Source organism: Herpailurus yagouaroundi, unplaced genomic scaffold (assembly GCF_014898765.1).
Source record: "Herpailurus yagouaroundi ecotype Mexico unplaced genomic scaffold, PumYag 77, whole genome shotgun sequence".
Lineage (NCBI taxonomy): Eukaryota > Metazoa > Chordata > Mammalia > Carnivora > Felidae > Herpailurus > Herpailurus yagouaroundi.
In genome coordinates, this window is record NW_024412388.1 from 27558844 (window position 1) to 27630639 (window position 71796).

The following is a 71796-nucleotide window of genomic DNA, read 5'->3' on the forward strand; positions in this document are numbered from 1 at the left end:
GGACTCTTTTCTTTTTGTGGAATATTTTGTGAACCATCAATGGAATAATTTGGGTTGACTGCCCTGTCTAGACCAGAAATTCTCGCCCTCAGCACTATTGATATTTTAGGTGGATACTTCTTTGTTGTAGGGGCTGTCCTGTGCATTGTAGGATGTTTAGCTGTATCCCTACCCTATGTCAATAGCACCCCCTGAGTTGTGACAACCAAAAATGTCTGCAGGCATTTGTCAAATGTTTCCTGGGGGACAATATCTCTCCCACATTGAGAACCACTGGTCTAGGCTGTAAGTTCTTTGAAGGCAGACACTCTTTTTCCTAAATCCACAGTGCAGTTTGACATGTAATAAGCGAATAAACTAGACATTATGATCAAGCAATGTCACATTGTCCAGATAGAATCTGGACATGAGGTTATAAGCTTTAGGTTATAAAGTCTAACATTATTGGTATTGTTTCACTATCTAAATTAGCAAGTAAATTAATAAATGTAGCTGCTGTTAATCTCCTGCCTGTACAAACTATAATAACGGAGGCTAGTTTGTGGAGGATTAATAGATGATCGCCAGCCTGAACATGGTGATGATCCCTAGAGTTTAGGGATGGTTTTATTTTAAAATGCATATAATTTGGGGGCACCTGGCTGGCTCAGTCCATAGAGCATGCAACTCTTGACCTCAGGGTTGTAAATTCAATCCCCACATTGGGTGTAGAGATTACAATGTAGAGCTACATTAGGTGTAGCTACAGACCTGATGCTCATAGGAAGTTTTTTTTTTTTTTTAATTTTTTTTTTTCAACATTTTATTTATTTTTGGGACAGAGAGAGACAGAGCATGAACGGGGGAGGGGCAGAGAGAGAGGGAGACACAGAATCGGAAACAGGCTCCAGGCTCTGAGCCATCAGCCCAGAGCCCGACGCGGGGCTCGAACTCACGGACCGCGAGATCGTGACCTGGCTGAAGTCGGACGCTCAACCGACTGCGCCACCCAGGCGCCCCTCATAGGAAGTTTTATACAGTAGCCTACATCTGAGAGGAGACCATCATACTGTCTATATAATTTTGACGTCTCCCATAATCAAAATGATAGCAATATGGCAAAATATTTAAAAATCTAGAAAACCTGAGGTTAAAAGATATCACAAACTCTTTATATCAGAGTATGTTCAGTGAATAATAAGATCTCAATAATTATATCTATTATTATTATCATCATCACAATTGTGAAGGGAGTATTGTCCTTTATGACCAAATAGCACATCAAATGCCTTTCAATCTCTTCAGGACCTCCATCCAGCCTGTTTCAGCCACCTCGTCGTCCTGGCCTTGGAACAGTTGGGAAACCAATTCGACTGTTAGCCAATCATTTTCAGGTTCAGATTCCTAAAATAGATGTGTATCACTATGATGTGGATATTAAACCAGAAAAACGGCCTCGTAGAGTCAACAGGTAAGGACTAGAAAGAGTAGATTTCTATATATTTAAATGTATATCATTTATTTATTATGTATCATATTGTTTTCTAAATTCTTTCATCATGTAGGCTTTGTTTTTTCTCTAAGATGGTAAGTTTCTTGATAGCAGCTTTGTTGTCTCATACTTGGTTATCCTCTACAGATTCTAGCAGTGCTGGATACATTATTGTCCAACAGTAAATACTTACCAAATGAAGGAGAAAGTCACTCTCATTGTCCAATGGTAGCAGAAATTTAAATAATAAAATAAAAATAGGTGAAGTGTTAGTATGTACAGGAAACTAGAACTATCTGAAAATTCTGGGGCTTCTGGCTGGCACAGTTGGTAGAACATGCGACTCTTGATCTCGGGGCTCGAGATCAAGAGTCAAGACCAAGTTCCATCCTGAAATTGGATATAGAGTTTAATTAAAAATAAAATCTTAAAAAATAACTATCCCAACATTAATTTTATTATTAAGTATTGGTATTGGACATGAGAAAAATTTAAGTGTAAAGACAGAAGAATCATCTTGGAGTATTGAAAAAAGTGAAGTTCAGAGAGAAGTTCTGTTTAATTCTAACATTACCCAAGTGGGGTCTGGATGAGATGATTTAAGCCTTTTTGGTGTGTATGGCAGGAATTTACCAAATGTGAAGACATAGTCCTGTAGTAGATATCTTTACAATGCTAAGAGCACCCAATTTTCTTTTTTCACGCCATCATATTCAACAATCCTTAATATTAAGATCCTTGCTTTCTAAGAATGCCTTTGGTGTCAAGTGCAATATTTTATGCTGCTGGATATTTTTCTTATTATAGATCAATAATATGGCTTTATGGTACAGTTTAATCTCATGCAAGCCCGTAATTGTTTGGCTATTATATAACTGAAATCAACTGTAATAGTTACCATTAATGGCTACCATTAATCCATTCAACGAACATTTTATTAAGTGCTTACTATGTACCAGGTATTGTTCTGTGCTCTGGAAATACAACATGAACGAAACAGGCAAAAATTTCTACCCTTGAGGAGCTTATATTCTAATAGGGGAGAAGACCAAAAATAAATGAATTAGCAAACAAAAATTATTACGTGTTAGTTGGTGATAAGTGCTATGAAGAAAAATTAAACAGGGAAAGAAAATAGAGAATGGGGGTGGGGTGAGCAACTGAGATGTTTTTAATAATTTTTTGGAGGTAGTGTCAGCATGATGTGCTGATGGATTAAACATGGGATATGAGTGAAGAAATGAGTCATGACTGATCCCAGGGTTTTTGTCCTGTGCAAGTGGAAAAAATGAAGTTGCCACTTGTTGGAATGGGGAAAACTATGGGTTTTCCCTAACCCAGTCAACAGGGCTGGCAGATCAGGAGACCTGTTTGGGCATGTTAGGGCTGAGATGTCTATTAGACATCCTAGTGGAGATGTTGAGTAGGAACTCGAATAGATGAGGCCGGATTTAGGCTGGTGACAAACATTTGCAGGTCATCAGCATATTGGTGGTAAAGCCATGAGCTGGGTAAGATTATATGGGAAGTGAGCATGGTTAGAGAAAAAAAGACTGTAAGAGAAAAGACTCTAAGCACCCCAATATTTAAAAATTAGGGAGATGAGGAAGCCAGGAGATTGGCATGGAAAGGCCACTGGGATAGGTGAAAACCAGGACAGAACAAGGAGGCAAGGGAAGAAGATGTTTTAAGTTGGAAGACTTTATCATCTAATGTTTAAGGAACACTGAATTTAGCATTGTGGAGCTCACTGGGGACCTTGACAAGAGTAGTTTTGGTGGAGGAGAAGTGGAGAAGGTTTAGGAGAGACAGGGAAAGAACAATTAGAGACAACTTCTTTAAGGGATTTTGACACAAAGGGGAACAGAGAAATGGGATGTTCAAATGGGGAGGAAGTCAGGTCAAGGAAGTTTAATTTCTTTGAAGATGAGAGAAATGATAGCATATCTGTATGCTGAAGGAAATAATCCAGTAAAGAGGACAAATCTGATAATTCAGAAGAGAGGAAGATCCTCGGAGTCCTATCCATGAGCACACCAGAGTAAGTAGGCTTATTGTGTGACAAGCACTGTTGTAAATATTCTATGTATATTTATTTACTTAATACAACAAACTTTTGTGGTAGATATTGTGATTATCGTAATTTTACAAATGAAAAGAAACAGGTTTCTTGTAACTTGCCCAAGGTCATGCAGTTCTGCCACTTATTCACTCTGTGACCAGGGGCAGATCACTTGCCTATGCTGATTTTTTTTTCTTTAAAAAAAATTTTTTTTAATGTTTATTTATTTTTGAGAGAGACAGAGTGTGATTGGGGGAGGGGCAGAGAGAGAAGGAGACATAGAACCCAAAGCAAGCTCCAGGCTCCGAGCTGTCAGCACAGAGCCTAACACGGGGCTCGAACCCACAAACCGTGAGATCATGACCTGAGCTGAAGTCGGACTCTTTACCGACTGAGCTACCCAGGTGCCCCAAGTATTTTTTTTCTATTTATTATGAAGTAGTATTTTTTTTTTTCTGTTTACTATGAAGACAATAATCATTGGCCTATTTGTCTCACAAAATTGTTGCATAGATTAAGTGAGAGCAGAGGTGAAAATATCTCTTCACTATAAAACTATTTATGGTTATAATTTAAGAATGTAAGATGAGGGGGGCACCTGGGTGGCTCAGTCAGTTGAGCATCCGACTTTGGCTCAGGTTATGATCTCACGGTCTGTGAGTTTGAGCCCCACGTTGGGCTCTGTGCTGACAGCTCAGAGCCTGGAGCCTGCTTCAGATTTTGTGTCTCCCTCTCTCTCTGCCCCTTACCCGCTCGTGCTCTGTCTTTCTCTCTCTGTCAAAAATAAACATTAAAAAAATTTTTTTAAAAAAAGAATGTAAAATGAGGAATTACCCTGCTAATATGAAAATGTATTGTTCTTAAGTTAGCTTTTTTTAATTGGTAATATATGATACTGCATTTCTCCATTAATTTTTTTCAGTTGCGTGATTGAGTTTATAAATGTGTGTCTTTTCCCACAGATTTTATTTGTGGAATATTAATGCCTTAGCCAGTTGTAATATGTTTTGGCTTTTAAGATATAGTTCACACATGTAACATTCACTAGACGTTGGTGAGATATAGAGCTATCATTGACTCTAGCATTCCAAAATCTCACACACTCATCTGTCCATCTCAAACCATATACTCTAGTTGCCAGGTAACTAAAGCTGGCATACAGAGTGGTCCAGCATATATATATATATATATATATATATATATATATATATACACACACACACACACACACACACACACACACACACACACACATATACACATACACACACACACACACACACACACACACACACACACACACAAGAACCCTGAAGTAAAGCTAGGCATGCTTGATTGAGGCTTTCATTCTAAAAAGAAAGAAACTACATTGGTAATCTTTATGGAATAAGGATATTTTACATTTCCTTCTCCACACTGCTCAAGAGTACTTTGGCATAAAGCAAGACAGTATGCAGAATAATAAATTACCAGCATTTGGCAAAGGGATTGACTTATTCCTTGGAGTATATGCATCTTAGATTTATTGGTCCTCAAATTTCTGAATTTCTGCCTACTCTCTTTTCTGAAACCATTATACTTGAATGAGGATGTTTAGTTGCTAACAATTACGAATTACGAATATTCATGCCAAACTTAGATGCCAAAGATAGGTTATTCTCATAAGGCTATATTTATCATCAGAGAGGATTGTGAAAAATAAGAGTTTGAGAGGCTGCCATAAATTTTATGCTCTCTTTTTATTCCCTGCTTTCTTATCATCTCATAGCTGCCTTTGCTCACTTGTTGCCACCTTTCTTTAGTTGACCATTGCTAACTTTTTTTTAGTTACTGAAGTCAATTCTAACTTTAACTCTTACTTTTTCCAAGTAGTTTTGAACTCAATTTAGGTGATTAAAGTATAGCAGTAGTTTCCTTACTATTCACCATGTCTCAAAGCTAATTGCCACTCTCTCCATTACTGTTAAGAGAGGTAGTAGACACAATGGTACGGCACTTCAAGATGCAAATATTTGGTGATCGGCAGCCTGGCTATGATGGCAAAAGAAACATGTACACGGCACACCCACTGCCAATTGGACGGGATAGGGTAAGTGTTAATAGTCAGAAATGTATGATAGACTTACGTCATTTCCATAGAACAAGAATGTTTCCCTTTCTAATGGCAACTTCTTTCTTTTTTTTTTCCTTATTTTTAAAATTTTTATTTGTGTTGAGAGAGAGAGAGAGAGAGAGAGAGAGAGAGAGAGAGAGGAAGGGGCAGAGAGAGAGAGAATCCCAAGCAAGCTTCATGCTGTCAGCGCAGAGCCCTATGTGGCACTTGAACTCATGAACTGTGAGACTGTGACCTGAGCCGAAACCAAGAGTCAGACGCTTAACCAACTGAGCTACCCCCGTGCCCTTGGCAACTTAATTCTCAGTTGTTTCACATAGTGTTGATAGATTTGTTATTGTGTCCATATTCCCTTGTCCCTTAATCAATAATCGAAGATGAGATAAGCATTAGAATCTAGGTTGATTATGTCATCTCTACATACATTCCAAGGTTTTCACATTGCTAAAGTACTTGCTACCTGAATCTGAACAATGGAGTCTTTATAGAGTATAGAAAATTATCTAAACCCACTGATGAAAATATTTGTAATACCATAATAACTTTTTCTAAATTTATTTTAATTAGAAAAACAGTATATAAATATCTACTCATTATAAACTTACTTAGACAATCTAGAAATACTGTGATTTCCAGCCTCCTCACCTGCCTATACCCTTCATCTCATTTTCCTTTTTAGAGGAAACTATTCTAATAGTTTGGTATGTATCTTTTCAGATATTTTTATGTGCATTAGCTATTTATGCATATGTTTATGTGTAATCTTGTTTGTTTGCATATCATTCTATGATTCACTTTATCACTTAACAATATGTCTGGAAGGGGCACCTGGGTGGCTCAGTCACTTAAGTGTCCAACTCTTGATTTCAGCTCAGGTCGTGATCTTACAGTCATGGGATTGAGCTCTTCACTGACATTGTCGAGCCTGCTTGGAATTCTCTTTCCCTCTCTCTCTGCTCCTCACTGACTCACACTCTCTCTAAATAAACAAACAAACAAATAAATAAATAAAAAAAAATATGGGGGATCTTTCCATTTTTTTTACATTTAGAGGTTTTATTTTTTTTTAATTCAAATTCTTTTTATTGTGGTAAAGAGTACATAATGTAAAAATTACTATTTTATCCATTAAAATGTTATTTTAATGTTTATTTACTTCTGAGAGAGAGACAGACAGACAGAGCATGAGTGGGAGAGGGGCAGAAAGAGAGGGAGACACAGAATCCAAAGCAGGCTTCAGGCTCTGAGCTGTCATCACAGAGCCTGACACGGGACTCAAACCCATGAACTATGAGATAATGACCTGAGCCAAAGTCAGACTGTCAACCAACTGAGCCACACAGGCACCCCTTAACCATTTTTTTTTTTGAGAGAAAGAGAGAAAGGGAGTGGAGGAGAGGGGCAGAGGGAGAGAAGAGAGAGAGAGAGAGAGAGAGAGAGAGAGAGAGAGAGAGAGAAAATCTTAAGCAGGCTCCACACTCAACACAGAGCCCCATGTGGAGCTTGATCCCACAAATCTGGATCATGACCTGAGCCAAAATCAACAGTCGGATGCTCAACTGTTTGAGGCACCCAGGTGCCCCTAACTAACCATTTTTAGGTGTACAATCCAATGGCATTTAGCATATTCACATTGTTGTACAGTCGTGACCACTATTGATCTCCGCAACTTTTTCATCCTCCTATACTGGAAGTATGTACCCCTTAAACAGTAAGTTCCCCTCTCCTTTTCCTCTAGTTCCTGCTATCCACTGTTCTACTTTCTGTCTCTACAAACTTGACTATTGTAGGTACCTCATATATATGGAATCATACAATCTTTGTCCCTTTGTGTCTGGCTTATTTCACTTAGCGTAATGTTTTCAAAGTTCATCCACGTTGTAGCATTCCCCTTATTTTCAAACTATTATTTGCATAATGGTCAATACTAAATTATTCCCCTATTGATGGAGACTTAGGTTGTTTACAATGTTTTGCAACTACAGAAAGTGTTAAAGTTAAATATCCTTATGCATATACTATATTGAGTATTCCTGGGATCTTTTTTTCAGCCTTTGTAAATAGGTATATGTAAATGTGATTTTTTTTTTCCTTAGGTTGATATGGAAGTGACACTTCCAGGTGAGGGTAAAGACCAAACCTTTAAAGTGTCTGTTCAATGGGTATCAGTTGTGAGCCTTCAGTTGCTTTTAGAAGCTTTGGCTGGGCACTTGAACGAAGTCCCAGATGACTCAGTACAAGCACTTGATGTTATTACAAGGCACCTTCCCTCCATGAGGTTAGTATCTTCATTTGAGTTCTTTCCCAAAATGTCAGGGGTTTTTTTTGGTAGGTTGCATCAGAGCCACTGAAAGGTTTCTGCATAAGTCATAGTTCAAACTTGCTTTCAAGTTTGTTTATAAAGTTGGTAGAGAAATGAAAGACCTTGCACGCTTTTCATTGTGAAACATGCCAACTATTTTTTCAGGTACACTCCAGTGGGTCGTTCTTTTTTCTCACCTCCTGAAGGTTATTACCACCCTCTCGGAGGGGGCAGAGAGGTTTGGTTTGGCTTTCACCAGTCTGTGAGACCCGCTATGTGGAATATGATGCTCAATATTGATGGTATGATGGAATTCTCTTTTGACTCTTTGTTCTTTTGGCTGGTTGTTTTTGTTTTTGTTTTTGTTTTTGTTTTTGTTTTTTTGTTTAGTTTTGTTTTGTTTTTTGTGGTGCTTTCCCTCTCTCTGAAGCTAAGTATCCTTCCTCTCTGTTTGTTAGTATCTGCAACTGCTTTCTACCGGGCTCAGCCTATCATTGAGTTCATGTGTGAGGTTTTAGACATTCAGAACATCAATGAACAGACCAAACCTCTAACAGATTCCCAGCGTGTCAAGTTTACCAAAGAAATCAGAGGTAGGTATTTGCATTGTGGTAGTCTCAGAAAGGCAGCTCCACACGGTGGAAAGAGCACAGTCTTGGAGTCAGACACATCTGGGTTTCTAGCCCAGCCCAACCAGTTCTATCAGTGGGACCTGTGGCTAGATACTTAATCACCATGAGCCTTAATTTATTCATCTCTAAGGTAAAGATAATAATATGTATCTTTATGGTTGATGTGAGAATTAAAGGCAATTAAATGTATAAAGCTTCTTGCCCAGTAGCTGGCACATATCAGACACTCTAAGCCTTACCCACTTAAAAGCTTCCATTTTAATAAAATAACACAAGTTCATTTATTATCCCTTTGGAATTTCTTTTCTTCTTGTTATTAGCTTTCTTCTCTCACTAGAACACAAGCTTCGTCAGGGCTATCTCTAGATCTGATAATAAGTACCAGAGTAGTTGATGCATAGTAGATATTTATTGAATTAATTAATAAATTTAAGTACATTGCACATCTTAAGTCATCTGGGTTCTAAGTTTTTCTTCTTAGCTGAGACTTTTTGCCTGTACATGATGAAATTGTTCCCATATCCTTGCAACTTTTGTCCTGTACAATGCCATGCCTTTCCAAAGACAACATTTAAACCTGTTTTCATCACTTTGATTTTAACTAACACCTAATGTCTTGACTTTTTTTTTTTACAGGTCTTAAAGTTGAGGTGACCCACTGTGGACAGATGAAACGAAAATACCGAGTTTGTAATGTGACTAGACGGCCAGCTAGTCATCAAACGTATGTTAACCACATCTAAAATGATACTGTTACATTTTTTGATAACAGAGGAAGCTGCTATAATCATTTGAGAAATTGGCATCCCATATTGTAATCTTCAAAATCACTGTAATCCTCTTTTAAGCACCAAAGCTTTAAAAAATGTTTCAAGTATTTTTGATGGAGACATTTAGAAAACATATCTCTTGGCGTTTGATTCATTTCACCTCTTAAACACAGAGGATGCCAAACACAGATCAACTTTTATGTAACAATGCCGAGTCATGATTAAAAGCATCTTTTATTATACTGTTGTAATTCTCAATGCATGTCCCAAAGGGTTTGTCAAGGCCTATACATCATATAAGGCTGTCATGGGAAGATAATTGCTTTGTGTTTTGTTTGGATTTTTCTCTCTTTGTAGTTAGTGGCTACTTCTTCCAGCTGTCAGTATGTATGGCATGCCTCTTAACAGCTCACTTATTTCCATTTTCCAAACTTATTTTTCTTTTCTTTCTTTTTTTATACGTTTTTTAAATGTTTATTTATATTTGAGAGAGAGAGAGAGAGAGAGAGAGAGAGAGAGAGAGAGAGAGAGCATGAGTGGGGGAGGGGCAGAGAGACGGATACAGACAGAATCTGAAGCAGGCTCCAGGCTCCGAGCTGTTGGCACAGAGCCCGATGTGAGATCATTGGAGGCGCCCCTCCAATCTCATTTTTCTAATCACCCAACTTCTAATCCACTGGGAACTACGCATAATCAGAAAATATATATGAAAGTGCTTTTTTTTAATTTACTATATCTGTAAGTTTTATTCTTGTAAACAAGATCTTTAAATTCATATCTGACATAAATAAATATTGGCTCCTCCAAGTAAAGAGCATGAACTTAAATATATAAACGACATTATTTTGTTTAGTCAGAAGACTTTTGTTTGTTTGTTTATATTCTACTCTGACTTATTTTTTTAAACAAATTTTTTAATGTTTGTTTATTTCTGAGAGAGAGAGCACACACGAGTAGGAGAGGGGCAGAGAAAGAGAGAGGGGGACAGAAGATCTGAAGTGGGCTTCGCTGACAGCAGACAGCCTGATGTGGAGCTCGCACCCACAAACCGTGAGATCACAACCTAAGCTGAAGTGAGACGTTCAACTGACTAAGCCATCCAGGTGCCGCTAGTCTTGATTTTATTTTAGATCCATGGTTCTCAACGCTTAAACTTTAGTGTACATTGGGGCACCTGGGTGGCTCAGTTGTTTGGGCATCTGGCTCTTGATTTCAGTTTGGGTCACAATTTCATGGTCTATGAACTTGAGCCCTGCATCAGGGTCCGTGAGACAGCGTGGAGCCTGCTTGGGGTCCTCTCTTTCTCTGTCCCTCCCCTGCTTGTGCTATCTCTCAAAATAAATTAAAAAATAATAGTAAATAAAAAACCTTTAGCTTTAATGTACATCAAAATCACTGGGAGGGCTTTGTTCTAGATAATAGAAGTTTTGGAGTGATCTCTGGATAAATGTGGTGTATTAATTCAGTGTGATTTGATTAAATTCTTCAGTAAAAACTCATATGCATCTGATGTGAATTTCTTAAGAGTTATAAAATAATATTTCATGTATCCTTCATATTATACCATTGACTTCATTCTCTAGGGGAAAAAAATGTTACCCAAACTTTATGAAGTCACTATTGAGGAGTGTAGCTTTTTTAAAGAACTGTATCTTTTTCATTAATTACTTCACATAATCCTATAAGAATAATTATACTTGTAGGCTTGTATGATCTTTGCATACAAATTAAAAGCACATAGTTTTAACATTTATTTAATTTTGAGACAGAGAGAGACAGAGCATGAACCGGTGAGGGTCAGAGAGAAGGAGACACAGAATATGAAACAGACTCCAGGCTCTGAGCTGTCAGCGCAGAGCCCGACACGGGGCTCGAACTCCCAGACCGTGAGATCATGACCTGAGCCGAAGTCAGCCGCTTAACCGACTGAGCCACCCAGGCGCCCCAAAAGCACATGGTTTTAAATATCACATAGGTGATCCTCACTGCATTGTTACTTTGTAGGGCTGTTACAGTTAAGAAAACAGATTAAAGTTATTACCAAATATTTGCACCAAGTATTTGAGATAATTTGCTCCCTAGAAAAGCCAAAGAAAGGGAACCTCTTAAATTGCACTCCCCAGTTTATATTATATATCCTGGCAAAGCCTCATTTTCATGTATTTAGTCTTGTTTCCCCCAGACCCACATATATCTGTCCTGGTTTGGGGATATGGAAATTGGCCTCAATAACTATGTTACATTCATGTTACAAATAGTTCTCTTAAACAAATAAAACTTCTGTGTGTGGGGTGCCTGGGTGGCTCAGTCGTTTAAGCGTCTGACTCTCTTTTTTTTTTTTTTTTTTTAAGTTTATTTATTTTTGAGAGAGAGAAACAGCACAAGCAGGAGAGGGGCAGAGAGAGAAGGAGAAAGAGAATTCCAAGCAGGCTCCACACTGCCAGTACAGAGCCCAACGAGGGGCTCAAATCCACGCACCGTGAGGTCATAACCTCAGCCAAAATCAAGAGTCAGATGCTCAACCGATGGAGTCATCCAGGCGCCCCAGCATCTGACTCTTGATCTCAGGGTCGTGAGTTCAAGCCCACTTTGGGCTCCACGCTGGGTGTGAAAGCTCAAAAAAAAAAAAAAAAAAAGAAGAAGATTGACCTTTGTTTTTTAAGTGACTGATCAAGGTAGAAAATGTTTGTAGGCTTTTGTTTGCTTGCTTGTTTAAGAAAAAAAAAACCTCGAAGAAATTTCTGAAAAGATATTCTCTCCTGTAGTTTTCCTTTACAGCTAGAAAATGGTCAAGCTATGGAATGTACAGTAGCCCAGTATTTTAAGCAGAAGTATAGTCTGCAGCTGAAATATCCCCACCTCCCCTGCCTCCAAGTGGGACAAGAACAAAAACATACATACTTGCCACTTGAGGTAAGCTAAGCTGAATTTTCTTTTGCCAAATCTGCCAATCTCTTGAATGAGTTTAAAAAAAAAAAAAAAGAAAAGAAATCACGTTCTAGGCTAGTGGCAGAATCTAGTATTAGTTTTTAAAATGTTTTGGGCAAATAGCTTCACCAGGTAACAGCATTTTCATGTTTTGAGGAATGGAAGATGTAAGATACAGTTTAGCTGTATCTAAGGCTCACGACAGAGAAACCCATTACACAAAACGAATTTCTCTTTGCCTCTCGGTAGGTCTGCAATATTGTGGCAGGACAGCGATGTATAAAGAAGCTCACGGACAATCAGACTTCCACAATGATCAAAGCGACAGCAAGATCTGCACCTGACAGACAGGAAGAAATCAGTAGACTGGTCAGTAAGTCATGGTCTTCAAGATAAGCTAGCTTTAAGATGAGAAAAGGAGAAAATATAAAACTCCTGGTGGGACACAGTTACTCTTTGGTTTTTATATACGCAGGCTTTCCTGTTCCTTAGGTGAAGAGTAACAGTATGGTGGGTGGACCGGATCCATACCTTAAAGAATTTGGCATTGTTGTCCACAATGAAATGACAGAGCTCACAGGCAGGGTACTTCCAGCACCAATGCTGCAGTATGGAGGCCGGGTAAGCTTTTTATTTTATTCAGCAAGCTTCTTCCAACAACCAGTCAAAAAGAGAATAACCCAGGGTTTCTCCACTACACCACACTGAATTTACCCATAGTTTTGTTCAGTATTGCTTTTTGTCTTTTGGCTAATACCAAATAGAATTTTGTTTATCCCCTCATCGACATTAAAATGGCCTTAGATTGTAATGTCTTTTCTCTTTTCTTTTGTTTCTTTTTTGTTTTGTTTTTTTTTTAAAGAATAAAACGGTAGCCACACCCAACCAGGGTGTCTGGGACATGCGAGGAAAGCAGTTTTATGCTGGCATTGAAATTAAAGTTTGGGCAGTTGCTTGTTTTGCGCCTCAGAAACAATGTAGGGAAGATTTACTAAAGTGAGTATCTTCATATTTTCAGCTTAGTAATATCCCTTCCAGATATGAAAATACCATCTTTACATGAATGTGCTATGTGCACTGGCACTAAATCCCTGACTCCTATAGTGACACCATCTGGCTATAGGAAAAAGACCTTGTATTATAGTAAATTGCAAACTTGGGAATGACATTAAGAATCTGAGTCAGCTTTCTTACATTTAGAGCAGAAATTTGTGACTAACAAGGCCAAAGCAGTGACAGTTGGCAAACTCTTCTGAGTTCTTAGTGAAGCTTCCTGTGGTATTAATTGTATCTTTTCAGCTAAGATAAAAACTAGTCCATTTTTAATCATTATAATTTACTAGTGAGCTTGTTTTATTGCAGGGTCACTGACTAAGATCATTGGTTCATGTCTTACAGATGCAGCTATCTATAGAAAGGAAGTTAGTAAAAAGGGTGGAAAACTCAAGGCAGGAAAAGGGAACTGGATGAAAGAAAGGAATCTTACAAATCTTGACAAATGCACAAAAGAAATTCGGAAAGCTTTATACATATATTAAAGTAACTTCACAAATTTAAAATTTAAAACTTCACAATGAATTTTATTTTTTTAAAGTGATGATTTCTTTTGATATTGTTATTGAATCAAATCTATTACAAGTTTGAATGTAATCCTAAATATACTGATTTGTGTTTCCATATTCTCAATTGAACACAAGCTTACCCAACTACTCTCGTGCCAGGCTTACCAAAATACACATTATCTGAAATTTTGACTTTGCTTTTCTTTAGTTCAGAATTATTGACCTGAATGTTTAAAAAAATCTTTGAACGGAAATGCTATTCTAGTCCCTGGGGCCCCGTTGAGGTATAATTATTTAAAAATTCAAAATGATAATCTGATAGCTTAATATTAATAACACAGATTCTTTGTGCATTATAATTGCAGTGATACAATTGCCAGCCCATTTTTGGCAACCGGTTATGGATTTTTTGTTTATTTGTTTGTCTTTAATTTTGGCTAAGAATGTGCAAAACTGAAAGAAGTGTCTTTGAGGAAAATAAATGCTAGGAATGTACTCTGAAATGAAAGCACTGTACTACTGGTTCTATTTTACCAGGAGTTTCACTGACCAGCTCCGTAAAATCTCTAAGGATGCAGGGATGCCCATCCAGGGCCAGCCATGTTTCTGCAAGTACGCACAGGGTGCGGACAGCGTGGAGCCCATGTTTAAACACCTGAAAATGACATATGTGGGCCTACAGCTCATAGTGGTTATCTTGCCTGGGAAGACACCAGTGTATGGTATGGACCCCTTTAATATTGAACGAGGGATGATTTCAAATAGTTGGTCAGGATAAGCTAGGTTATGCTGCAGTCACAAACAACTCCAAACTCTCAGTGGCTCAGATCATCCAAGGTTTATTTTTTGCTTTTCCTGTGTGTCCATTGAGGTAGACTGTGGCCTCTGTTACATGTCATCATGTTATTTTTCACTCTGAGACCTGGGTTGGCATAGCAGTTGCTATTTGGAATGTTCTTGGCCCCTTGGCAAAGAGAAAAGAGGGCTCTGGAAGGCTCTTAACATCTGCAACTTCTGTTTTTGAGAGAGAGGGAGAGAGAGAGAGAGAGAGAGAGAGAAAGGGAGAGAGAGAATGTGTAGCCAGGGCAGAAAGAGGGGGAGAGAAAGAATACCAAGCAGGCTCCTCACTACTGACACAGGACCCGATGTGGGGCTGGATCTCATGAACTATGAGATCATGACCTGAGCCAAAACCAAGTTGGATGCTTAACTGATGAGCCACCAGGTGCCCCAACATCCACAACTTCTTTTTTTTTTTAATTTTTTTAAACGTTTATTTATTTTTGAGACAGAGAGAGACAGAGCATGAACGGGGGAGGGGCAGAGAGAGAGGGAGACACAGAATCTGAAGCAGGCTCCAGGCTCTGAGTCATCAGCCCAGAGCCCGACGCGGGGCTCGAACTCATGGACTGCGAGATTGTGACCTGAGCTGAAGTCGGACGCTTAACCGACTGAGCCACCCAGGCGCCCCTTAACATCCACAACTTCTTGACCACAACCAGCCACTGGCTCTTCCCAACCTTTTTGCGGGAAGCAAGAATGGGGGCCAGGAAGTACACTGGGAATGAGTGTCGGGCATACAGTACCATTCCACCATAGTCCTCAAAGCAGGAAGAACTGGAATGTTTGGTAAAAAGCACTTAAGAATATCAGAGTGGGGAAGAGTGGGAGAACCTACCACTGGCAGAAAAGAAGCTGTCTAGTTTGTATCTATTATCACAAGAATGATACAAAAGTTCCTTTGACTGTCATCTGAGTGAGGGATTTGGGAGCTACAGACTGGCTGTTTGAACTTTACAAAATGTCTTCAACTCCCTCTGTAGTTGTCTCTTCTGTTACTTTCTGGTTATCTCTGTGTTTAGAGGGGAAGAGGGGGAGGGTGGGAGAAAAATACTGAAAATTCAAAGAGCTGGCATGTATACTGATAGGGAGGAGCTGGGAGATGGATTCCTTTGCCAGACCAGTCCTGTGGAAAAAGTAACCTCGGGGGACTGCATTAGTAGTGGCAGGCAGCATCCAAGGGTAAAAGAGGTGGCCTAGCTTTAATGCTCACCAGAGGGAAGAAGAGGGAAATTTCCCTGGGGGTTTAGCAGATGAAACAGCCGCATCTAGCACAGGGTACCGTATACAGTAGGCACTCTGTAAATGTTTATGTGTGGATTTTTCCCTCTATTCTTAGTAATTAGGAGAATATTTAAACATTGTTAAATTAATTAATGGATTTATTCTTGTAGCGGAGGTGAAACGTGTTGGAGATACCCTTCTGGGTATGGCCACACAGTGTGTCCAGGTAAAAAATGTGGTGAAGACCTCACCCCAAACCCTTTCCAACCTTTGCCTGAAGATAAATGCAAAGCTCGGAGGAATTAACAATGTGCTTGTACCTCATCAAAGGTAAGATTCTGAACTCTGTTTTTTTCCACTCTTGCATTATATAAGATCGAATGTAACATAATTCACAATAAAGCACACAAATCTCAAACATGCATCTCAATTACTTTTTCTTATATATGTATGAATGCACTCATGTAACCACTATTCAGGTGAAGACGTAGAAAATTTCCGGGACCTCGTCAGGCTTCCTTGTGGCCCTTCCCAGCAGAGAACCCCCAGAAGTTAACACTCTCACCATAGATTGGTTTTGCCTGTTTTTGAACTTCATGTAAATGGAACCGTACTACATGTCATGTTTTATGCCCGTCTTCTTTTGCTCATCATTATGTGTCTGGAATTCATTCATGTTACTGTATTAAGTAGTCATTTGTTCTTTTTCATTGTTGTGTATTATTTCATTATGTGAATATACCACAGAATTTTAATCTGTTCTGCCATTGATGGATATTCTTATATATTCATTATACATTTTTTCTACATTTTTGGTAGAATTTAAGTACTCTTTCTCTTGAGTGCATATCCAAGAGCAGAATTGTTAAGTTATTGAGAATACATGTGTTTAAAAAAATTTTTTTAACGTTTATTTATTTTTGAGACAGAGAGAGACAGAGCATGAACGGGGGAGGGTCAGAGAGAGAGAGACATAGAATCTGAAACAGGCTCCAGGCTCTGAGCTGTCAGCACAGAGCCCGACGCGGGGCTCGAACTCACAGACCGCGAGGTCATGACCTGAGCCGAAGTCGGCCGCTTAACCAACTGAGCCACCCAGGCGCCCTGAGAATACATGTATTTAGCTTCGATAGATGCTGTCAAATAATTTTCCAGAGTGGTTGTACCAGTTTACGTTTCTGCTGAGAGTTCTGGTTGCTCCATATTCTCACCAACACTTGGTAGTATCTGTCCTTTTAACTTTAGCCATTTTGTTTGGGTGTAATAGTATCTCGTTATGGTTTTAATTTGCATCCCCCTAATGATTAATCCGTTGAGCACAATTTCATATGTTTGTTGGTTATTTGGATATCCTCTTTTGTGATGGGTTTGTTCAGTTCTTTGCCCATTTCTTTATTAATCTTTTCATTAATTTGTAGTTTCCCTATCTATTGAGATAATATCTGACTTGTTAACTCTGAAATGTTTCCATGTGGGGGCACCTGGATGGCTCAGTTGGTTAAGTGTCCAACTCTTGGTTTCAGCTCAGTTCATGATCTTGTGGCTCTGTGGATCCAAGCCCTACATCAGGCTTTGCACTGGCAGTGTGGAGCCTGCTTGGGATTCTCTCTCTCTCCATCTCTCTGTGCCTCTCCCTCACTTGTGCTGTCTCCATCTCTCTGAAAATAAATAAACTTAAAAAGAATATTTTCATGTGAAATTCTGTATGTGAAAGCAATTTGAAAAGATAAATTTAGGGCTGTGGTATTAGTCATTGCTATACTTAACAAGAATGTGAAATTGAGTGCCTTGATGTTAGTACAATCATATTCCAATTCTTAATTTTCCCTTGAATGAAGCGTATAGGTAACAAAATCCTTCCTACAACGTTGGTAGATGAGGTCTGCAGGCCATATGGGAAGTTAAGCTAAAATCTGAAATCATTTCATTTCACCCCAAACATTTGAGATGATATAGCATAGTAGCCTAGAGTGCATACTTTGGTGTCTGACTTCCTAAGGTTTGGATTCCAACTTTACCACTTCCAAGTTATGTAAGCTTGGGTGAGCCCCTTATTCTCCTCTGTCTCATTTTTTAAATACGGAAAATTGAGATGATAATTGTACCATCCTCATGGAATTTTTCTGAGGACTAAATCAGTCAATACAGGTAAAGTGCTTAGCACAGTGACTGGTACATAGTGTATGTAAGATGTTACTATGTTACACATATGTATGTGATAGATACATGCCGTTGTACTGCTCTCTGCCAGACCCATGTTGCATAACGATACATATAGAGAAATCTCGCACAGCCTCTGCCCTCATGGAGGTATCTATTCTTTAGTACCCATTATAGGAGATTTTTAGATTTGGGATGTCTCCTATATTATACTTAAATAGTTAGAACTCAATTCCAAGTCCTACCTTAAAGAATTTACCAGAGAAGGATGCATTATATTTTTCTCCTTGATTCCTTAGAAAAATCAGTGCCAAATAAATGAATTCATTCTTTCAACAAATATTTATTGAGTGCCAACCTTGAGCTAGGCAGTGTTCTAGGCACTAGGGATGCTTCAATGAACAAGACAAAACAAAACAAAATTCTTGCCCTTGTGGAACTTATATTCATGTGTGTGTGTGTGTGTGTGTGTGTGTGTGTGTGTGTGTGTAGACAATAAATAAAATAATTTACAGGGGCGTCTGGCTGGCTCAGTCATTAGAGCATGTGACTCTTGATCTTAGGGTTATGAGTTCAAGCCCCACAATGGGTGTAGAGATTACTTAAAAATAAAATCTTAAAAAAAAATAATCAAGTAAAATATGTGGTGTAAGTGGTGAATACTACAGATTAAAATAGGGAAGTAGATAGACTTGATTCTCTTCTCTAAGCCTCACATCTTAAAGAGCATTGAGGTCTCTCTTTCTCTCTCTCTCAAAATAAATAAACAAACAAATAAATAAATTTTTTAAAAAATGGGGTGCCTGGGTGGCTCAGTCAGTTAAGCGTCTAACTCTTGGTTTCCGCTCAGGTCATGATCTCACAGTTTGTGTATTTGTGCCCTACATCAGGCTCTGCTCTGATAGCTCAGAACTTGCTTGGGATTCTTTCTCTCTCCCTCTCTCTCTTCCCCTCCCCCACTTGCACTCACACACTCTCTCTCTCAAAATAAATAAATAAACAAAAAATAAATAAATAAAGAGCACTGGGGGATTTTGTTCCAGTTCCGTGTACATTCTGCATTTCTGTATCTGCTGTGGGAATACTAGGATCCAAGAGTACTTGTTCTGGTCTTCCCTTTACACAGAGATTTTATTAAATTCAGCTCAGGTCCTCTTTGTTAATTCTTCCCTTCCTGCTATTATAGAAGAACCATGTTGTCTTCTTAAGTCAATTCAGATTCATTGCAGGAGAGGCACAAACACTCAGTGGCCCTTAGAGTTCTTACCTAATGGGCACAGGTCTTCGTTCCCTTTTGTAAGATTATATCTGTGATTGTATCTGGTGAGCTTGCTAAACACAGACATTTTCATCTGTATGTTTCCTTCAATCTGAGCAGGCCCTCGGTGTTCCAGCAGCCTGTCATCTTCCTGGGAGCCGATGTCACGCACCCCCCAGCAGGGGATGGGAAGAAGCCTTCCATTGCTGCTGTCGTTGGCAGTATGGATGGGCACCCCAGCCGGTACTGTGCCACCGTTCGGGTGCAGACCTCCCGCCAGGAGATCTCCCAGGAGCTCCTCTATAGTCAGGAGGTAATTCAGGACCTTACTAACATGGTTCGAGAGCTGCTGATCCAGTTCTACAAATCCACACGCTTCAAACCCACTCGGATCATCTATTACCGTGGAGGGGTATCCGAGGGACAAATGAAACAGGTACTCTGATTACCCATAGTTGCCTTTTGGGGTTTCTAGGTATCTGATGGAGCTTCCTCCCATCTGCCACTCTGGGTAAATCAGATCTGAGAGATGCTAGGTGAGTTCTCAATTAAACCTCATTCTGTTTGTAACTCCTAGGTAGCTTGGCCAGAGCTAATAGCAATTCGGAAGGCATGTATTAGCTTGGAAGAAGATTATCGGCCAGGAATAACCTATATTGTGGTGCAGAAAAGACATCACACACGTCTCTTCTGTGCAGATAAAACAGAAAGGGTAAGAAACCATGATATAAGCTTCATTATCTGGCACAAGTGAATAAGTTTTTAAATGGGCATATGTACTTTTTTTCCTAAAAGCAGAAGTGTAATAATAAGTTAATATATTAACTCCAGTTGAGCTTAGATGATCACTTCTGAATGATACAGGTTTTAAGACTGAGTATTTCTCCTGTATGACAGAAGTGCTGGCTTCTAGAGTTGTTTGGCAGAGGCCAAAAACGTACCAGACATGCTATAGTGATACAGGCAACCTCCAAGGGGCTGGTTTTTCTACTTGAATTTTTTTTTAATTTTTTAAATGTTTATTTATTTTTGAGAGAGAGACACACACAGAGTGTGAGCGGGGGAGGGGCAGAGAAAGAAGGAGACACAGACTCCGAAGCAGGCTCCAGGCTCCAAGCTGTCAGCACAGAGCCCGATGCAGGGCTCGAACCCACGAAGCGTGAGATCATGAGCTGAGCCGAAGTCAGACGCTTAACCAACTGAGCCACCCAGGCACCCCTCTCTGGACTTTATTATCATATTGCTACTTTTTGTTACCAATGCCTAAGGCATAGTTCTAGGATATAAAGTAGAATTTCTCTTCCAAATGATTTTATATCAGTGCATGGGATTCTTGAGATACACACTTTGAACACTTATAATGTTATTCTTTCTAACCATGGGCAAGTTAACTTCTCTAAGCCATAATGTTCTCAACTGTAAAATGTAATAAGAATACCTATCTCACAGGGTTGTTATAAGGATTAAATTAATAAGTGAATATTAATTCGGGGTACAGTTCCCAGCATTTGATGAGAGGTATTTTGTGTACTCGATTTATAATGTTATTTAGGTGTAAACTAGCTAAATTATAGGTATTTAATATTGAGTGACTCTGCTTCTGTGCTATTTTCTATGACATTACTTCATCTTTTCCAAGCCTTCCCTGATCCACCCCAGAGAGACCAGTTCTTTCTGTTGCTTAATCTTGTAATCTTGTGGGTCACTCCCATTATTTTCTAGTACGCCCTTAGTTTTTGTCTCTAATCCAAGGCTGAGCTGTTTCTTTTCGTTTTCAGAATCATTGGAAAACAAGATTTTCTCCTTCGGCTCCAGTTCCACCAATCAGCTCATATTCCAAGTGTTGTCTTCTGAATTGTCCAAACCCTGACTCAGTAGTGCTTCTTAGATCCCTTCTAATACAAATTCTCCAAACTCTTGCCCAAACTCTGGTCACAGAATACCCCACCACCCCCTCCTTAACTGCATCATCACCTCTCTGTCCCTCTGTCAGCTTGTTGTCCATGTAGCTCTAGGACCTGAATTATTTTCCTAAAACCCAAGCTATCTCATCATTTTGTTCTTTGCCATCCCATGTCATTCCTAACCTTCCAAAGATTGATAATCCTGGTCCTTAGTCTACCCTGCTGCCTTGACACTTACCAACATCTCCAGTTTTCTAAACATGCCTTTTGCCAATCTCTAGCTCTGGGTCAGTCCACTTACCCATTTCCTTTGCTTCAACTCAGGCCAGTAGAGAGATTGCTGAGGAAGAAAGTCATTTGTTTAATAAAAATGATATTACAGACTGATGATATCAAATCTCAGACAACCCTGGAGGCTGCAGTTTCTCTGTTCCTCCAGTTCCCCACAGCGTGTATTCCAAACCTTCACACTCCTCAACAACCTGTCCCAATCTGCGATGCCTTCCCTGGCAACACTCTACCTTGCCAGCCATAGAACAACCCTCTATTTCCCCAGTAAACAAAATCTAGAAGGCATAAATTTTCTCAACTTACTCTCCCCTACTTTCAAATGTACTGAAATGTGTTTTCTTTTCTCTATGCTCTCACATCTCAGAGGCTAAGCTCTCCACCTGGACTTTAGTTCCTAAAGGAACACTTCATTAATTACCGTGGTTTTTCAAAACTCCTGTTCCTTCTTCTCACCCTCTAAAGTTCCTCAACTCTTCCTAGGTTCCCCTCACTAAACTTCCCTTTACTCTGCTTATCTTTCTTTTATTTCATGACCAAAATAGAAGAAAACTGACTTGACTTTCCATCTGTACCTTCTTACATATTACATCAATTCTCTGTAGCCTGACTTCAGTTTTGTTTTTTTTTTTTAATTTTTTTTTCAACGTTTATTTATTTTTGGGACAGAGAGAGACAGAGCATGAACGGGGGAGGAGCAGAGAGAGAGGGAGACACAGAATCGGAAACAGGCTGCAGGCTCCGAGCCATCAGCCCAGAGCCTGACGCAGGGCTCGAACTCACGGACCGCGAGATCGTGACCTGGCTGAAGTCGGACGCTTAACCGACTGCGCCACCCAGGCGCCCCCTGACTTCAGTTTTAATGATTCTACTGAAGTTCTTTGCTCAGTGACTTGCTCATTTCGAATCTAGTGATATCTTATCAGGTTCTTACGCTGACCTCTTCGCCTCAGCAATAATATGACTTTCCAGATTCAGTGCCCTCCTCTATAATCAGGCTTTTTTTTGACTCCTCTTCCTCTGTCCATTAAACACTGACATTTCCAGGCATTTCATACTTTTCTTCCTCTTCTCTTCTGAATTTGAACTCTCTTTAGTCTCACCCACTTTTCTGCATGCATTGATTTTCTTAGAGATTCCTAAATTTGTATTCCCAGCCACAAACATTTCTATGCAGTTCCTGACCTTCACCTCCAATTGTCTACCAGACACATTTACTTAGATGCTCTGTAGACACTGTATCAGCAAGATAGGCTAGACTGTGGTAACAAAAAAACTCCAAAGTCTTAGTGGCTTACAAAGCTGTATTTCTTGCTTATATCACATACCCACTGTGGCTCTGCTGCGGCTGTGACCCTGATGTCCTCCTTTTGGAACCTAGGCTGACAGAGAAGAATCTATCTTGAACATCACCAGTCATTACAGCAGAGGGGGAGAAAGATACGCACAAGCCATATGCTGGCTCTTAAAGCTTCTGCCCAGAAGTTACACATTTCAGACCACATTTTACAGCCAAAGCAAGTTACATGGCCATTCCTGAGTTAATTGGGTGGGGATGTATAATCCTCCCCCAGGGAAGGGCATGGGAATTTTTGGCATTAGTGATACAATCTACCACAGGCATTTCAAGCAAAACACGTCTAAACCTTCTACTTATTGTTTTATCCTCATCCAAAGCCTATTCCTCCCCCAATTTTCCTTTTCTTCTGTGACTTGGCATCACTGTACATTGATTCAGCCAAGCTAGGAACTTCAGAGTTGTCTTTAAACTCTGCTTCTTTCCTCTCCCCCCATATCCAGTTGGTCAAATGGTCTTCTGTGTTCTGCCCCGAAATCTCTTGTCTTAATTCTTCCTCTTGTGTGTTCCCTCTGGCCTAGGCAGAACCTTCCGTTTTGCAGGAGACTCCTAGTGGTCTCCCCACCTTCACAGATGCACCCTCAACCTGCCGTCAGAGCTATGTTTAAAAAATACAGATCTCAGGGTGCCTGGCTGACTCAGTTGGTAGAGCATGTGACTCTTGATCTTGGGGGTGTGAGTTCAAGCCCCACATTGGGTGTAGAGCTTACTTAAAAAAATACGTATCATACCTTGCCAATCTACTATTCAGAAACCTTCATGCATCCCCCATTGCATGCCAGATACTTCCCTTTGGTGTTCATTGCTTTCCTAAGGTAGCTCAAACATAACATTTTAGTTTCATCTTTCCACAATACCTTCATACACCATCCATTTCCCACATGATGCATTTGAATCCCTGGGATGACCACATCCATCCCACTCTTTTTATTTCCCCCGCTATTTTTATTAAGGTATAATGTAGATACCGTAAAATCCACGTTTTTTAAATTTTTTTTTTGTTTATTTATTTTTGAGACAGAGACAGAGCATGAACGGGGGAGGGGCAGAGAGAGAGGGAGACACAGAATCAGAAGCAGGCTCCAGGCTCTGAGCCATCAGCCCAGAGCCCGACGTGGGGCTCGAACTCACGGACCGCGAGATCGTGACCTGAGCTGAAGTCGGACGCTTAACTGACTGAGCCACCCAGGCGCCCCATAATCCACGTTTTTGGTGTACTGTTTTGCAAGTTGTGACAAATGCATATAGTTGTGTAACCACCATGTCTATGAAGACATAAACAATATATCACACACACACATTTTTCCAAGCCCTCTGCAGTAAACCCTTTCCCTCACCTACAGCCCCTAGCAACCACTGACAGACGTTCTGTCCTTATAGTTTTGTTTTTTTTTCCAGAATGAAATATAAGTGGGATACCATAGCCTGTGGTCTGGTTTCTTTTACTTAGCATAATACATTTGAGATTCATCCAAGTTTATCATGTAAATCAGCAATTTATTCCTTTTCATTGCTTAGTATTCCTCCTATGGCTGAACCACAGTTTATCTCTTCCTGACTTTAGGGGATATTTGGAGTGTTTCCTGTTTTCATCCCATCCCCCTTTTCAACTCCTGCTCATCCTATAAAGGATGGCTCAACTCTTTGCTCCCACCAGCATTTTCCAGTGCCTTCCATAATGCCCTTATCACACTGCATTGCAGTTCATTGCAGATGGTGTTCATGAAGGGCAGGAATGCAAGTTCATTAGTTCTCTCCATGCCTCCATCTCTCATCCCCAACATCTGCTGCAGAGCCTTGCACATGGGTGCTCAAGCAGTAATTGTTGAGTTAAACATGCCTGGATCCCTTTTTCCCGAGGGCAGTATCTCCTTAGATTCTCATCTGTTGATTCCAAGAGAGTTGTTTCAAAAAAGATTCTAAGGTCAAATAAGTTTGGGAAATACTATGTCCACCACCTCCCTCGTAAAGATTATACATTACTGAATAAAGGTTCTGAGAAATCCTACAACAGAAAAACCGTTTTAACTTGAGTTCAACCCAGTATTTCTCAAATCTCTTTGACCATAAAATACCTAAATGCATCCTGCAGAACTAATATTCCTCAAGTACACACTTTGGGAAACAATGCCAGAACTAGTATAACTCCTTTACATTTCCTCTTGCCCAACTAGGTCCCCAAGTTCATATTTGAATTTGATAGAATGAGACTTTTCTCTACTCATAAATGTTCTTGTACACATTGGTATACAATTCAGCTGAAGGTAATGGTAGTTAGAATAGAGCCAAATAAACTCCCATCAAATTCATGCCTCAATGCAAAATAAACTTCCTCATACGGAACCCTGCTGTATATCACAAGAGGATGAAAACTGACCAAATACCAAGGTTTAATTCCTTTACTTGTAAATGCATTTCTGAAGTTCCCCCCTCTACTTTCCTAGAAACTTGATTTTAGAACTTTGGCTATCATTTAACCTTACAATTTAGAATTTTAAAAGTGTTTCATAGCTAGTTTTATAGCTGATTAGATTAAGACCTAAAGATGTTATGTTTTGTTCAAGGTACGTAGTTGCAAGACTAGCCTTGGAACTGACACCCTGGTTTTCCTAATTCCCATTTCAGAGTACTCTTACCGATAATGCATGTGCCAGTGACTTCTTTTATTGATTCTGTCAAAGCATTACTTTTTTTTTTTATTTTTTTAGTGTTTATTATTTTTGAGAGAGAGACAGAGCACAAGTCAGGGAGGGGCAGAGAGAGAGGGAGACACAGAAACAGAAGCAGGCTCCAGGCTCCAGGCTCTGAGCTGTCAGCCACAGAGCCCAACACAGGGCTCAAACCCACAAAGTGTGAGATTATGGCCTGAGCTGAAGTTGGACGCTTAACTGACTGAACCACCCAGGTGCCCCAAAACCATTACTTTTGTTGAGCCTGGTGTACCAGTACAAAGATTTATTCATCTTAACTTTTTTTTTAAGTTTTCTTTTTAATTTTGTTAATGTTTATTTACATTGGAGAGAGACAGAGACAGAGCATGAATAGAGAAGGTGCAGAGAGAGAGAGGAAGATACAGAGTAGGAAATAGGCTCCAGGCTCCAAGCTGTCAGCACTTAGCCCAATGTGGGGCTTGAACTCACGAATGGTGAGATCATGACCTGAGCCAAAGTTGGATGCTTGACTGACCGAGCCACCCAGGCACCCCGCTTCATCTTAACTTGTAATGAAAGTTGTGCATATTTTTTTTACTCCAAGTAAGAAATAAAGTTGCATTTTGGGAGGGGGGGGGCACCTGGGTGGCTCAGTTGCATCCAACTCTTGATTTTGGCTCACGTCATGATCTTATGGTTCGTGGGTTCGAGCCCCATGTCGGGCTCTGTGCTGACAGTGCAGAGCCTGCTTGGGATTCTCTCTCTCCCTCTCTTTGCCCCTCCCCTGCTCATTTTCTCTCTCTCTCTCTCTCTCTTAAAATAAATAAACTTTTTTTAAAAAAGTTGATATTTTTTCACAGGAAGCTTATCCATTGCAAATGTCTTTACATCCCCTCTGTGAACAATGCCACTATGTCAATATGCCAATATATCATCTGCAAATAGATGACAATAATGCAACCCAAAGTCATAGGTAAAATAATTCTTTTTCTGGATTCCCTTATAGAAACAATGGAGTATTTTTGTTTGAGAAAATACTTAAGGATAAAGTGGTTGGACTAAGGAGAGTTACAGAAAATTCATCATGTTGAATTAAACTGATTTTCAAAACTTCACTTAAGAACAGTTTGCTAACTTGTTACCAATTAACACATAAAAGGAAAGTATGGTCTGAGTTCAGTTTGGCATTTTGATGACTAATTATACCTCCCCCCACCTCTTTTTGTTTGTTTGTTTGTTTTGGTAGGTGGGGAAAAGTGGCAATGTACCAGCAGGCACTACAGTGGATAGCACCATCACACATCCATCTGAGTTTGACTTTTACCTCTGTAGTCATGCAGGAATTCAGGTAATTTGGAAGCTGGTTCAGATCTTTGACTTGATAAGGAGATGTTTGCAAACTGAGCAACCAGCTTGAGTAGACTTGTTATTCAACGCTATGCATCAGTTTGTTAATGCTTGTATTCTAGAACTGTTCTCTTTCCTTCTGGGTATCTGCTTGTAGTTGTGCTAGGAAGGAATACTTCTGAATTTAAGGAGTGGATTTCAATTCTTGTCTCCTCTCAGGTAATTAACCCATGTCAGAAATGTATTAATCATACAAGTCTCTCTCCAGGGAACCAGCCGTCCTTCCCATTACCAGGTCTTATGGGATGACAACTGCTTCACCGCAGATGAGCTCCAACTACTAACTTACCAGCTATGTCACACCTATGTGCGATGCACACGCTCCGTCTCCATTCCAGCTCCCGCATATTATGCCCGGCTTGTAGCATTCCGGGCAAGGTATCATCTGGTGGATAAGGATCATGACAGGCAAGTTTCTCAGGCACCATGAACTCTCTTTTTATCTGAGTCAGAAGCATGTTTAAAAAAAAAAAAAAAAAAAAGCTACTACAGAGGAGTAGAGCTACTTTTGGAGGAGCTAAACTTCCTTTTAGGATTTAAATTTCAAGAAGCAAATAAAATCATATGTGCCTTTGAGAGCTTATAATGTGACTTTTGGTCCAAGAAGTGCTCAGGCTTGCTCATACTTGCATGGTGTGTCTATACTCTGCCCAAGGGAAAAAGTCTAATTTGGAGCTGCCTGTGGTTTTCCCGTGGAACAAAATGCATTCGGTTCTGTTTAGGTCCTGAGCAGCCTCAGAGGTGGCAGGCACAGTGTCTTGACTCCAGTCCGAGTAGTCACAGGCCTGTGGATTCCACTTCACACAAGAGGAAGTCCTGAACATTTTGCTTTGCTTTCAGTGCAGTCTGGAAGAATGTACCAGAGTGAATTTGGGCATGTGTGTGGGAGAGGAAGGGTGCCAGACCATTTTTACCCCCAAATAGGGATCTCAGTAAGAATCAGACATTTTGACCTGTTACTGACGACTATTAAATAGCTGAACAAGCTCTCTGCATTAATTTTCTTTTCCAAATGACCATCTGTGAAGTGTAGCAGTTTCTGGGCTCTTCCCCAAGTCTGAATTCAGCTGCTAAATAGTAGACATTCCATTGCAAGTCTATTTCTGTAAGCGTTGAAAATACACTATTATGGAAAATGCCCAGCTGTGGCTTTATACCTTCCATTCTGTAATATACATTCATTCATTTAACACATTTATTAGGTATTGACTGTGTGCCCAGCACTGTGCTAGGTACTAAAAATAAAAATACTAAAATGGGGAAGACCTGCTTCCTGGGATTTTCTGTTTCAGTATGGCACACAAAACAGGCAAACCCAGAACTGACAATTAGCCTGAGGCAGTATAGGTGAGGGACCTCAGAAGAAAGGTTGTTAGAGAAGATTTCATAGCTGGATGGATGGGATTTGGCTCTGGAAAGAAGAGAAAAGGATTTTCCAGGCAGAGGGAACAATGGACAAAAGAGAAAGCAAGTGACATGTTTAGACAATAGCGAGTTTTCTTTGGCTAGAGCATATGAAGCTGAAAAAGTATGTCAGAGCAAGGTTGTCTTTGTTAAATGTAAAAAGCTACTTTGGGGATAAAATATCTGGTCCTTAACCATTAATCGGGCTTACATGGGAGAGAAGATGAAGTAAAAGATAACTAAGATTATGAGTTTAGATGATAAGGATGCTAATAATTTAGTAAATAATGATAAATAATTTAGTAAAGTAATTAAGTGGCAAAATTAATAAATTAAGTCAGAAGAAGGATGGTGTTTTTTTACAGTTTACTAAGCCCTTTGTAATACATGGCACCCTTAAGAGATATGTTCAGAAGTTATTATTGTTATCCTGAAAGACCAAAGTTCAGAGGAATTGTTACCTCTCCAAGATCATATAGCTAGTGAGAGGAGGATGAGAAGAGACTCACGGCATAGTGACATTTGCACAGTAAAATGGTATGTTCCAGCACTGTGCTAGGCACAGAAATTCATTTGTCAAATGGTTATTGAGGATATACCATATGCCAGGCACCGGGGATTCGGTGGTGAGTAAGATAGACAAAGTCACTGCTTTCTTGGAGTTTACATTTACTGAGCAAAACATATAGCTAACTATCCAGTTACTAATTTCAATTGTGTTTAATACTATGAAAGAAAAATAGAGGATTCTGTGGAAGTATGTCTCAGGTGGCTCTGACCTGAACTTTGGAATCAGGGAAGACTTCTTTGAGGGAAATGACATCTGGCCGAAGCCTAAAGGACAGGTTGGCTTTAACCAGACATAGGGGGCAGTAGAAGTCCTAATGTAAGCACTGTTAAGGATTTGGGTCTTTGTAGACATTATTCTATTTAATTATTGCAACAGCCCGTTTAATAAGTTGTATTGCATTTTTCAGTTGAGCAAACTCATGTTTAGAGAGACATAAATTATTTAAGGAGGCACAGCTTGAGCCTAAGATCTTCTGAAACCCAGTATTATTTGTGCTATTTGAAACATGTGAAGTTTGCAGTAGTCTTTTGTTACACCTGGCTTTTTGCATTATTCTCTTTACAGCGCGGAAGGCAGTCATGTGTCAGGACAGAGCAATGGCCGGGATCCTCAGGCCTTGGCCAAGGCTGTGCAGATTCACCACGATACCCAGCACACAATGTATTTTGCCTGAGAGTCTCAGAAAAAGAACTCAATCAATTTGACACCCCATGCAGCCTCAAAATGTTTCAAATGCCTACCGCCTCTTGAGAGAGCCAAGTTGACTTCAGGTGGTCTACCAGCAGCTCGGAATAGTTGCACTGAATCTATACTTCACAGCACTGTCTGATGCATCAACAAAATTGAGCCATTTTTTAAAAGTAATAGATACTCCTAGATTGTCTTCTCTGATGCACTGGACTGAATTTTTACCTCATCATGCAAAGGCTGATCAGCCTGAACTTCCTTAAGGACTTTACAAGAAAAGGTTTCTATGGAATATTTTGCTAGCTGTGGTGTTCCCCGCATCCCTCTAGTCTTCTAAGAGACGATTATTCCTTGTTTTCTGTATTCATTGAGTGGGGTGTATGCGTAAGTGGGAGAGAAAAACCAAACAATCTACTTCAGTTCAGCGTAACTGTTTTAACTGTGGGGGTCCATAGACTTTTTAATGGAGATTTCTGACTTCGCCACTGTAAATGCCTTTAACGAGCATTAACTTTTGAAAGTTTTACAGAGTTTTGTTAGTTTTCCTACTTTATCTTCTTGATCTCTACAGACTTGTGCTGTGCAAATACAGGCTGCCAGGCGATTGCACTATGTTTGGCTGCAGATGCAGAACAGGCAGCTCTCTTATTTGGTTGGCTTTTGTGAATGTGTAACACAAACAGATGTAATGCATGTCACGGTGACAGATAACACTGCCATGGTAAGAGTACTCCTGTTTCCCCCCTCTTTGAAAAAAAAAAAAAATTAGCTTTTAGTATTTTTCAAAGTTTTCAAAAGTGCCCATTTTATGCTGCTGTGTGGTTTGTTAGATCTAAATGATTTTTAAACTTTTCTCACAGAAAATTAACTTTGGCAATAAACATTTTTTAAGGTCCCTTTTCTTCCTCCCCCTGACAATGTAGTTTTCTAGATGAGATTTCGGTATGATTTTATCAGCTATTTCTTATAGGTCATAATCTGGCAACTTCTGAAACTGGTCAGACAAGACATATATTTCCATGGCTTTTTAAAGAATTATTTTTATCTGTTTTATAGTCACAGTTGGTGTCCTGTCACTTTGTTTTAAAATAAGCTAGAACCAGGACCCTTCCTTATCGGATAGGCTTTGCCAGTCCTTAAGGTACATTGAGCGATGCTGCAACTTGCACAGATGTACCAGCATTTAAAACTGTTTTTCCCGGGAATCAAGGTTACTCACACAATTATGTGCAGTGCAAATTTTTTTGCTTCTCTTTCAACCTGAAATGTATTTGGTGGGGTTTCCCTCCTTTCACTAAACTAAAACTGCATTTATAGAAGAAAAGTTTGACTTTTCTTAACAGAGTCTAGATTCCGATCACAAGGAGATGAGTTACTTTCTTGGTCCAGACAAAGGGAGCTGATCTAAAGCAAGCATCAGTGAACGTGTAGGGGAAAGGAAAGTGTATTTTGTATTTAGTGTAGATAACACTTTGTGAATGGACAACAGTTACATAGAGTCTTGGTAGTTCCAGCCAGTGTTTCCCAGCCCAAATTTTACTGACTTGTGATTCTCTCTCTGGGAACCTCAGAAGTGAAAGCTGGAGAAGGGTATAAAAGCCCTAGAACCACACTCCGTATGGCTGAGGCAGGTGCTGGGGGAAGAGACAGACACAATGTGGTAAAACGATTTTGCCACCTCTGTCTGGAAACTGCTGGTGGGGAAACACTGGATCTGATGGTGAAGGGTGTTTGCTTGAACTCATTAGTCGGTCCAAATCTCTTAAACTAGCCTTCTCAAAATCCCAGCAATACAAAGCACTGTTTTTCTTCAGTCTTTTAAAGAAGCTTGTAAATACATTGAAGTTTACATTTCCATGTGCTGTTGATCGGTGGCGCCGCCAGTATTTGCTAAGACTGGTCTCTGAGAGTTTTATAACTATACTGAGTCCTGTAGCTCATTAAGATGACTGCAGACATCCTCATTCTCTGCATATAGTGGGATGAAAGCAAGCTCTGTAACTGAGGCACAACATAGGCAGGAGCGAAGAGATGGCAGATGTTAATTTCTTAAGATTTTCCTTTTCTGCAAATACCTCACTTGGATACTACAAATCAGGACATGTTGGTGAGGGGCTGGCTGCTGCTTTTATTCACACTTGTTCAGGGAGAGCTCAGAAAAATAAATACCCTTCAGCATGGCTACCCTGGACCCAAGAGGAGGAAAAACAGAAACTTCTTTAGGAGAAGGAGGACTTACTGGCGTCCAGGATGTGAAGGACTCTTGGTGGCTGGCTGGCTGGCCAGCAGGCACCACACCTGCACTTGAGTGCCTCCGGCTTGCTTGTTAATAATGCACAGAAGAAGTGTCACTTCTCACCATCTCCTGCACGTATGGAGCAGGGAGCGAGGCGGAATGCCGGGAAGCCCTGATTTACTTGCCGGCAGTCGGGCTGTATGCTTGACCTTGAACTATACAGTTTGTACAACCTCAGTCAGTCCTATACACTGGGGCAAATCAGTGTGGTGGTGGAGGAAAAGCCGGGAGGCCTATTTTTATAGGAAACAGTACCTTTAAGGGGGCAAATGCTGTAGTTTTGGATGAAAGGAAAAAAAATATGGAAGAACTAGGATAATTGGAAAAAACTTGCTGGCGGGGGTGGGGGGGGACGGTGAATCTTTAAGAGGTAATCGCTGCAGAATCAGAGTTGCAGCAATACTGTTGCAAGCAAGTCTAAATACATAGTTTCAATTTGGCTTGACAATTTGAATATGATAGCCCCTTTGGACTGACTGAATCGTTATGCATGTGTCAATCAATGGGAGGTGTGCATTCTCTAGAAGTAGATTTACTGTTTGGTTTTTTAAAATGCAGCCTGTTTAGGCACTGTCATGTGGTGTGAAAGATTGAAATGTAGCAATGCTAAAGAGTAACAATTAGGGGATAAGGCACGGGGATATTAAGAGAATGGTGAAGATCCAAATGTTGAACTGATTATGTTTTGTTGTTATTGTTGCTCGCTGTTGAACCCTGAGTGGTTGATAAGGTGAACTAGTGGCTTAATGCAGCCAGCAGTCTGGGCAGGCAGAACATATTCATTCTTACTGTAAATTCTATTTGCTGCTTCCAAAGGTGATGATTTATAAGCAGACATGTTCTATATGGTCTGTATTTTAGGATCTGGCACCCAGACTATATCAGAGCTTATCTACCTGGCTCAGCTATCTACCCTTCCTGTGGGAAAAGGCAATCCACTGTTTAAGAAGGCTCACTCTCTCTGCCCTGCCCTAGCAACCCTTTGTGGATGTGCTGTAAGATTTTCTTGCTCAATAGCAAGGTGGTAGCTCTGCTTTCATTTTAAGAAAGTAGAGGCTGAGGGCATTGTGTCAATACTGCTTCAACTCCAAGGATTTTTCCTTGTAAAATTAAAGGGAAGATCTTGTTATTGATTAACCATTTTCTTATCCCTTGCTATTGACATTCATGCTCTTTCTATGTCTGGTGGCTGAAAATGTTTGCATTTGTTCATTTGACTAATGGTGTAATTTTGGTTTCTATATTGTTAGACCTGTAATGTTTTAAAATGTATTTTATTAACTCTGGACTGGATGTATGTCTCTAGCAATACGAGGTACTTTCTAAACTATTAAGGGAGGGGTGGTATCCCCATGTTAAGACAAGATGATGGTTGTTTAAATTTTGCATTTTTTTTTTTTTTTTTGGCCTGCAGGGATATTTTGTGTTCATGTGTCCAAAAGAGAATAAATTGGCATTCTTGTGCCAAAAGTTGTTTTTTGTTGTCAAATTTCAAATACATATAGAGTATACTGTAATGGAAACAGACATGGTTGCTTTTTAAAAACAATTTCCTCCATTTAAGAAGTTTGAGAGAGAACAGAGGGGAAACTTAGTGTTTTTAACTCCTGGGTCTCCCTATCTCTAGAAATTGATACTTGGGGATTTGGGAAGAGCTTCTCAGCAAAATTTCACATATGAAAACTTTTATAAGATTCATCAGGTTCTCAGGATAGCTCTTAACAGGAAAATCTATTTGAGTGAAGTTTTGAGAAAAATCTGCAGTCTCCAGAGGGCAGTACAGCCACATACTTTAAGACTAACTTTTCGAGAGGAGGAGCTGTCTAAATTCCCCCAACCTGTGGCTATCCAGTCTTAAGTCCTTAAAAAATTCTCACCACATTTGGGTGAGTCACAGCAGGGATAATGCAGAGATTTTCACAATATGGTACTTATTTTCAGGGAATTTATGGTTTACCAGAGGGACAAGTTCTGCATACAACACACTTTACTACAGGTAGTTGTTTTTTTCCATCAGCACAATATCCCCCTCTCCCCATTTACCCACTGTCAAACATTTATCACAAACTCAGTACATGCCAAACTCTGCCTAGATGCCAGGAAAATAGAAGAGTAAAAACTTAATCCTTCAAAGAGTTCATTCCAATATAACATGGGGTAAGGGAGGCAGTGAGATTAACATTATCTGAGTGCCTAGTATAACCAGTCAGTTTATATTGACGTCTTTACTTCCAGTGACAGTCCTTTCACGCTGATAACAGTATCCCTTTTTTGAAGATGAGGAGTCCGCTTCAAAAAAGATAAATAACACACAGTCCCTGGATGGCACAGGCCTGTCTAATTATTACCCCTGTGGTTGAGCACAAAATGACAGGAACTTAGAAGGAGAAACAACTTTTGCTATGGGGAGTCAGGAAAGACTTTACAGTGGTGGTGAATTTGGGGATAGGTCACCAGGAGTTTACCAGATGGACAAAGAGGATGAGGGGATTCTAGACACACTATTCCCATACAGTAGATTGTGGTAGCTGCACTTTTTGTCTAAGTGCTTTCCCTTACTCCTCCTTTGGGTAATGGAATATCTCCTATGGGAATCTCATTATTTAGTGTGTTTCAGGTAAGTCTAAATGACCTTCCCACCTTGTCCCCCACCATATGTGTCATGTTCATGTCCATTCTTGAATCAGTCACTGGGGGATGTACACCAGCTAAGAATGACTAGTGTGTCCACTCCTCTGTGTAAGTGTATGTGTGTGCGGGGGAGTGGGTGTCAGTGGGTGTGACCAGCAAGTAGGAGAGGCACAGATTATTACAAGTCATATGCCTCTCTCTCCATCTCTTGGCTCTGATTTCCTCTATGTTGACTTTATTCTCCAGAGGCTAGTAACAATCATATAAGGAGAAGAGGTATAAAAGCAGATGAGGAAAGTAGAATCTATATTGCAAATTGACTGGAGAAGAAAAGAAAAGAAATAGGTTTAACAAACATATCTGGAGCTCCTATTATGCAGTAGGAAATATGAAAGACACAAGTTATGGCCATGGAAAGGTTCATTTGTAAACTTGGGGTCATACATGTAACAAAGTAGCTTTGAAAGTTACGTGCCTTGAAAAATGTATACATGGAACCATGGGATCACTTGGAGAGATTCCCAACCCAGCTAGGGGATGATAAAGGAAGGCTTCTTAGAGGAAGTGATGAATGAGTTGCCTCATAATGAATAAGTACAAGTTTTATAAATGAACTAGGTGGAAGAAGGCATTCTAAGAATTCTCATCATTGGCAAAGTCACAGAGAGAAAAAAAAGATGATGAATTATTTAGATGAATTACAAGTAATTTCAGTACTCTTAGGTCATAAAGGGTGAGGGAGGAAGAGATGATAAATTTGGATGACAGAGGCAAGCACCAGTTCCTGACAGGACAGGACTTGAATGGCATGCTAAGAGGTTAGAGTTTATCCATAGGTGCAGGGGAACAGCACAATCTTATTTGTGTCAGTGATGTAGCAGTAGTGTTGTGGGTACGTTGAAGCAGAAGTTTTGCTGAAGGGAAGTTAGAGTTTTATTGTAGTAGCCATAACAGAAGATGATGAGGGTTGAATTTGAGCAGTGATAGTGCAGTTGGAGAGAAGGGATGAACACGAGAGATTCCAGAAAGTAGAAAAAGCAGAACTTGAAAGTGGACATAGAGAGTGTGGGGAAGAAGGCCGACTCATCGTGACTCCCAGGTTTCTGCCACTGAGAGAATGAACACAGATGAAAAAGAAAATCTGTACCTTATGGGAAGGAGCAAGGTGGTAAGTTCAGTTTTGGACAAATTGGATTTGAAGGTGGTACATGTGGACTGGAGAAAGTTTGGGAGTCATCAGTAAATAGGTGGTGATTAAAACTATTCATACATGTGTTCAAGAAGATTGTTCAGGGCAAGAAGAAATAAGAAATATGGATTACCGGGGGAGACAGATCTTTAAAAGATAGACACAGAAAGAGACACATCCAGTTGAGCGCAGACTCTTGATTTCGGCTCAGGTCATAATCTCACGGTTCGTGAGTTCGAGCCCTGCTTCCAGCTCCGCGCTGACAGTAAGGAGCCTGCTTTGGATCCTCTCTCCCTCTCTCTCTGCCCCTCCCATGCTTTCTCTCTCTCTCTCTCTCTCTCAAAAATAAATGAATAAACTTAAAATTTTTTAAAAGCTTAATCTATATATTATGCATATTTTTATATTTATATTTTTAAGTTTAACCTATATTTTTATATGTTAGATATATAATCTATAATTCTTATTATATATAATTATGTAAATATAATTCCCATTACATATAAAATTCCTATTATATATATAATCTCTCTCTCTCTCTCTCTCTCTCTCTCTCTCTCTTTATATATCTTCCATTAGTTCTATTTTTCTGGAGACTCCTGATTAATATTGAAGGTAACTGCCCTTTTTCTTCTGGCTGCTTCCAGTATCTTCTCTTCCTTTTTGATTTTCAACACTTTGACTATAAAAGGCCTAGGTATCTTTATATGAACCTGCTTGAGACTTTGTCTTATTCATTTTTGTGAAATTGGCACTTAGTGTCTGGCATATAGTTGGTGCTCTTTAATGTATGTTACACACAAAATCCATAGACTATCACAGATATTTAAGGAAGTAATGCTTGAAAAGCCCTCCACCCTATGCTTTGCTCTCCCAGTGGTCCTATCTCATCTAATTCTGAACTCTAGTCTCTGTGATATCTTTCCTTGACTCTGTTCCTTGCCCCTGGACTTGGTTGGCATTTGAACTTGGTGTTTTCTTGTGTTTAATCCTGCCTTTCCCAGCTGCCTTCACTTGGCTGTCCTCAGAGTGTCAGGGTCCTTTGTGACATTAATCCCCCAGTCCCAATCCTGTGTATAGGGGGAGGGGGAGGGCAATTCTGACATTAGGAATAATAGTTTTAAAATTCTTGTTAAAAAAGATACCATACACAGGGGTGCCTGGGGGGCTCAATCAGTTAAGTGTCTGACTTCAGCTCTGATCTCAGTGTTCATGGGTTCAAGCCCCGTGTCAGGCTCTGTGCTGACAGTGCAGAGCCTGGAAACTGCTTCGGATTCTGTGTCTCCCTCTCACTCTGCTCCTCCCCCAGTTGTGCTCTGTCTCTCTCAAAAATAAATAAATAAATACTTTTAAAAAATTTTAAAAAGATAACACACACAATGGCAATCTATTTCAAATATTGCCTTTCAATGCATACGCATTTCTATATAGTTGTAGTCTTAATGCATATAGGATTTCATATTTCTATTATTTCACTATTACATAATGAAGTTATCCTTTTTCAAGACTGAAGTCATGTCATTTTGCAGTCACAATAATTCATTGGACAACATTTATTGAATACTGCCTACATGACATTGTATTAGGCACTGGGGCTACAAAGATAAATAAAATTTGGTTTTTCTTCACGCTTCTGAGACTTTTACATGTTTAGAGGAGGAGGAGGTGGAGGAGAAGGAGGAAAGGAAAGGCTACGTCGTCGACAAAAGAGAGCAGCTAAGTGTTGCCACATGTATCACAGGAAGTTCAAGCAGGGACACATGGGAGGGAATATCATAGGTTGTCATGAAGGCAGGAAGCCTTGAGCTGAGTTTTGAAATACAAGTAGGTTCATCAGTAAGATGGAGGAGATGTTGAGGTTTTAGGGGGATTAATATATCACATGCTCATCCCTACACCAGTTCAGAACCAACTGAACAATGGACATAGATATCATATAGTTGGACAAAAAGCAAGATGTCAGCTTTATTGCTGGTAAGACGTAGATAAGAGGACTTTCTTAGAAGTGATGGCAAATGAGAGTGCTAAAATTGCCATTTATTTAAGCATGCTTACCTTCACAGCAAGCACAGGACAACCTTGGTTTCCACACAAGGCAAGAGTCAACTTTTCCCAGTTTAGTGATTAAAAACTTTAGAATAAAATAAAAATTTTAAAAATCCCATTTATTATATTTTATTTTTTTAAGTTTGTTTGTTTTGAGAGAGAGAAAGAGACAAAATGAGCAGGGCAGGGGCAGAGAGAGAGGGGAAGAGAGAGAGAATCCCAAGCAGGCTCCACACTGTCAGCGCAGAGCCCAATGCGGGGCTCAAACCCACAAACTGTGAGATCACGACCTGAGCTGAAACCAAGAGTCAGATGTTTAACCAGTTGAGCCACCCGGGCATCCCCAAAAATCCCATTTAAACAGCATCTAAAATATAAAATGCTTAGGGATAAATTTGAACAAAGATGAAAAGATGTGTAAGAACTGTACATTGAAAACTAGAAAACAGGGGCGCCTGGGTGGCTCAGTCGGTTGAGTGTCCGACTTCGGCTCAGGTCACGATCTCACGGTCTGTGAGTTCGAGCCCTGCGTCGGGCTCTGGGCTGATGGCCCGGAGCCTGGAGCCTGCTTCCGATTCTGTGTCTCCCTCTCTCTCTGCTCCTCCCCTGTTCATGCTCTGTCTCTCTCTGTCTCAAAAATAAATAAACGTTAAAAAAAATTAAAAAAAAAATGAAAACTAGAAAACATTGCTGATGGAAATTAAAGGCCTTCATAAATGGAGAGGTTCATTATGATCATGGATCAGAAAACTTAAAAGCATTAAGGTGTTATTTGTACCCAAATTAATCTATAGCTCTAACGCAATCCCAATCAAAATCCAGCAGGCTTTTGCCAGAAATTTACAGCTGATTATTTATTTATTTATTTATTTATTTATTTATTTATTATTTTAAATAGGCTCCATGCCCAATGTGGGGCTTGAACTCATGATATGAGATCAAGAGTTGCATGCTCTACTGAGTGAGTCAGTCAGGCACCCTAGAAATTTATAGCTGATTTTTAAAAATTTATATTGAAACGCAAAGGACCTCAAATAGCTAAAAACAACTTTGAAAAGAAAAACATAGTTGGAGAACTTATGCTACCTGTGGAGGATGGATTCTAAGATGGTCCCACAATCCCCACTTCCTGGTGTTCAGATCTTTATATAATCCCCTACCTTTGAGCGTGAACAAGGCCTATGGCTTGCTTCAAACCAACAGAACACAGTGACAGGATGTCATTTTATGATTACATTAAGTTACATAAGACTCATCTTGCTAGCCAACTCACTCTAAAGTGACTCTCTCTCTCTATCTCCACCCCCCTTCCCACTGCTTTTAAACATGTTGGGAAGACACAGGTGGCAAAGAGTTGTGAAGGGCCTCTGGAGCCTCTAGGTGGCCTCCAGCTGCTAGCCAACAAAAAAATGGGAGCTCTTGGTTATACAGCCGCAATGAACTAAATGATGCACACAAGCTGGAAAGTAGATTTTTTCCTAGTCAAGCTTCTAGATGAGAATCCAGGCCTGGCCTACATTTTGATTGCACCCTGTGAGATGCTAAGCAGAGGATCTAGCTAAGCTCTGCCTGGACTCCTGACTCACAGAGAGTGTGCCATAATAAATATGTGTTATTTTAAGCCTCTAAATTTGTGACAATTCTTATGCAACAATAGATAACTAGTACAATACCTGATCTCAAGATTTATTATAAAGTTACAATAATCAACAGTGTGGTATTGGCATAAAGATAGACAGATAGATATATGAAACAGAATGGAGTCCAGAAATAGACCCATACATATGGCCAATTGATTTTCAACACAAGTGCCAGGACAATAATGAGGGCAATCTTTTCGATAACTGTATAGGCTTGTGAAAAGAAAAGAAAAAAAAAGAACTTTGACTTTACTTCTCACTATATACAACAAATAGCTCATAATGGATAGATAATAGACCTAAATGTAAAAGCTAAAAACTTCTAAAACTATAAAACTTCCAGAAGAAAACATGGAAGAAAACCTTAAATTCCCTTGTATTTGGCAAATATTTTATTTTTTTAAATTTTTTAAAAAACATTTATTCAGGGGCGCCTGGGTGGCGCAGTCGGTTAAGCGTCCGACTTCAGCCAGGTCACGATCTCGCGGTCCGTGAGTTCGAGCCCCGCGTCAGGCTCTGGGCTGATGGCTCAGAGCCTGGAGCCTGCTTCCGATTCTGTGTCTCCCTCTCTCTCTGCCCCTCCCCCGTTCATGCTCTGTCTCTCTCTGTCCCCCCAAAAATAAATAAATAAATAAATAAACAAACAAACAAACGTTGAAAAAAAACCCCAACATTTATTCATTTTTGAGAGTGAGAGAGGCAGAGGGTGAGCGGGGGAGGGGCAGAGAGAGAGACACACACACACACAGAATCCAAAGCAAGCTCCAGGCTCCGAGCTGTCAGCACAGAGCCCAACGCGGGGCTCAAACGCACGAACCATGAGATCATGACCTGAGCCGAGGTCGGACGCTTAACCGACTGAGCCACCCAGGTGCCCGATGATTTTTAAAACATAACACAAAAGCCATCAATTATAACAGGGAAAAAAAAATGTCAATAAGTTTGGTTCCATGGAAATTAAAATTTTTTGCTCTTCAAAACATTGTTATGAAAATGAAGGGCAAGCCATAATCAAAAGAAAATATATGCAAAGCATGTATCTGCTAAAGGACTTGTATCGAGAATATATGAGGAATTCTTACAATTTAACAAGACAGATAACCCGATTTAAAAATGGCTAAAATATCTGAACAGACACTTCAACTGAGAAAATATACAAATGACAAATAAGCACGTGAAAAGATGATAAACATAATTCGTCATTAAGAAAGTGTAAATTGAAACCACAATGAGATACCACCATACTCCCACTGGAAAACTGAAATTAGAAACACTGAGCACACCAAGTATTTGGGAAGATGTGGAGCACCAAAAATCCTCACACACTTCTGGTGAGAGTGTAAAATAATGCAATTGTTTGGAAAACGGTTTGGCTACTATTTTTTTTTTTAATTTTTTTTAACGTTTATTTATTTTTGAGACAGAGAGAGACAGAGCATGAACAGGGGAGGGGCAGAGAGAGAGGGAGACACAGAATCTGAAACAGGCTGCAGGTTCTGAGTGGTCAGCACAGAGCCCCACGCAGGGCTCGAACTCATGGACGGTGAGATCATGACCTGAGCCGAAGTCGGACGCTTAACCGACCAAGCCACCCAGGCGCCCCAGTTTGGCTGTTTCTTAAAAAGTTCTTTAAGATCTTCTTTAAAAGTTATGCACCTTCTGTGAGACCTAACCATTCCATTCCCAGGTGTTTTCTCAAGTAAATATCCAAAAGACTTGCAGGAAAATATTAATAGCTTTTTATTTGTTCATTTGTTGTTGTTTTTAAATTCCAATATAATTACTGTACAGTGTTATATTAGTTTCAAGTGTAAATATAGTGATTCAACAATTCTGAACGTTACTCAGTGCTCATCACCGTAAGTGTACTCTTAATCCCCTTCATTTATTTCACCCATTCCCCTGCCCCCCACCTCCCCTTTGGCAACCACCAATTTTTTTCTCTATATTTAAGAGTCTGAGTTTTTTGTTTGTTTGTTTGTTTATCTCTTTTTTGTCTTAAATTCCACATATGACTGAAATCATATGGTATTGTCTTTCTCTGGCTTATTTCACTCAGCATTATACCCTCCAGATCCATCCATGTTGCTGCAAATAGCAAGATTTCATTCTTTTTTACAGCTGAGTAATATTCGTGTGTGTGTGTGTGTGTGTGTGTGTGTGTGTGTGTGTGTGTGTATGTGCGCGCGCACCCCACATCCTCTTTATCCATTCATCTATGGATGAACGCTTGGGCTGCTTCCATAATTTGGCTATTGTAAATAACGCTGCAATAAACATAGGGGTGCATATATTTTTTTGAATTAGTGTTTTTGTCATAGCTGTTTTGTTTCTAAGGACCTAAAGCTGAAAACAACCCAAATGCCCATCAACATGTGAATGAATAAACAAATGGTCATATGTCTATATAATGGAAGACTCTGCGGCATTAAAAGTAAGGAATATTGATACAACATGGATGAATTATAAAATAATTACGGTATGTGAAAGAAACAACCAAAAAAAGAATTTATCTTGGTTATATAAAATAGTAGAAAAACTAAAACCTATGGCACAGAGAAACAGATCAGTGTTTGGGGTGGCAGGGAGGCCAAGAAGAACCAGAGGCAGCATTGTAAATGCGCGGGAGCAGACTTTTGAAGGGGATAGATATGTTCCTCTGTGTCTTGATTGTGGTGACAGATTCACCACATGTATTTTATTCAAACCTCACTGGATTGCACACTTCCAATATATGCAGTTTATTGAGTATCAGTTGAACGGGGTGAGGTGTGGGTAAGCAAGAACACGCTTTCAGGAGACCTCAGTGGCGGGAATTAGGGAGGGGGGCGGAGCTAGGCCGCGCAGGCTCAGTCCTCCTTTCATGGTCACCAATCAGATCCCTGTTGGGCGACCTGGTGCAGCTGCGGCGGTGTGCATTAGCGAGGGGACGCCATGGCGCGCGGCAGCTTGGCGAAGCGCGGGCTGCGAGCTTGCTTGAGGCCTGCTCGAAACTCGGTGGCTTTTTATCATGAGGGCCCACGGGAGCCATTGAAGGACTCAAACCAGGCAAGTGGTATAACCCATGTTCAGTTTGAACTAATATTTTGAAGCTGTGTGGAAAATGGGCTCGAGAGTGGGGAACGACCCGTCGGGAGGTTGTGGTAATTTTTCCCTCTCGCTGTTGGTCTCCCGCATTCAACCGCGAATTCTGGACGAAAAGGACGGTTTCGCATTTGTCGCCAACGTGACCCCTACATGCATCCCGGCCCCGTGGCTGGTGGTCACTGAATTTCTGTGGAAGGGGTTGAGTCGTCTACGGTCACACAGCTCCCAAGAGCCAGGATTCAGAAGTAGCGCTTTTTGACTCCCGGCCTTGAGGCCTTTCTTGCCAAGCGTAATGAACATCTAGACAATATTCGATTTTCATTTGGGGATTCGTCCGTGTCGTCAGTGCAACGATTTTGCCAGCCGTGAAATGCCCATTGTAAATTATGAGGGGTTTCCGAGACTCTGTGGAGGGGTGGGTGTGTTTTGAAAATTACACAAGAGGGGCGCCCGGGGCCTGGGTGGCTCAGTCGGTTGAATGGCGGGCTTCGGCTCAGGTCATGATCTCGCGGTCTGTGAGTTCGAGCCCCGCATCGGGCTCTGGGCTGATGGCTCAGAGCCTGGAGCCTGCTTCCGGTTCTGTGTCTCCCTCTCTCTCTGCCCCTCCCCTGTTCATGCTCTGTCTCCCTCTGTCTCAAAAATAAATAAACGTATAAATAAATAAATAAATAAATAAATAAATAAATAAATAAATATTACACAAAATTGACACAGCAGGATTGAGTCAGACTAGGGCACCTGCCTTTTCGAGGCCCTGCATTTGGCGCGGAATGTGTCAATGAGGACATTGTCACTGTTGTCTTTCTCGTACAACAGACAGCGAAATTGTCACTGCTGTCCTGTACAACAAAGCAATAACAAAAAGGGGTGCCAAGTGCCCTGAGAGCAAGTTCTAAGCTCTTTTTTTTTCCCCCTGAAATTTTACCATCATGTGCTCATTGTTCAGGTTTTTTGTTTGTTTGTTTGTTTGTTTGTTTGTTTTCCTTTGGGTGTACTAAGCACAGAATGGCCCCTTTGTGGGAATTTGTGTCCTTTAGTTCTGAGAAAGTATTTTGTATTAGATTTTGGATGATTTCTTCTCCATTTCTTTCTCCTCTTTCCTAAACTGGATCTTTTATTGTTCGGATGTGGGACCTAATGAATGGCTCCTCTAATTTTCTTAAAATTTTCACTTTTGTTTTCCGACTCTCTTTTCTGTTGTTGTTGCTGTTGTTCTACTTTCTGGGATAATTTTCCCTTTTCTTTAATGTATGAATTTAAAGTTTTTGCTATATTTACTTTTTCTTTAAATTGTTCCCATTAGAATCTCCTTGTAGTTTGATCACTGCAGTATCTTTTATCTTTCTGAGAGTATAAAATGCAATTGGGAGGGTAGTTTTCTTGCATTCCCTTTGTGTGATCTCTATTTCCTTTGAGTTGTGTTTACTGTTTGCTTTGTTCTCTGACTTTCATGTTGAGGAACCTTCGAATAATAGTATTGGCTACCATTTATTGAGTACTTTAGTGTTATGGGCAAACTTCTAAGCTCTTACAAATATTAACTTATTTAATCCTCATAACAACTAATGAAGTGGATGTCACTACCCTCAATTTATGAATGCTAAAATGAAGGAAATGAGAGCATGCATAGCTTTTTAAATAAAAGTAACACAGCTTGTAAGTGGTGAAGATATTTATCAAGGCAGTGTAGGGCATGTGTTCTTTTTTTTTTTTTTCTTTATTTTTAATTTACATGCAAGTTAGCATATAGTGCAATAATGATTTCAGGAGTAGAATCCAGTGATTCATCCCCTACATATAACACCTATATAACATCCTAACAAGTGTCCTCCTTTTTTAAAAAAAAAAAGGTTTTTTTAACGTTTATTTTTGAAGGAGAGGGAGACAGAGCGTGAGCAGGAGGGGGGCAGAGAGAGAGGGAGACACAGAATCTGAAGCAGGCTCCAGGCTCTGAGCTATCAGCACAGAGCCTGATGCTGGGCTTGAACTCACGAGCTGTGAGATCATGACCTGAGCTGAAGTCAGATGCTTAACGGACTGAGCCACCCAGGTGCCTCCTAACAAGCGTTTTCCTTAATACCCCTTGCCCATTTGGCCCTTCCCCCCACCCACAGCCCCTCCAACAACCCTCAGTTTGTTCTCTTATATTTTGTCCCCCTCCCTGTTTTTATATTATTTTTGCTTCCCTTCTCTTAGGTTCATCTGTTTTGTATCTTAAATTCTACATATGAGTGAAGTCATATGATATCTGTCTTTCTCTGACTGACTTATTTCACTTAGCATAATACCTAGTTCCATCCACATTGTTGCAAATGGCAGGATTTAATTCTTTTTGATTGATAAGTAATACTCTATTGTATAAATATACCACATCTTCTTTATCCATTCATCTATCATTGGACATTCGGGCTCTTTCCATACTTTGGCTATTGTCAATAGCTTAGCTATAAACATTGGGGTGCATGTGCTAGGGCATGTGTTCTTAAACCACTATTGTATACTGCCTCATATTTAAGAGTGAGACTTGGGTTCTGGTTATTGATGGTGGATTACACAACCACATTAACCTGTTTCCTCAATTACCCCCACAAAAACAATAATAAGTGGATATTTTAAAAAAGGTACAAACTCATAAGGGCATAGAATAGAGGAGAGGAGTAAACAGGAACAAATTTTTGGAAGTTAGAAATCCTGTGCATCAGTGGTAGCTGACTTTGCACATCCTAGAAAGCTATATCCTAAAGTGATGTGGGAGAAAACCAAAAGGCAAACCAGTTTAACCTGCAGACCACCTTCTTTCTGTCTCCCAGCCTCTTTCTCACACAGACACAGACACCCACAGGTTAGGAATCGGAGGAACCAAAAACCTGTTGGCCTGGAGATAAAGGTGGGGCTTAAAAAGGGAAGATCGGTTGAAAGAATGGTAAAAATCTGCCCAGATCTTTTTCCACTTTACAGCAGTCAGCTGACTGCTCATCTGGGCTATATCTAACCTCAAAGAAGTCTGAAGGTTTATTCTCTGGGGAGGATAAAACACAATCTTAGTCTGGAAGATATTAAGTATAATTGAGGTAAGAAGTATCGCACTGAATATAGGCAGTGAGTGAATGTATACACATTAAGCTGAGCCACTGCTCGAGCCACTGCTCTAAACGTTTTATGTGTAGTAAACAATTTAATTCTCCCAACATCTGTATAGAGGTGGGTGTTGTTTTTCCTAGATTTACAGATTCACTGAGGCACAGTGAAATTAAATTAGTTGTCTAAGATCACACAGATAATTACAAAAGAATATTCATAATGTATGTATGGTATAAAGAAAAATGCTATAGTGAACACCTATTACCATTTAGTTTATCACAAAAAAGAAAAAGGGAGACCTTTTTTTTTGCCTTGTACTATTTTATTTTGTTCTTTTTTTTTTAATGTTTATTTATTTTTGAGAGAGAGAGAGGAGAGAGAGTACAAGCAAGGGAAGGGCAGAGAGAGAGAGAGAGAGAGAGAGAGAGAGAGAGAGAGAGAGAATGAGAATCTGAATCTGAAGCAGGCTCCAGGCTCCAACCTGTCAGCTCGGAGCCTGATGCAAGGCTCAGACCCACAAACTGAGATCATGACCTGAGCTGAAGATGGACACTTAATCAACTGAGCCACACAAGTGCCCCCCTCTTTTATTTTGTTGTTAACTTTAACTTTTGAAATGTGTTCCTTCAAAATCCAGTCCTATTTTTTCCTCTCTTGGATGTAACTACTACCTTGAAATTTGGGTCTACCATTCCCTTGCTTTTCTATGTTGTTTAATACATATAATTTTGTTCTTTTATTAATGTTTTTTTATATTTATTTATTTTGAGAGAGAGTGAGAGCAGGGGTGAGGGCAGAGAGAGAGAGAGGGAGAGAGAGAATCCCCAGCAGGCTCTGTGTTATCAACACAGAGCCTGAGTTGGGGCTCGATCTTATGAACTGTGAGATCATGACCTGAGGCAAAATCAAGAGTCAGGTGCTTAACTGACTGAGCCACCCAGGCACCCCACATATAAAACTGTTTTGCATATCTAAAACATATTTTTAAATTTTATTTATTTATTTTGAAAGAGACAGGCAGGATGGGGGAGAGAGAATCTCAAGCACTGATAGTGCAGAGCCTGATGTGGGGCTTGAACCTATGAACCATGAGATCATGACCTGAGCTGAAATCAAGAGTTGAATGCTTAACTGACTGAACCACCCAGGCATCCCTGAATATTTTTTTTAGGTTTATTTATTTATTTTGAGAGAAAGAGAGAGTGCATGAGAGGGGCAGATAGAGAGGGAGAGAGAGAGAGAATCCCAAGCAAGCCCCAAACCCGTAGCGTGGAGCCTGTGTGGAGCCGAACATGGGGCTCAAACTCATGAACTGTGAGATCATGACCTGAACCGAAATCAAGAGTTGGATGTTTAACTGACTGAGCTACCCAGGCATTCCTACTTTTGCATATTTTAAATTTTTACGTAGACTCATACTCTGTGCATTCTCTTGCAGCTTGTTTTGTCACTCAATATTATGTTTCTGAGATTATATATATCTGACTTTATTTATTCTACTATGGTTGGAGTTAGTGTTTTCAGTATTCTGCTGTTATAAACAGTGCTACTAAGAACATTCTTATGCATATCTCCTCTTGGCAAAAGCAGAAGTTTCTCTGGACCAAAATTGCTGGGTTGTAGGGTATGCATATTTTCAGTTTTACGAAATAGTGTGTTGGTTGTACCAATATATACTCACCAAGAGGATCTAAGAGTTCTCATTATTCTACCTCCTTATGTTTTACCCAATTTAGTGGGTAAAATTGATGTCTCACCCTGATTTTACTTTGTATTTTTCTCTTTAAAAATAATGAGGCTTAACTTTTTGTATGGTTTTTCATTCTGCATGTTTCCTCTTCTGTGATATGGCTGTTCATGAGTTTTGCCTTTAAAAATATATATAAATTGGGGCGCCTGGATAGTTCTGTGCTGATAGCAGGGAGCCTGCTTGGGATTCTCTTTTTTTCTCTGCCCCTCCCCCGCTTGTGTACATGCACATACATTCTCTCTCAAAATAAACATCAAAAAAATTAAATAAAATTACAAAAAAAATATATAGGGACACCTCAGTTAAACATCTGACTTTGGCTCAGATCCCACATTGGGTGAGCTTGAGACCAGCTTTGGGTAAAAAAAAAAAAAAAAAACCAACATAAGCCCTGCTTTGGGTGAGCCCTGTTTCTCTCTCTCTCCCTCTGCCCCTCGCTCACTTGTGCTCTCTCTCTCTCTCTCAAAAAAAGAAAAAAATATATAATTGTTTTTCATACTGATTTGTAGGAGTTAATATATATTAGCTACTCACAATTTGGTGGTTATATATATTGTCAATATTTGTTTTTGCCATGTCTTCACTTTCTTTATAATCTTTTGATTAAAGTTTTTAAATTTAATTTAGTTGAATTCATAGTCTTTTAAAAAATGGTTAGTATGTTTAAAAAAAATTTTTTTTAACATTTATTTATTATTGAGAGACAGAGACAGAGCATGAGCATGGGAGGGGCAGAGAGAGGGGGAGAGACTGAATCCAAAGCAGATCCAGGCTCTGAGCTGTCAGTACAGAGCCCAAAGTGGGACTCGAACTCACAAACCCTAAGATCATGCCCTGAGCCGAGATCAAGATCGTATCGTTTACCGACTGAGCCCCCCAGGCACCCCAGTTAGTATGTTTTTAGTTATTATTTTGTGCTTAAGAAATTCTTTCTCGGGGCGCCTGGGTGGCGCAGTCGGTTAAGCGTCCGACTTCAGCCAGGTCACGATCTCGCGGTCCGTGAGTTCGAGCCCCGTGTCAGGCTCTGGGCTGATGGCTCAGAGCCTGGAGCCTGTTTCCGTCTGTGTCTCCCTCTCTCTCTGCCCCTCCCCCGTTCATGCTCTGTCTCTCTCTGTCCCAAAAATAAATAAATGTTAAAAAAAAAAAAAAGAAATTCTTTCTCAAGTTCTTATATTTTTTCCTACATATTTTTCAAAACTTGCTGTTCACAGGAGTTGATTTTTGTGCATAGAGTGACATAAGTCTCCAATTTTTAATTTTTCCATATAGATAATCAGTTGTCTAAGTTCCATTATTGACAAATTTGTCCTTTGGTGGTCTGAAATTCCACCTCAGTATTGTGTCCATATGTTCATGAGTCTGTTTCCAGAGTAGAGTTATCTAACCCTAAGCCAATTTAACCCTAAGCAACTACCTCACTGTCTTTAGTTACTGTAGTTGTGTAATAAAACTTGATATCTGATAGGACAGATTCCTCCACCTTATTATTTTTCATCATAAGTGTTTTTCTGTTCTTTGGGACTCTATTCATCTATACACATTTCACAATAAGCTTTTCAAGTTCTAAAACACAGAGTTACACAGACTTGATGGAACTTTTATTATGATTGCTTTGAATCTGTAGATGAATTTGAGAATAAAATAATGAGGTTTTCTAGGAGCAGAGTTTTTTTCCTCCATTTTTTAGTCTTTTATTTTATTATTTAAAAACAGTTATTTTAAATGTTTATTTTTGAGAGAGACAGAGTGTGAGTGGGGGAGGGGCAGAGAGAGAGGAAGACAGAATCTGAAGTGGGCTCCAGGCTCTGAGCTGTCAGCACAGAGCCCAGCGTGGGGCTCGAACCCATGAACTATGAGATCATGACCTGAGCTGAAGTCGGATGCTTAACCAACTGAACCACCCAGGTGCCCCTTAGGTGTTTTAAAATGTTTGTTCTAAAAAAAAATAACAAACCGTGTTTTGTTTTGTTTTTTAACTTTTTCAATGTTTATTTATTTTTGAGAGAGAGAGAGAGAGAGAGAGAGACAGAGGATGAGCAGGGGAGGGGCAGAGAGAAAGGGAGACACAGAAATTCCAGGCAGGCTCCAGGCCCTAAGCTGCCAGCACAGAGCCTGACGTAGGGCTCAAACCCACGAACCAGGAGATCATGACCTGAGCTGAGGTCAGAGACTTAACCCACTGAGCCATCCGGGTCCCCCCAGAAACCCTGTTTTTCAATAAAATTTTTGTAATTTCTTTTATACAGGTCTTGTATAGCTTTTGTCAGATTTATTCCTTGGTACCTTCCCCGCCCCCCTTGGTACCTTCTTATTTCTTTTTTTTAAATCTTTTTAAAAACATTTTTTAAAATGCTTATTTATTTTTGAGAGAGAGAGACAGTCCATGAGCAGGGGAGGGGAATTAAAAGTGGAATTAAAAGTCAAAGAGTAGAAACATCATTATGACTGTTGATAAATACTGCCAGTTTGCTTTCCAATATATCGTTTCCAATATATCATATAAAATGCCAGTGTACCAGTTCCATCACCATATCTGATGCAATGTGGCTCATTTTCTGTTTTCATTTACTTTCCTCTTCATTTTCTATCTTATTTACTATTTTTTAAAAGGATAAGGGAAAGTAAAACCATGAGAAAAGAAAAAAATAAGGACCTGTGCCAGGAACAGAGCAGAGAATCATAGGAATTATCATATGTTCAGCACCTATAAGTACTAAGTTCTTTGGTGTTGGCCATTTATTAATTAATTTAATTCTCCCACAACTCTGAGGTATTTACAGATGAGGAAATGACAGTTGATAATGGTACTATGGCTTGCTTAAGGTCACACATCCTCATGTAGTAGAGCTGAGATTTGACCCAAGTTTGTCTAATTCCTAGTGTTTCAGTATGTAACTGGGTGGAATTAAAAGTCAAAGAGTAGAAACATCATTATGACTGTTGATAAATACTGCCAGTTTGCTTTCCAATATATCGTTTCCAGTATATCGTATAAAATGCCAGTGTACCAGTTCCATCACCATATCTTGATCATTAAGTAATAAGACTTTTTTTTTAGTTTATTTTTGAGAGAGAGAGGGAGAGAGTGTGTGTGCATGGGGGAGGGGCAGAGAGAGAGGGAGAGAGAGAGAGAGAATCCCAAGCAGGCTCCACACTATCAGCGCAGAGCCTGATGTGGGTCTCAAACTCAGGAACCATGAGATCATGACCTGAGCCGAAGTTGGACACTTAACCGACTGAGCCACCCAGGTGCCCCATAAGATTTTTAAAATTCATGGGTATATAATTATTATTCTGTGTCGACTTTCTTTTAAATATTTTTTAATGTTTATTTTTGAGAGAGAGACAGTGTGTGAGCAGGGGAGGGACAGAGAGAAGGGAAATACAGAATCTGAGGCAGGCTTCAGGCTCCAAGCTGTCACAGAGCTTGACGTGGGGCTTGAATCCATGAACTGTGAGAGCATGGCCTGAGCCGAAGTTGGATGCTTAATCAACTGAGCTACCCATGCTCCCCTGTGTTGACTTTCTAATGAATGAATGTTAATTATATAGTTGTATTTGTGGAGGCTGTCTTTTTCCTTGGTGCATTGATACACTGACACTATGTTTATTGTAAATATTTTTCCATTGAGCTTCTTTATGGATTAATGAAGGTGAAGGAAGGAAGATAGTAGGAATTAATTCTGCACATGTCCTTTCCACTAATCAACAGCCTGGTAACATCCACCCAGATAGATTCTGGGTTGAAAGTCGAATTATTAGTTTACATTTTCTAAGCGGTAATGACAGGACACCACAGGTTGACTGCCATCTTTGGGATTCATATGTTATGGTATATCTACATCTATTTTTATATCAGAGACGATGCCTTTCCTGGTCATACCTGACTTCGATATGTTATAATTCTTTCTAGACTTGGATGTTCCTAAGATTCTCCAACCCACTCAGGGTTAGCCTGTCCAAAGGGATCTCCTGTTATGCTAGGGCAAGTTTAGAGTTTGGGGACCTCCATCTGGGTTAGTTCACTTCCATCCTGAGTGGAACTGAACTATGAATCTAAGTGGAACTACGCTGTGACTCTGCCTTGGGTGTCAGAACCAGGGACAGCTCCTTTTGTCCCTCCCCCAGCCACCCTTCCTTTGGCTTCTGCCTGGGAGAGAGTGGGCAGATTTGGGCATGGTGTACTTCTCTAGGCTCTTCTTACTGTTCTTGTTTCCATCTTTATGCTGGAATATTAGTAGTGATAGTTCCTGGAATATGGCTATTTCTCACCTTTATTCTCTACTAATGATGCTTAGTATGCCTTCCTCTCATCCTTCCTTTGCCTGGCTAATTCCTGCTTACCCTCCCAGGCCTGTTTAAGTAGTATCTCTTCTAGGAAACGTACCCAGATTACCCCAGACTGGGTTAGATATATATCTTCTTAGTTCCCATGGTGCTCATGTTGCCTCTGTCATTACACCCGGAATTGCATTGAAATGACCGTTAGTGTTGTCCAGTATAATAGCCACTAGCCACATGTATTAAACACTTAGAAGTGTGACTGGTCTGAATTGTGATGTGCTACAAATGTAAAATATACCCAAATTTCAAAGACTGCTATAAAAAAAAAGAATGTAAATATTAATGATTTTTTATATCGATGACATGTTGAAATAATATTTGGGGTTAAATAAAATATATTATTACAATAAATTTGACCTGTTTCCTTTTTATTTTTTATAACATGGCTACTAGAAAATCTAAAATTATGTATGCATCTTGCATGATATTTGTATTGGATAGCACTGATCTATATATTTATCTCTTCTTAGGGGTAGGAACTGGCCGGAATCCATCCTTATCTCTGTATTTCTGGAGCACAATACATGGGGTTGGGTGGGTATACCTGATGCTAGTCCTCAGAACTTGGTACTGGAGTAGCAAGGGTCCAACAGACATTATTACATTATTTGCTTTTTCCATCCAGGAGTTTGACCTCTCTCTACTCAGGCTTTTTTTATACGTCCTTTATTGATTCTTACAGATTTTCTCATAGTCCACAAATATTTCTTATTAAGTTTATTTCTAAGTATTTTGAATTGGATATTTTATTATTATATTTTCTTATTAGTTATTACTTGCACCAGCAGTGAATGCTACAGAGTTTTGCTTATTTTCCTGAATCTTTCCACTTACTTAGTCTTACTAGTTTTAGTAAGACTGTATATTTTCTTGTTACATAATTGCATCAACTACAATAAAGATATTTTCTTATATACTTAAGTTTATATTTCTCTTTCTACCACTCCTGCCGCTCTCTCTCTTTCCTGGCTAGAATATCTAAACCAGCATTAAAATAGTGTTAGTGGTGTAGACTGACCTTATTTGTTCCTGTTTTAAAGGGAAAGTATCTACTGCTTTTTCACTAGCTAAAAATATTATCTTATCAAGGATGAGTGATTTTAATTATTTTATTTTAACGGGTATTAAAATTTATAAAATACTTTTATCTATTACTATTATCATGTTTATTTTTTATTAATGTACATACATGATATATTAAGGTATTTCTTTATTTTTTAATTTTTTTTTAATTTTTTTAATGAGTTTTTTTTTTAACGTTTATTTATTTTTGAGACAGAGAGAGACAGAGCATGAACGGGGGAGGGTCAGAGAGGGAGGAAGACACAGAATCTGAAACAGGCTCCAGGCTCTGAGCTATCAGCACAGAGCCTGATGCGGGGCTTGAACTCACCAACCGCGAGATCATGACCTGAGCCGAAGTTGGACGCTCAACCAACTGAGCCACCCAGGCTCCCCGGTATTTCTTTATTTTTGAACTATCCCTGAATTACCCTTATGTTTGTGATATGCTTTTATTTTAATAATGTTATATAGTGTTGTGATTAAGAGTGATGACCCTGAAGCCATCCAACTGAGTTCAAGTTCTGCCTCTGCTAGTTGCAAATTGTATGATATTGGGCAAATTACTTATCTGTGTCTCCATTTTTAGTAATAGTACCTGCCTTTGCTGGTTATTTACCTATTGCTTCTCAGCCCAAACCCACCTACCTGTTCCATGATGCACCAGGATTTTTGTGAAGATTACGTGAGTTAACATATGGGAAGTATTGGAATAGTACCTGGCACTTAATATTAAGTAAACACTTAAGGTTAGCTATTGTTGGGGTGCCTGGCTGGTTCATTTGGTAGAGCATGCGACCCTTGATCTCAAGGTTGTGAGTTTGAGCACCACCTTTGGCATGGAGTTTACTTTAAAAAAAGTTATTCTTGGGGCGCCTGGGTGGCGCAGTCGGTTAAGCGTCCGACTTCAGCCAGGTTGCGATCTCACGGTCTGTGAGTTCGAGCCCCGCGTCGGGCTCTGGGCTGATGGCTCGGAGCCTGGAGCCTGTTTCCGATTCTGTGTCTCCCTCTCTCTCTGCCCCTTCCCTGTTCATGCTCTGTCTCTCTCTGTCCCAAAAATAAATAAACGTTGAAAAAAAATTAAAAAAAAAAGTTATTCTTATTATCATAATTTTAATTAATCTCATAGAATTCTACATGCTAGTATTTGACTTGCAATTTTTGCATCCATATTCTTGAGATCTCTTTTTATAATATCATCTGATAAGAGATGAAGATCTATACCTGCAATTGTGAACTAGGAAAATTCTTCTTTCTCCCATGTCCTAGATCCATTCATATAACATGGAACAGAATTATTTCTTTCAGGAATGGTTGGAAGTATTAAACAGTGAACTTTCTGGGCCAGATTTCTTTTGTCATTTTTGATAACTTTCTCAGTGTCCTCTGTAATTGTTGCTCAGTTCTTGCTTTTGAGTCCTTGTTTTGCATTTTTTTTTTAATTTTTTTTCAACGTTTTACTTATTTTTGGGACAGAGAGAGACAGAGCATGAACGGGGGAGGGGCAGAGAGAGAGGGAGACATAGAATCGGAAACAGGCTCCAGGCTCTGAGCCATCAGCCCAGAGCCCGACGCGGGGCTCGAACTCACGGACCGCGAGATCGTGACCTGGCTGAAGTCGGACGCTTAACCGACTGCGCCACCCAGGCGCCCCTGTTTTGCATTTTTTAAAGAAAAAATATGTATGTAATTTTAAATTTTACTCAGGGTTTCAAATTCAGTAGTCTATAGTTGTGTAAAAAGTTCCCTTTTATTTATTAAATCTCTGTGATAAGCTTTAAAATTTGGGAGTGATAGATTTGTTCACTGCTTTGATTGTGATGATGGTTTCATAGGTTGACACATAAGTTAGAATTGATTAAATTGTACACTATATATATATGCATGCAATTTAGTGTATGCCAATTATACCTTAATTTAAAGATTAATTTTTTGGGGTGCTTGGGTGGCTCAGTTGGTTGGGTGTCCTGATTTTTGATTTCCGCTCAGGTCATGATCTCGCGGTTCCTGGGATTGAGCCCTATGTTGGGCCCCACGCTGACAGCACAGAGCTTGCTTGGGATTTTCTCTCTCCCTCTCTCTCTGCCCCTCCCCTGTGTGCACACACTTTCTTTCTCTTTCTTTCTCTCTCAAAATAAATAAACTTTAAAAAAACGATAATTTTTAAAAAGTCTACCAATTTCCTAAGTCTTTTCAAGGTACCAGTTGACATTTACTAATTCTATTGTTCATAATTTCTGATTTTTAAAATTATGTCCTGAAATATATGAGAAATATATTTTATTTATTGCTATTTTTTATTTTAGAGAGAGTGCATGAGGTGGGGAGAGGGGCATAAAGAGAGAAACTTAAGAAGGCTCCATGCTCAGCATGACACCTGACTCAGGGCTCCTTCTCATGACCCTGGGATCATGACCTGAGCAGAAATCAGGAGTCTGATGCTCAACCGATTGAGCCACCCAGGCACTTCTATATTTTACTATAGATAAAAAGAGATGGTGCATGCAAGAGCTGTTGGTGATTCATTTCAGATAGTAGGGTATATGATTTGTTTCCTGTCTATTTTAATACCTTGATCTTATTGTTCCCAGGCTGTATTTAAAATTTTTTTTCAACGTTTATTTATTTTTGGGACAGAGAGAGACAGAGCATGAACGGGGGAAGGGCAGAGAGAGAGGGAGACACAGAATCGGAAACAGGCTCCAGGCTCTGAGCCATCAGCCCAGAGCCTGACACGGGGCTCGAACTCACGGACCGCGAGATCGTGACCTGGCTGAAGTCGGACGCTTAACCGCTTAACCGACTGCGCCACCCAGGCGCCCCCCCAGGCTGTATTTTAAATACAAAAAGAGCAAACTATAGATGGAGATGCAGTTTTTTGTTTTTTGTTCTTTTTTCCCCAGGTCATTCTTGTTGTTTTGTGGCCAGGAAAGTTAGGCCATAGAGAAAGGTATATAATAAGTGGAAAGACCTGGGCTCTGGCCCACACAACAGAGGCCCTTGAATGTGAGTTAGTGGTACACAGAGATGCAAGGATTGAACTGCAAATAGCCAAGGACCTAATAACTCTCCAGGAAAGTATATTAGGAATTACTGGAAGAATTTTACATAAAAATACCAAAATGCTGTGAGGATTTCCTTTATACTCTACTACTTTGCCTACCCTAGAGTGAAACCCGTGATGATGGAGACAGTCTGCAGAAAGGCCAGGGCCAGGCTTGACTCCACTAGCCACTTTGGAGACGGGTCAGAATAGTAACCAATGGCTTTCCATAAAGTTAAGTGTGAGGCTTGGTATTTAGAACAGGAGATTCATACTCTTCTAATGGAATGCTGAGCTTCTAGCTTAGTTGTGCCAAGGCAAAGGTCTTGCTATTTCTGAGGTTGTTTTGAAGCCATCTGTTTCAGAGTCAGATCAACCCATATTTACTGATCATTCTAGGCATAGCTTGCGCGAGGCACTAACAGGGGACAGTGATGCATCTGATTTGGTCCCTGTTCTTCAGGAACTTAGAATATAGTGCAAGAGGCAGACAGTGATTATGATAGTGGCTAATACTTTGTCTGCATCCTTCTAGGTACTAAGTCCTTTATATGTATTAACAGCAGCCCAATGAGGTAGATGCTATTTCACCCCCTAAAATGGGAGAGGAAGAAATTGAAATACAGAGAAATTAAGTAATTTGCCCCCTGTTACACAGCTAGTAAATGGCAGCACCAGGATTAAAGCCAAAACAGTCTGGCTCTAGAGTCTTTGTTCTTTATACTGTAAAGCAATAGTTCTCAGAGTGTGGTTCCTAGATCATCAGCATCAGCTTTATCAGGCAACTTATTAGAAATGCACCCTAAAAAAAAAAAGAAATGCACATTCTTGTGTCTTACCCAAGACCTACTGAATCACAAACTCTGGAGGTGGGGCTCAGCAATCTATGTTTTAACAAGCACTCCAGGTGATTCTGATACTTGTATTTGAGAACCTCTGCTAGAGAGAAGCAAGGCACACTATGTTAAGTGTCAGAAATTAATCTTCCTATGGGTAGAGACTGGGTATGTTCTCTCTCTCAAGCTCCTAGCCTTCTGCACAGTATCTAGTGTAAAGTAGGCATCAAAAAATATATATGGGTGAATATATATGAATATATGGGAAAGTTACCACTTCTCAACTGCAGCCAACTGAATGGGAGGAATTGTCCCAGGCACTGTGAGACTAGCATGGAAGTAGTTGTGTTACTTTTGGCAAGGTATGAACTAGCACCAAGGATCTGCACTAGCACAAGGAGCCTTCAGAATGGCAGAGTCATGTGAGAGCAAGTCAGGAGGTAAACATGTCAGGACTTGGTGAACAGCTGAATGGGGGCAAGAAACAAGGAGGAGAAACTGTCGGTTCTGGGATGAAGGCACCATTTGCAGAGAAAGGAGGCATAGAACAAGCACATTTGTGGGGGAAAGATAAAGAGTTTGATTTTGGACTCCAAATTTGAAGTGCTGGAGATCCAGGTGGAGCTGTCCAGCATACACTTGGAAATATGAGTCTAAGACGTGGCTGGAGATAGAGATTTGGAGAGATAGTTGAGCCATAAGAATGGATGAGACCTTCAAGGGAAAAGTGGAGGGAGAAATGAAAAGAGAGCTGGATTTGAAACCACAGTGAACACTGTTATTCAGTGGGGCAGAAAGGCAACAGGGAGCCCTTGAAGAAGACTGAAAAGGATTTAGGCAATAGGAGACCTCAGAAAATTATGGAGTCTATGTAAGGCTCAAAAAGGAAGGGGAGGCCAGTCTCAGATGCCACGGAGAAATAATAAAAAATTATCTTTTGGATTTTGACACTAAAAGTATTTTAAGTGATGTGGTGAGTGCAGAAGCAGATTGACCGAATTCAGGGGTGAGCTCCGGATGAAAAAGTGGAGGCAGGTTCTTCCAAGGTCTCACAGATTGAACTCTGTAGCCACGCTTAAGTTGAGACTGTGACATCTTCCAGCGTAGGCAGGGTCTCTTTCGCATCTGTGGTCCCAGCGCCCAGCACACGGCCTGGAAGAGAGGGTGGCGTCAGTGAGTTCATTGACTAGGGACGGAGAAAGGCTTCGCGGAGGCAGTCTCTTTGCAGCCGAGGCTCGAAGGATGAGGGTGATTGGGAGGAGAGGTGGGAGGCAGGGCCCCTGGGTGATGGGGTGCTCCGAGTGTGTGAGGGGGACCTGGGAATGAGGTGGGGTTTCTGTGATGTGCGTGTGGTTGTGTGCAAATGGGAGGAGGCTGTGTGTAGATTTGGAGAGACCTATTTGGGTAAAAGAAACAGGGCCAGAGCTGCTGCGGGGTGGGGGGGGGGGGGGGTGTTTCCCCTGCTCCACCCCACTTACGCTGCTGCGCGATTCCGCGGCGCCTCTACCGGAGCCCTCCCGCCAGGCTGCATGGCGATGGGTGACCGCCAGGGGCCGCTGCCTCGGGTCCCCGGTGCTCCCGCCCCTCTCCATTGGCCTTTGTTGCCGTCGGAGCGCCCCGCTTGACTCGTTCCCGTCCGCCCCCTGGGCCTGGCGGTCGCGCCTGCGCACTGGCAGCTGGCCGGGCGCTCGCTGGGGGAGCTGCTGCAGGCTCCGCGGCGGCGGCGGCAACGGAGGCTGCGGGGGCAGCGGCGCGAGCGGCCGGGCTTGGGGGGGGTGCCGAGCCCGGCCCGGAAGCCCGAGCAGCTAGAGTGCTGGGTACCTAGGCCCCTCACTCTGGACTCCACAGTCTCCGGGCCGCCTGACCTCCACACGGGTATATGGGATGGAAGCGGGACCCTCGGGAGCAGGTAAGGGCCCCTGGGAGTGGGAGACGGTGAGTGCCCCCAAGGACCGGGGGAATTCCCGTGTGAAGAGCAGGATTTCCGAGTGAGGGGAGGTTTCCTGAGTGAGGAGAGGGGCTTTTATGGGATGGGGGGCCCAGTTTGAAGGTGGCTGTGTGCAGTTCCGGGGGAAACCTTGTGAAGGAAGCCCTGAGACGCGGGCCGTTTATCAAAGCCGTTTATCCCACTCCTAGAGGTGGGAAGTAATCAGGGAGAAGGGCCTGAATGCACGTAAGGACTCTGGGAGATCCTGGGAGGCCTAGGGAGAGGCCCGGCAGGTGGCAGGGGGCGGGCTCCAGGTGTCCAGGATAGGAGGGGGTCACACAGATGGGCCCAGTGCTGCTGCATGCCGGGGGCGGGGGCTCATCCAGGCTGGGCTGGGCTACTGTCTCTTGGGAGAAGGCGCCAGAGCTGGGCTATGAGCTCCGCCCCAGCCGGGCCTGACGCGGGGGCGAGGGTCAGGGGGCGGTGGGTGGGGATCCAGTCCCGGGATTCCCCCCGTTGAGTCTGGGGAGCTGGAGCGGAGGCGCCTGAGCATGCGCGAAGGTGGCAACTTGAAGGGGCTGCCCGAAGTGGTGGGGGCGTGGCTGCCCGAATCCCCCCACCCCGCCTGATTTGGCTTGGAAAAAGGAGCCCTCTGATGGGATGCATTCTCTAAGGTTAAGCTGGCAGAGTGCAAATGGAAATTATCCCCTTCCCCATCTTTGGGGCTCTTACACTTGATCTTGGAAGCCCTCAGTCACAATTTGCCAAGAACGGGTTGAAGGAAACTGCCAAAGTGCCGCCTTATGTCACTGGGATGAGGAAAGACTAGGACCAAGGCAATGTTTTGGCGGCGAGTCCTCCTTAGAAAAGGTGTTGGTTACTGAGGGACCAAGGCCGGGACCAGGTTTACCTGAAAGGGGTTGTCTGCCTGGTTTCCTCGTTTGTGGTTCAATAGTTTGTAGACATGGGATCTTTTAATCCAAAGATTATGATTTTTCCATTGAAATGTCTCCTTAGGTGATAGCCTAATGTCTTTCTATATTTTGTGGCTTCTGTTCCCCACTGGGTATTTTTTCTTTTTCTTCTCTCTGCTCCCAAGAAACTGTCAAGGCCATGACATTAGACCCAAGGTTGCCAAGCTTGCCCTTTGTTTGGGGGAGGGGGAATCCCAGGTGGTAGCCCTAACTCCCTGGTATTCACAAGCAATCAGGAGGAAAGGAGACGTAAACAGGAGAAATTGGGGTAGGGTTGCCTCAAGAAGACCAGAGTCTCCAGGATAGGCTGTGGGGTAGTGGGACTTGCTGTGTCCTAGGTCTTTTTACCCTTTGATCAGAGGAGCATTCTGGATCTGGGAATCCTTTAGGTCTTGTCTCACTACCTCCTTCCATTTGCTCTAGAGGTGGGTATAGGATTTCTATTTAGGACATGAATTTCATTTCTGGTGGAAGAATCTCATTTATGCCAGATCTTAACTTCCTCAAGGAAATAGCTCCTACCAACGTACCCAAGTTATCAGTTTAGTGATCTGCAAGTACTTTGTGACCACTTTCCCCAAAACAAAAGCAACCTTGTAAAGGCTATGTAGGTAGGTCTTCAGGTAGAGTGCAGTGAGCAACTGACTTCAGAAAACTACTTCCTCCTTCCCTCTGGCTTCTTTCTCCATTCTAGGAACTCTCCTGGTTTTCTAGGCTGGAGACTATTTGCAGCAACCTGTGTACTAGAGTAGGAGGAGGTCACAGAGGTCCAGATGGATTGCTGGGAGCTGGCACTCATATCAAACTGCTCATGATTTCTCCTGATGAATTCCTAATGGACTCTGGGGTGATGAAGAAATGGACTTTTTTGTTTGTTACAAGAGATAAACTTCTAGGGAAGGGACTAGAGCCTGGTATCTGGAGTTGGCTATAGCTTAGTGGGACAGGCTTTGCCTCTTCAAAAGGTGTATTTGGAATTCATTCTGGAAGCTGTGAATGGCAGGAGCCTATAACTGCCTGCTTCCTAGGCCCAGACTTTTCTCTTGGAAGTTGGAGGACACAGTATACAAAACTAAAGGTATTGGTGCTGGCTTCACTGGACTTATGTCCCAGTGTGTTTTCTGTGCTCAGGTGTGTTCCACTCACATATACTGGATTGGAAGCTCCAGGAGGGTAGAGGTAATGTCTGATTTATCTGTGGAAATAGTGAGTGTCTAGGCCCTGAAATGAAGTACACATTTAGTAATTGAATCACATTCCAGTGTGAACATAGATGGTTAAGCACATATATGGATATCTAATAAGTTGCGTATACTCATGTGCGGACAAATTCTTTTTCGGAGAGATTGGCCTCTTAATCTTTGCTTACTGGACGGCTACCCCAGACTTGAGTTTGTGTTTTGAATAGGCAGTCTGGCTCCTTAGGAGGTATGTGGGCCTCAGAACTACAGGGAAGGAATCACTGAGCCAGACCTTTCAGCTCTGTTACTTTTCCTTCTCAGGGCTGGTTGGGATGGGGGAGGAGGAGTGTCCTTTTCATGGCCCCTCCCTCCTTGCTTTTGTCTGCAAGGAAGGGCCCCGCCCCTTTCCCCCAAGGCCCAAGCTTTGTCCTCTGTGCTGGGGCCCTCATCTGCATCACAAAGTGGCCGTCTGTCCCTGTCTGGGTTTGAAGGGAAGTGTCTCCCTTTCTCAGACTAAAAGCTGGGGGCAGGGTGGGGTAAGGGGAGGACTTTGTACAGCTCTAAGGCTTGCAGGGGGATGGGATGGGAGAGAGGTTCTCCCTTTTGCCTTCCCTAGTTTGGGGATGAAAGGGAAGGTGGGGGTTCTCCTGTTTTCCTAAAGCTTCCTTGGAGTGGAGGGTGCCTAAGGCTGAATTTGGTGTGTAGTCCTATTTCTGGGGAAGAGAAGCCTTTGAGGCTAGAGTGTCTGTCCCATCCCCCATTATTTCTACCCAGCCCCCAACTCTAGGGTATGTCTTTTTCCCAAGACTCCACAAATAATTATTCAGCCTGGGAGGCTAAGGAGATGAATGGAACATGAAAACTTGGGGAGGGGAAGGGTGTCTCTTACATCCACCAGGATGTTTATCTTGTTCAGGGTTTATAATTGTTTTTGAGCAGTTTGCAGGTGTTTTGTGTTTGTGTGGTATACATGCTTGTGTGTTCTTTGTGGTGTGTCTGAGGATCTGTTTGTTCATTCATTTATTGCTTGTATGTTGAACACCTATATGCTAGGAGGCAAGATACAGTCCTTGCTCTTGAATAACTCACAATCTAGGGTGGTGTGGGGTATGCATATAAAGGTAAACTGTCTAGGTGTAAGTGAGTGTTTAGGTGTGTATGACAGGAATGTGCCTTACTATGTGTCTGCATCTATGTATTGCTTGTGTGCAATTTCTGTCCAGCTCTTTCTGGGATAGGCACCCAGGTGCTAGTTAGTAGTTAGGCTTTCACTTGCCCATATGGCTGAGTCCTTGAAGGCCTTTTTCCCCCAGGCTGAGCCTTCATTTTTCTGTCTGTGTTTCCCTGTCTGCAGAGTGGGGCTGGGCTTGACAGGTGGTCAGAAGGAGACACAGCAGCTTAGCTCTGGGAATCGTGCCCCTCCCGTGAATGGTTCTGACCTCTTCCTGACCCCTAGCTGAGGATATGCCCCATCCCCCCAGCCTGGCCGACTGTGAAAGCAGAGCTCTGGTGTTGGGAGGTTCTGGGCTAGTTTATCCCTCTCTCCTCCCACCTGGGCTGGTCCTCTAATGGCAAGGACAATAGTAGCTATGGACAAAAGCTTCTCTTAGACAGCTTTCCTTTTTACTCCCTTTCCCCTCAAGCTAGAAAATAAAACCTGGGGCAGCAACCTAGCTGGTGGGAAGAGAGGAAAAGCAGTGGGAGCTGGCCTTGCCCTAGCCTTTTCCCAAAGGGCCTGCTCTATCTTGAAATTGATCCCTTCTACTACTGTCTGGGCCCTCTGTGTGGAAGGAGCTATGGCTGTGGAGAGCACCTTGTATTCTCCTTCCTGAAACAAGTATCTCATTATTCTCTAGCATGCTAATGGCCACCTCTCCTTCCCAAGTCCTCTACTGTAGCCTACTCTTGTCTCATTCTCCTGTGTTCTGCCAGTCTTCATTCCCTAGCTTTTTCTTTTGAACTTTTTTATTTATTGTCTCCCCAACTGCAGCCTTATTTCTTACTCACCTTCCCAACTCTAACCTATATGTTGCCCAGGCCCTAACTCCAGCCTTCCCCCCTTCCTAGATCAAGCCTCTTTCTGCTCTGACTTCCAATTGTGGCTCTTTGTCAGCTCCCTATTTCAGCCTGTCTCCTTTCTTTTGTCTCCAAACTCTGTTTTTTTAAAGCCTTTTCTGCTTTTTTGTCTCTCCAACCTCAGCCTTTCAGTGGCCTCAATCCTTTCTAAAACACTGTCTCCCCTCACATCTCCCTAGCCTGACCTTCTTTGGATCTTCCTCCCACCTACATTGCACAGGAGCATTAAGATGTTGCTGTTTCATGTTCAGGATGGTAATGAGTGAAGAGAGCATCTGGCTGGCAGAGAAGACAAGAATTCTTGGTCTACTAGATACCTGGTGGAGGCAGGTGTCTTACTCTAAAATAAGGAAGAAAGTTTATTATTGGGAGCCAGATTTAGCCTCTCTACTTGACATATAATAGGAACGTATTAAATATTCACATGAATTTAAGGTAGATGACAAAGATAATTTTCCTAACTGGAGAGAGGTTTTTTAAAAAATGAATATGGAGAGACACGTGGTGGCCCAGTTGGTTAAGCGTTCAACTTCAGCTCAGGTCATGATCTAACACTTCATGAATTTGAGTCCTCCATTTGAGCAGTGTAGAGCCTGCTTCAGATCCTCTGTCTCCCTTTCTCTCTGCTCCTCCCTTGCTCTCTCTCTCTCTCTCTCTCTCTCTCTCTCAAAAATAAAGAAACATAAAAAAAAAAAACCCCAAAAAAACAAAAAACATGGATTGACTGAGCCAGTGGAACCCTTCAGTTGGGTTGGGTAGGCAGGAAAGAAGCTTCCCCTATACTTTCCTGTTCTTCTTCTGGGAGGCTTTGTGCCTTCTTTGATCAGAATGGTAAGGAGATGCCAGACTCTACCCTCACCAGCCTCTTTGTCTTGTAGCTGCAGGCGCCTACCTGCCCCCCCTGCAGCAGGTGTTCCAGGCACCTCGCCGGCCTGGCATTGGCACTGTGGGGAAACCAATCAAGCTTCTGGCCAATTACTTTGAAGTGGATATCCCTAAGATTGACGTCTACCACTACGAAGTGGATATCAAGCCGGATAAGTGTCCTCGCAGAGTCAACCGGTAAGTGATACACATCTAAGCCACCAAGTCCAGGAGTCTTTACTTTCCTGAGTCTCAGAATCTTGAGAGGACTCAGAGAAAACTGGTAGAGTATGATATCACCAGATTCAAGGAAGTTTTTGAGGAGGTTTAGGTAAGGTAAATGTTGAAAAATATCATTGAATTTGGCTCTGTGGAGATAATTGGTGCCTTTTGCAGAGCAGTTTTAGCAGATTAGTTGGGCTAGTAATCTATTGTCAGTTGAGGGATCAATGGAAGGTAATGTGGTAGGTATTGTGAGAGCAGATTGCCTTTTCTAGATAGCTTACAGTGAAGCATGCGGAGAGAGAATATGTTGGTTAGAGAGGATTTATAGAGGTCAAGTACAATGTGTTGCATGTTGCAGTGTTTGTTAAAATGAATGAATGAAAAGTTTTTAAGAACGAGACATGGATATGCTTATAAACTGAGGAGAAGTTGTTGGAGAAAGGTTAAAGGTACAGGACAGAGAGGAGATGAATGAGTTTCCACTCATTGCTAAGTCAGGAGGACATTACAGGATACATAGTTGGAGGAATTAGCCTTAGAAGAAGCAATATTTCTTTACCAAATTAACTAATTTCATTATTATTTGAAAACTACATATGTACAAAGTAAGAAAAAAGTTAAAATATTAAAAAAAGAATAGCAGTGAAAAATATCTCCTCTTATACTCTGGTCTCTAGTCCCTGAGTCCCTTTCCCTAGAGGCATTCATTGTTACCATTCTTGAGTATGTCTCCATATATTTTTGTATGCATATGCAAGCATATGTGTATATAGAACATTTTTTAAATGCACAAAATGTAGAATCCTATATGCCTTGTTCTGCACCTTTTTTCCACTGAACAGTATGTATCAGTACATGCATATCTGCCTTTTGCATAGCATCATAGATATTCCATTGAATGGATGTATTATAACTTATTTAATAAATCTGTTGAGGAACATTTAGGCTTAGCTTAAACTTTTGCTACAAAAGTGAACCTGTTGGATATTATTAAATATAGATACATTTTTTGCACTCAAATATGAATGTATCTATAGGATAAAGTTCTAAGAGTAGAATTGCTGGCATAATACTTTGAAAAATTTTGAGGGGTGCCTGGGTGGCTCAGTTGGTTAAGCGTCCAAGTTCAGCTCAGGTCATGATCTGGAGGTTTGTGAGTTTGAGCCCCACATTGGGTTCTGGGCTGACCGCTTGGAGCCTGAAGCCTGCTTCGGATTCTGTATATGTGTGTGTCTCTCTCTCCACCTCTGCTCTGCTCATGCTGTGTCTCTCTCTCAAAAATAAACATTAAAAAAATTTTTTTGAGGGACACCTGGGTAGCTCAGTCGGTTAGCATTTGAGTCTTGATTTCAGCTCGGGTTGTGATCTTATGTTTTGTGGATTTGAGCCCCACGTTGGGCTCTGTGCTGACAGTGCAGAGCCTGCTTGGGATTCTTTCTCTCCCTGTCTCTGCTGCTGCCCCTCCCACCCCCATTAAATAAATAAACTTAAAAAAGAAAGAAATTTTGAGATATTACCAATTTTTCTTTTAGGGTAAGTTGTACCAATTTATACTCCCATCATCAAAGTATCAGAGTGCCCCTTCCCATAACTGCACCCATCCAGTATATTGGATTTTTTGACCTTTGGAATTATGATAAGTAGAAAATTATATCTTTATTTTCTAAAAAATTTTTGAAGTAATCTCTGTGCCCATTGTGGGGCTTGAACTCACAAACCTGAGATCAAGAGTTGCATGTTCTACTGACTGAGCCAGCCAGGTGCCCCAGTCTTGGTCTAATTTTAAATTGTGTTTCTCTAATGAGTGAAGTTGAACGTATTTTCATATTTTTAAAAATTATATATGAAAGGGAAATTTCAAATGTGAGAGGAAAAATAGGAAAAGAGGTGTGCATATGTACATATGTTTATATGTCTGGGAACTTGAAGGTATCCTTGCCTATTTTGTGCTATACTATTTAGTAATTAGAGGTGTTTTGTTTTGTTGTTGTTGTTTTTAATGTTTGTTAATTTTTGAGAGAGGGCACAAGCTGGAGAGGGGCAAAGAGAGAGGGAGACAGAAGATCTGAGGCAGGCTCTGCGCTGTCAGCACAGAGCCCCATGCTGGGCTTGAATCAATAAACTGTGAAATCATGACCTGAGCTGAAGTCCTGAGCAGGAAAGGGACAGAGAAAGAGGGAGACACAGAATCTGAAGTAGGCTCCAGGCTCTGAGCTGTTGGCACAGAGCCTGACACGGGACTCGAACTCACGAGCCGTGAGATCATGACCTGAGCTGGTCAGAGGCTTAACTGACTGAGCCACCCAGGTGCCCCTAGAGTTGCTTTTTGATTGGAGGTAGGAATGGGTTCTGGGGTTAGAGGGTAGAGGAGAAAGTTTGGCAGTCTGTAAGGAATGAAAGTGATTAGGGACATTAAAGAGATTGCTCGGTAGCACTAAAGCCTAATTGGGATTGAAACCATGTGCTTATAGTTGCTTACAATGTACAATTTGAGTCTTTTTATCAGTATATTTAAGAGCTTTGGTTTAGAAAGTGAAGAGGTCAGATAGTTGGATGGATGGTATTTTGAAGGCTAGATGGGCACCCTGGGATCTTAGTGGCAGAGGACAGGAAGTGAAATCAAGAAAGAGATGATAATGAGGTGATAGTGGGGTGGTAGGACTAAGGGCTTCAGAGAGATGGACGAGATGGGGTTCTTCTTCCATAGTTTAGACCTATTCTAATTCAGATCTCTTCCTCTTTACCTTTTTTGTTTTTTTTTAATGTTTATTTTTTGAGAGAGACAAAGCATGAGTGTGGGAGGGGCAGAGAGAGAGGTAGTTGCAGAATCTGAAGCAGGCTTCAGATTGAGCAGTCAGCACAGAGCCCGACATGGGGCTTGACCTCACCAACTGTGAGATCATGACCTGAGCCGAAGTCGGACATTTAACTGACTGAGCCACCCAGGCATCCCTCATCTACCTTTTATATGTCTCAGCTCGGGGATTGGAGCTGTCTGGATTCTATTCCTGATTCTAGATAGACCCTGGGAGTAATCCCCTTTCCCCTCTGCCTCCTTCTCTGCTCAGAAGGCACTCGTACCTACCTACTCTTTTAGATCCTTCAGAGTCTTGAGATCCTCTAGAGATCTGAGAACCAGAAACATCCCTTGATAGCTTGTTAGAACTGTAGAATTTTAGGCTTTGCTCTAGACTTGAATTAGAATCTCCATTTTAATAAAATCTCCAGGTGATTCATATGAATGTTGACGTTTGAGAAGCACTGCTATAGAGTAGATGAGATTAGAGTAGCTGTTAGGAGGGGATGGACATTACCTGAACGTTGAATTACTTCCAAGAGCTTGAAGTAGTAGTCTCTCAGCTTCTACAGGCTGCTCCTATTCCCCACAGGGAAGTGGTGGAATACATGGTCCAGCATTTCAAGCCTCAGATCTTTGGTGATCGCAAGCCTGTGTATGATGGGAAGAAGAACATTTACACTGTCACAGCACTGCCCATTGGCAATGAACGGGTAAGTTGGGAGTCAGACTAGACCTGTGTCAGGGGTCTGGGGTGGGACAGAACTCGTTTAAGCCTATTAGAGTTTGGCAGTCTAGAAATCCTTTTCATCTTTTATGATGAGAAATTGTGTATTAGGGTGAGGGATGGGTAGATGCTGATGTTTATTTAGCTTACTGTATGTCTGTCCCTACCCAAACAGACTGAGATTAGACTTAAAATAGACCTAAAGGACTTCTGCTAGGTGTGGTTGAGAGGGACAGAAGCATTGAACTAAGGTGGCTAGAGACTAAACGGCTGAATTTCCTCTGAAGTCTTCACTGTGAGCCCCTATCAGTTTAAGGAGCAGATTCTTGGCAGATCTGTGTGGTTGGGGACAGTTGGGGCAACACCAGGAATGTTGGATTGTTGGAAAGCATTGGCAATCCTTCACTCCTTTCTTTTGAAGGTTGACTTTGAGGTGACAATCCCTGGGGAAGGGAAGGATCGAATCTTCAAGGTCTCCATCAAGTGGCTAGCTATTGTTAGCTGGCGCATGCTCCATGAGGCCCTTGTTAGTGGCCAGATCCCTGTTCCCTTGGAGTCTGTGCAAGCCCTGGATGTGGCCATGAGGCACCTGGCATCCATGAGGTACTGGGTGTAGTTAGTATCTGGGCTAGTAGTGGTGGCAGAACTGCTATGTGGGGTTGGGGGTAAAATGAGCACATACTAAGGTCCCACAGTATGCCTTTCAAATAAAACATTCTTTGAAGCCCTACCATATGCCAAGTGGTATGCATATACATTTAGGTGGTTTAAAGCCTTGGCCCTGTCCCTTTTAGATATCTTTGGACCTTCACCCCATCTGTCCCTGCAGGACAGAGAAAGGATAGAGACTTGCACAAGGTCAGTCATACAACTAGTAAAGGATCAGAGCTGGAATTAAAGCCCTGGTGTCCTGCCTTCCAGGCCAGGGCTCCTCCGTGCCCAGGATGCCTCACAGGGTGGGGGCCTGTGCCCGAGGGACCAGTTCTCTGCCTGTCCCTGCCAGGTACACCCCCGTGGGCCGCTCCTTCTTCTCACCGCCTGAGGGCTACTACCACCCGCTGGGGGGTGGGCGCGAGGTCTGGTTCGGCTTTCACCAGTCTGTGCGCCCTGCCATGTGGAAGATGATGCTCAACATTGACGGTGAGTGGGGAGAGCTATGGAGCCAGGGGCACCCTGAGTCCAGTGACCACACTCCCAGCCTCATCCCTCCCAGCTCTGCAACCACACTCCTAGTCTAATCCCTAAAGCCCTGGTACCCCTCCCCCATCCCGATACCCTATAAGGAAGAGGGTGTAAAGAACAGTGCCTCCATTTATACTGAAAGACTGAACCTAAGTTGAGCTCTACCCACCCTGTCCCCACAGTCTCAGCCACTGCCTTCTATAAGGCGCAGCCAGTGATTGAGTTCATGTGTGAGGTGCTGGACATCAGGAACATAGATGAGCAGCCCAAACCCCTCACGGACTCTCAGCGTGTGCGCTTCACCAAGGAGATCAAGGGTGAGGACCCAACCAGGTGGGGAAGGGAAACGGCACTACTTTCTATTTAGTCCTAAAAGGAAATCCCCTTGGGATATGTTCAGGGGAGAGGCCAAGCCTGGTTGCATGAACAGCCTTTTCCAACCCTGACTGGCAGTGTGTGTATCCCAGGTCTGAAGGTGGAAGTGACCCACTGTGGACAGATGAAGAGGAAATACCGTGTGTGTAATGTTACCCGCCGCCCTGCCAGCCATCAGACGTGAGTTGACAGGCTGCTAAGCCATACCATTAGTGGAAGAGAGCTGATATTTCAGCATACTCCTTTCACTTCCTATGCCCTCCCCCATTGGTCCTGAGGATGAGCCCTGTTTTTCAAGATAAACTTTGGTATCCCTCCTCCAACCTTCCCAGATCCTTGATACTCTCCTTACCATTTTTACCTTCTTGGTCTCCACCTCTCCTCCTTGGTCCTTTATTGTGGAGCAGGAGTCTTCCCCTGACTGCAGTCTCAGTTCTGTTCTTTCTCAACTTACTCTTCCACCTGAAAGAGAAAGCTAGGCTCCTGGGCTCATTCCATCTACCTTCTTGACCTTAGACTACTGGTCTGTGAGTGCCTATTGGATACTGGGCTTTATGCTCAGCACTAGAAATGCAAATGAGTCAGATATGGTCTTGACTGTTGTGGAACTTGCCTCTCAAATCTTTGGCTTTACTCTGGGAGCCCTGTATTGCCTGCTTTCCCATGAGTGGCAATGCTCAAAGAGTCTGGATAGGGATGAAGCCAAGTCTGGGACTTCCCATGGTTGTAAGTCTAAAGAGGTGGGATTAAATGCTGGGCCCTGACACCTTCTTCCCTTCACCCAAACAGGTTTCCCTTGCAGTTGGAGAGTGGACAGACTGTGGAGTGCACAGTGGCACAGTATTTCAAGCAGAAATATAACCTTCAGCTCAAGTATCCCCACCTGCCCTGCCTGCAAGTTGGCCAGGAACAAAAGCATACCTACCTGCCCCTAGAGGTGAGGCTGCCAAGTAATGGCTGGGCTGGAGAACAAGCATTGTACCTGCGCACTGATCATAACAGTTCTGTTCTTCCATTCGTAGTCTCTTACTCTCATTTTGAAGTTAGGAAAATTGACATTCTGAGAGGTATGAGGTCATTCTGTGAAATGTAGGCCCCATTCTTACCTGCTACGTTCTTTCATTATCCCTCATCCTGCTCTCATGTTCTTTCAGGACTGCCAGGCAAAGGTAAAAGCTGTGTTTACTATTTAATAAATAATTAGTTCATTCAGGACAGATATTTCAGATACCCACATTCATGTCCTTTTAATTTCTCTTACCCTGTCTGGAGCTGGGGATCCTAAATGACCTAGAGATGTAAGTATACCTTATTTTGCAGAAAATGGAGATAGGTATTACCTATAACGTGAATTCTATTCATGTTATCAATGTGATGATCAATGTGTTCTTTTGAAAAAGTTTTAGTCCCAAGATTGATCGTATTTTTATGCTTCAGACCTTTGAAATCCTGCAGTTAAAGAATAGTAATGCTATTTAAGCCATAGAATACAAATGCAGAGTCATTGGGCTGTATTTGATTTGGTATACACACACTAGCCAAAATGTCTTTGGAGAAATTATTGCTGACTACTTCATTGTTTAGTTTAGTGCTACCCAAAATGTGGTCTGTAGACCAATAGCATAAATATTACCTGGGTAGGAGCTTGTTTGAAATGCAGAATCTTAGGTTCCACCTAGAACTATTGAATCAAAATCTGTCTTAACAGAATCCAAAGAGGACTCATGAACATTAAAATTGGAGAAGCACTAACCTGGAATGACATCTTACTCTGTTCCCATAGCAGGAGTCAGATAGCTGGGACCAAAGCTCAAGCCTTCTGTGATCTTCTAGGATTTAAAAAAAAAAAAATTTTATGTTGATTTCATTTTTGAGAGACAGAGAGAGACAGAGTGCAAATGAGGGAAAGGCAGAGAGAGAGGGAGACACAATTCAGAGAAGGCCGCAAGCTCTGAGCTGTCAGCACAGAGCCTGATGCAGGGCTCAAAGCCGTGAACTGCAAGATCATGACCTGAGCCAAAGTCAGATGCTTAACTGACTGAACCACCCAAGAGCCCCTAGGATTTTAGAACTAGCCAGAGGGAATTAGGCTGAGAAGCGATGAGATCCCAAAACCCAAGAACTCTGACTTTAGTTAATAGCTGATGATACCTGGAAAGTGAGAGGAAGGCAGTATGTTCTTTTGAGGTGTAAACAAGAGTCTTCAGGGACAATCCCAGTTTAGGCTATCTACTGTAAGCTAAATTATGTTAAATATATTGTCAGCAAATTAACATTACTTTTGTTGAAACATTAGTTTCCAAGGGGAATAATTTATATAAGGTATATTTTTATTCTTGTTGTTTGTTTATTTAACAATTATTTATTGAGCTCCTACCGTGTGTCATATGCTCTTTTAGGTGCCGGGAATGTAGAGATTAACAAGACAGACAAGGTCCCTGCTGTCACGGAGCTTACATTCTAGAAGGGGGAGATAGACAATAAATTGATAAATAAGATAGTTTCAGATGGTGGTAAGTGGTATAAGAATAATAAAACAGATTAAGGGGATAGAGGTAAAGGAGGAGGGGGTTGGAGAGCCACTTTAGTTATTGTACTCAGGGAGGTCCTTTTGTAGGAGACATTTGAGTCCTAAACTATGAGATAGAACCAACCTCGTAATAACCTGAGGGAAGAACCTTTCAGGCAGGAGGTAAATAATAAGTACAAAGGCTCTAAAGCAGCAGGGAACTTGGATTTTTTGAGAAATAGAGAGAAGGCCATAGTGGCTGGCGTGTGGTATATGAGGAGAAAAGTACTAGGGGATGATTTCAGAGAGAGGTATAGGGTCTTATTATGTAGGCTTTTATAGCCAGGTGGGATTTTTTTAAGA

At 41.3% G+C, this 71796-nt stretch overlaps 2 protein-coding genes across 7 annotated transcripts in view; both read left to right on the top strand.

Moving 5' to 3' along the window:
* The first annotated feature begins 1276 nt into the window (after positions 1-1276).
* Positions 1277-33361, top strand: LOC121026236 (protein argonaute-4). 2 transcript variants are annotated; one of them, XM_040469113.1, is made up of 18 exons: positions 1368-1450; positions 3432-3512; positions 5502-5622; positions 7743-7924; positions 8114-8250; positions 8407-8541; positions 9217-9304; positions 12116-12263; positions 12528-12647; positions 12771-12899; positions 13141-13274; positions 14378-14562; positions 16075-16234; positions 19443-19758; positions 19900-20034; positions 26769-26870; positions 27138-27337; positions 29469-33361. In XM_040469113.1, exons 2-18 carry the CDS (start codon positions 3499-3501, stop codon positions 29575-29577), a joined length of 2415 nt encoding a protein of 804 aa, XP_040325047.1. In that variant the 5' UTR covers positions 1368-1450; positions 3432-3498; the 3' UTR covers positions 29578-33361. The 2 variants fall into 2 exon arrangements, with proteins under 2 accessions (XP_040325050.1, XP_040325047.1); XM_040469116.1 differs by lacking the exon at positions 3432-3512 and having other exon boundaries at positions 1277-1450.
* A 24925-nt stretch (positions 33362-58286) lies between these two features.
* LOC121026257 (protein argonaute-1) overlaps positions 58287-71796 on the top strand; it is a 37278-nt gene continuing 23768 nt past the window's right edge. For 2 of the 5 annotated variants that reach the window (XM_040469136.1, XM_040469130.1), the window contains exons 1-8: positions 58288-58505; positions 63633-63816; positions 67233-67353; positions 67789-67970; positions 68371-68507; positions 68732-68866; positions 69017-69104; positions 69714-69861. In XM_040469136.1, coding sequence (XP_040325070.1) covers positions 58481-58505; positions 63633-63816; positions 67233-67353; positions 67789-67970; positions 68371-68507; positions 68732-68866; positions 69017-69104; positions 69714-69861 — 1020 coding nt within the window. In that variant the 5' untranslated portion in view covers positions 58288-58480. Of the gene's footprint in view, positions 58506-63632; positions 63817-67232; positions 67354-67788; positions 67971-68288; positions 68508-68731; positions 68867-69016; positions 69105-69713; positions 69862-71796 lie in introns of those variants that run through there. The other 3 variants (XM_040469123.1, XM_040469143.1, XM_040469149.1) reach the window with 3 other exon arrangements.

Coding starts and splice junctions, on each gene's coding strand:
- LOC121026236 (XM_040469113.1), top strand. Junction 12,264..12,527: donor ATACATACTTGCCACTTGAG/GTAAGCTAAGCT, acceptor GCCTCTCGGTAG/GTCTGCAATATTGTGGCAGG. Junction 13,275..14,377: donor TGTAGGGAAGATTTACTAAA/GTGAGTATCTTC, acceptor CTATTTTACCAG/GAGTTTCACTGACCAGCTCC.